The sequence below is a fragment of the Anser cygnoides genome, chromosome 4, assembly GCF_040182565.1.
Source record: "Anser cygnoides isolate HZ-2024a breed goose chromosome 4, Taihu_goose_T2T_genome, whole genome shotgun sequence".
NCBI classification, from domain to species: Eukaryota; Metazoa; Chordata; class Aves; order Anseriformes; family Anatidae; genus Anser; species Anser cygnoides.
In genome coordinates, this window is record NC_089876.1 from 1 (window position 1) to 71,052 (window position 71,052).

At 53.1% G+C, this 71,052-nt stretch overlaps 1 protein-coding gene and 1 long non-coding RNA gene across 7 annotated transcripts in view; both read right to left on the bottom strand.

Moving 5' to 3' along the window:
* Positions 1-178: 178 nt before the first annotated feature.
* On the bottom strand, positions 179-39,818 carry LOC136790842 (uncharacterized). Of its 6 annotated transcripts, XR_010831599.1 has the most exons (25): positions 39,289-39,460; positions 38,962-39,112; positions 34,805-34,885; positions 33,979-34,211; positions 32,165-32,784; positions 30,403-30,485; positions 28,816-30,040; positions 28,033-28,493; positions 27,825-27,926; positions 19,461-20,790; positions 19,272-19,331; positions 16,750-16,799; positions 14,619-14,942; positions 11,414-11,870; positions 7,991-8,604; positions 6,557-7,507; positions 5,370-5,935; positions 5,175-5,229; positions 3,209-4,823; positions 3,079-3,126; positions 2,701-2,974; positions 2,446-2,567; positions 2,235-2,327; positions 2,022-2,075; positions 179-1,921 (listed from the first exon to the last, which is right to left on the bottom strand). It is a non-coding gene; the product is annotated as an uncharacterized lncRNA (long non-coding RNA). The 6 variants fall into 6 exon arrangements; XR_010831600.1 differs by lacking the exons at positions 179-1,921; positions 2,022-2,075; positions 2,235-2,327; ... (15 more) ...; positions 28,816-30,040; positions 30,403-30,485 and adding an exon at positions 30,778-32,083 and having other exon boundaries at positions 39,289-39,433; XR_010831596.1 differs by lacking the exons at positions 179-1,921; positions 2,022-2,075; positions 2,235-2,327; ... (16 more) ...; positions 30,403-30,485; positions 39,289-39,460 and adding an exon at positions 39,682-39,818 and having other exon boundaries at positions 30,778-32,784.
* Positions 39,819-52,170: 12,352 nt separating this feature from the next.
* Positions 52,171-71,052, bottom strand: part of LOC136790658 (uncharacterized) — a 22,265-nt gene continuing 3,383 nt past the window's right edge. The window contains exons 3-8 of the mRNA XM_066995747.1: positions 60,304-60,448; positions 59,573-59,723; positions 55,986-56,092; positions 55,748-55,892; positions 52,522-52,595; positions 52,171-52,424 (exon numbers count right to left, since the gene is read on the bottom strand). Of these exons, the coding sequence (XP_066851848.1) occupies positions 52,359-52,424; positions 52,522-52,595; positions 55,748-55,892; positions 55,986-56,092; positions 59,573-59,723; positions 60,304-60,448 (688 nt within the window). The 3' untranslated portion in view covers positions 52,171-52,358. The remainder of the gene's footprint in view (positions 52,425-52,521; positions 52,596-55,747; positions 55,893-55,985; positions 56,093-59,572; positions 59,724-60,303; positions 60,449-71,052) is intronic.

A 71,052-nucleotide genomic window follows, 5' to 3' on the forward strand; every position in this document is an offset into this window, starting at 1 on the left:
CCATGACACCTGCAAAGCAAGATGGATACCCTTCGCAGTCACCTTGCGCAACTTGGCCATTCTGCTCCAACCCCACTCACGACCAGCCTGCCCTTCTCGTGCTGCTCTTCAGAGTGCAGCTTGGCCCCTCTGGGTCTGTGCAAGGCACCTGCGAAAGAAAAAAAAGCATAGGCCGCGGCAGCATCCAAAGCCGCAGCACAGCTAGGACAGGTACTCTCACCTGCTCCCTTACTCTGCCCCCTCACCTGCCCTCGAGGCAGATGCTTCCATCTGCTCTCTTAAGCCAGCTACAACACCTCTGGAATATAAACAGGACTTTAACTGTATTTTGTGTAGTTAAGTAACTGCAGTGACAACCGCACCCCTAAAATAACTGCTACATCTGTTCATCGCTCACCTTGCCAAAACCAGCTCTGGTCGTGAAGTCCCAGGTTGTACGCTGTGTTTCAGCTTTAACAAATGAAAACAGTCAGAAGATAATCATTCAGATGCCAGCATTAGCACCCATCCCTCAACAACACAAGGGACCCCATGGCTAATTTTATCATTTCAAAACAGCAGCCCCCTTGCCTCAGCACCTGGAAAGTAGATCAAGCCAGTCACCGGGTTGCCTACCGAGTCCTTGACAGTTCCAAAAGGAGCTCTTTCCTGTGACCTGTTCCTCCTAAGGTTTACCCCTCCTACTGGGGAGGGGAACGAAATACAAACAAAAAATCAAAACCCCACATCTGCGAGCTTTCAAGATTCAATGACAGACCTCTCCTCTAGCACTACTCAAGCACTATGCAAACAGCTGCTCGCAAGCAGCTCAAGTCTCCCCCTCCACATTTGCCAAACACCACGGAGATGACTCTGTGCCAGCTGCCCTTCAGTACGTGCCCAGAGGCAGACCGGATGTCTTTGCCAAAACAGTCCGGACAATGTATTAGTACACCGCCATGTTAGTTACCATCACTAACTGCCAGGCAGGACAGTTCCAGGCCAAAAACATAGGCACGCTACAAACATTACGAACAAAACACAGAACACAAGGCGCAAAAAAAGGACTCCCAGAGGGAAGCCCTACAGCGACAGCTAGTCAGAACAGGTGCCCTGCAGCAGACCCAAGGAGAGACTCAAATGTCACTACATGCGACTGGAAGCAACTGCCAGAACTGGGATGATGGAGGCATAAAAAGCCTGCCTTCAAGACAAGAGACCAGAAGGATGGGGAGTGCAAACCCCAGAAGAAATCTCTTAGGAAATGAATTCCCAAGACAGAGCTCCTGATGCGACCCAGATGACTTCTGCAAGAGTGAGTATGGAAACAGATGCCATCTGAAACCGAATATGATGCACAAGACCTGAAACACATCCGAGCTTTAAGCTGCGACTGCAATACAAGAAGTGCTCGGATCAGACCCATGATGACAAAACAAGCTTTTAGGACCTTTGGTACGGCTAACAAGTTGCCTTTCTAGTCTGTCCAGTGCAAAAAGCAATGAGGATATCAAGACCTGAGGAGCACGTAACATGATGATCGCATCAAGAAACATTTGATACAAAGACCCGAGGAGTGCATGACACAGAACACACCCTGCAGAAGCAGCACTACAAGACAAATAAACAGATGGGAACTGTCCTGCCTGGCACATACACTCACACTACAAAATAACCCCTGCTCCTTCTATTAGCCTGGTGACCCAGCCTCAAGCAGCCTGAAGGTGACGCAGCCTCAACCACCCTCACAGTGGCACCAAGTATATTCAGCCGGCTGGCTCCATGCTGCTCCGGCTCCCAGCTCCCATCAGCCACACCACATATGCAAATACCAGGTGCCCCTCAACTTAGCTCTCAGATTGCTGGATGGTAAATTCCCTCCACCTCAAGAAATGCACAGACACTGAGAGACATCTTAGTCCATGGCCAGGCTCATCATCATCTGCAAAAACAGCGTACCAGCATTCACTAGCACACCGGCCCTGATGCCCACCTCCTCCACAATACTGACTACCGCTGAAGCAACATACGGTTGTGCTCACCCGTTCCTCTCTGAGTCCAAGCTCCAACAGTACAGCCAGTATCACCCACACCACCTGGGAAAACAAAGGGATAAAATGATCGTTGTGTTCTCAAGTAATCACCCACCACACTGCTCCTCTATCCCACCCAGCCTCACCTCAGACCCTCAGCAGATTCTGAGGAAGGCCTGCTGCAGCACCTGCTAAACCAGGGGAAACACTTCAAGGACTTGCCTTAGGGGGACCTTGCTTAGGGACACTGACTGGGCTGACGACCCTCTCGCCTTTCCTCAGCACTCCACAATGTGGGGATTCACCTCTCCAAGGCTGCAGGAAGCACCCACAAAAGAAAAAAAAGAAAAGGCAGATCCTCAGGCACCTCACAGGCACAGCCCACCTGCTGCAATACCTCTCTTTCTCTAGCTCTTTTTCTTCAGCTGCTCACATGCTCCAACTCGGCCGGGCCGGCACCACGGACTGGTGGTGCTTTCCACACTGCTGGAAAGCAGGCTTTATCCTCAAGGCACGTGCAGGCTAGATGAGATGGGGCTCCAGGCACCTCTTCACCTGTGGAAACACACTGCCATCAGACACCGCCATGCCAGACAAACTTTTCCTGTTAAAACACCCTTCTCAGATGCCCTGCGGCATTCCAGTGACCTGCTTTGCTCCGATTCTAAAGACTGATGTCACAGCCCACCTTGCCTGTGGCACCTGATCAACAGAAGAGAAAGCAACCGCAGCGCTTGGAAACCATCCCTGCACGTACTGCTCCTTGTCACTCTCCGGCCTCATCTCAAATCCTCAGCCACTTCTGTGGAGAGCCTGCCATGGCACCTGCAAAGCAAGACAGAGACCTTTCATAGTCACCTCGTGCTACTTGGCCATTCCGCTCCAACCCAGCTCATGACCAGCCCCCCTACTTAAGCAGCTCTTCAGAATGCAGTTTGCTCCTTTGAGCCTGTGCGAGACACCTGTGAAAGAGGAAGAAAAGCATAGGCTAAGGCAGCATCCAAAGCCGCAGCACAGCTAGGACAGTTACTCTCATCTGCTGCCTTACCTCTACCCGCTTACCTACCCCAAGGCAGATGCTTCCATCTACCCTCTTAAGCCAGCTACAACACCTCTAAAACAGAAAAGAGGGGTCACTTAGAGTGACAGTGACAACCACAACCCAACTATAACTGCTCCGTCTGTTCATCGCTCACCTTGCCAGAGGCAGCTCTGGGTGTGACGTCCCAGGTTGTACGCTGTGTTTCAGCTTTAACAAATGAAAACATAGAAGGTAATCATTCAGCTGCCAGCATTAGCACCCATCCCTCAACAACACAAGGGACCCCATGGCTAATTTTATCATTTCAAAACAGCAGCCCCCTTGCCTCAGCACCTGGAAAGTAGATCAAGCCAGTCACCGGGTTGCCTACCGAGTCCTTGACAGTTCCAAAAGGAGCTCTTTCCTGTGACCTGTTCCTCCTAAGGTTTACCCCTCCTACTGGGGAGGGGAACGAAATACAAACAAAAAATCAAAACCCCACATCTGCGAGCTTTCAAGATTCAATGACAGACCTCTCCTCTAGCACTACTCAAGCACTATGCAAACAGCTGCTCGCAAGCAGCTCAGGTCTCCCCCTCCACATTTGCCAAACACCACGGAGATGACTCTGTGCCAGCTGCCCTTCAGTACGTGCCCAGAGGCAGACCGGATGTCTTTGCCAAAACAGTCCGGACAATGTATTAGTACACCGCCACGTTAGCTACCATCACTAACTGCCAGGCAGGACAGTTCCAGGCCAAAAACATAGGCACGCTACAAACATTACGAACAAAACACAGAACACAAGGCGCAAAAAAAGGACTCCCAGAGGGAAGCCCTACAGCGACAGCAAGTCAGAACAGGTGCCCTGCAGCAGACCCAAGGAGAGACTCAAATGTCACGACATGCGACTGGAAGCAACTGCCAGAACTGGGATGATGGAGGCATAAAAAGCCTGCCTTCAAGGCAAGAGACCAGAAGGATGGGGAGTGCAAACCCCAGAAGAAAAATGCTTCGGAAATGAACTCCCAAGACAGAGCTCCTGATGAAGCCCACATGACTTCCGCAACAGCGAGGATGGAAACAGATGCCATCTGAAATCGAATATGATGCACAAGACCTGAAACACATCTGCGCTTCAGGCTGCGACTGCAAGACAAGACGTGCTCAGATCAGCCCTACGATGATGAAACAAGCATTTAGGACCTTTGGTGTGGCTAACAAGTTGCCCATCTAATCTGTCCAGTGGAAAAAGGCAATGAGGATATCAAGACCTGAGGAGCGCGTAACATATGATGATCGCATCAAGAAACATTTGATACAAAAAAATTACACGCACAGAAGAAATGATCTCTTTAAGCTCCCACTGCAAGACAAGAAATGCTCAGCTTCCGATTGAGCATCAGCATTATTCCAGTGAGGTCAAGTGTTCAACACCCTCAGGACGGCTGCCCCAGGGCCTGCCAAGCACCAGGAGCAACAGCACAGCACAGACAACACAGAACACAGACACCAAGCTGGAACTGCCCTGCCTGGCACGTGCTCAAGCCCTACCTGACAGAATCCCACGCCCCCACACACTGTCTGACCGTGATCAATCCTAAAAGGCCCCATCCACAGCAATGACTTAAAAGCACAGACCCTCGCCCTATGTGTGCATTCAAAACCCGAAAGCAAACATAGCACTTGCACCCCAACTTAGCTTGGAATGACAGGAGGCAGGTTCCATCCTCATCAAGGAACACGAAGGCTAGCCAGGACATTGCTTCCGGCACGAGGCTCCTCTTCACCTGCAGAAATAAAGTGCCATCGGGCACTGGCACACCAGCCAAACTTCTTCCAGTGAAACACCCACCTCAAAAACAAAACAGTAGTCCACTGACCTGCTCTGCTACTGAAGTCAGATAGACCAACTCCAGACAACTGCCCGCCTTCCCCTGCCAACCACCCCCAAACACACAGTATTTGCCCCTGGACTTAATTCTCAGGGGTCACAATCCATCCTCAAGGTGGACCACAGAGGCCAACTAGGATGTTCCCACTATCTTCTTCGTCCCCGGAAAAGAGGAGTCACCCAGAGGTGGGACCAATAGACTACCAAACCAAAACCAATGCCCTTTTTCCAACTTTTCTCCACTCACCTTCCCGATCCAGGCTTAGCGCTTCCATTTACTGTGCTGAGCCAAGGTCACGTAGCTTAGACCAAGGAGAAAAAACAAACAAAAATGACAATCCACAAAACAGTCTATACCCACTCCTCTTCTTTCCTCCCCTACCCCAACAGCCAAGAAGCCCCAGACCCATGTTCCCCAACCCAGTACCACCGCTTTGCTCACCTAACATCCCAAGGAGATGCATCACGCTCCCAGCTCCTCTTGTGCTCCGAGCATCTCCAGCATTTCAGGAACTGGAACCGCTGACACCTGGCGCGCCTCAGGAACGTGGCAGGAGATGTACTCTGCTCTTTCAAGGTGCTTCCAAAGCCTGCATAACAGGCAAAGCAGACTAACACAATCCACTGACCAACTCAGGGCCCACACTGCCGTCCACTCACCCTCGTGCCTCATTCAAGTGTCCGGGCCCATGCCCTGGGATACAAGAAACAAAAAGAGAAGGTCATATCCGTGATGGACACACAAACAGTACAGCTCCTTGCAGAGGACTCAAACACAGAGACGAGAGCCAGAAAAAAAAAAACACACCCTCAGGTCCACAAATGCCAAAAGGCCATGAATGCACAGCAGCCCCAACAGGGGTAATCACAGACTTATCCTTTACAGATGAGAACGGTGACCCTGCTCAGTCTCTCCGTAATACTGCACTTATGCGGTCAAGCCCCTTCGGATGCGTACTGAAGCTCCTTGTGAAGCCTCTGGACAGTTATGCAAATGACTTGATATACCTAGAGATTAAAAGATAACTCAAAAAAAAAGGAACCGTACCCCACCATTTCCCAAAAACAAGTTAGCCAGCAACACCTCCTAAGCACACCTCTATTACGTGAATTCCAAGCACTTAAAAACTAGAAGGCTGCAACATCTAAAGACTCTACAGCCACACAAACCACAGGCAAAAGCTCCAAAAATATAACAAACTGTCCCTAACCCTGAAAAAGACTACCCCTTACACGCCTACTGCTACTCTTTTCAGATGCATGCTTACACAGGGAGCTTCGATGATACTTATCTCCTAAACCCTGCTCCACCACTTTGCCACCAAGGTTATAACTTTGATAATATTTGCCTTAATTCAGCAAAAATCATAAGGGACCCAGAACCAAAAGCAAACACACAAAGTAGCACTGCCATCCTATCCGTAAATATGCTATAACAATTACTCACCTGAAGAAGAGCTGCATGCAATACAGGCACCTATTACTAGATTGGTTTACTCTAACAGATCCTACCAGTTGTTACCTCACAAAGATGGGCGTACCGGTCTCTACTTGGAAACGCATCAGTCCATAGACTCTTAACCACCTAAAGAAACCTGCAACTCACTGAAGGAAAAACAAAGCACTTACCCCAAAGTGCAGCCCAGGCATAATGAGCTCTCTGAAGGGATGCCTGTGACTCAATGACCACTAGGCCCTCCCTGGAACCCAAAGCCAATCACCTGGGAAAGGGGAGGGGCAAAGCACAAGTAGAAAGAGAAGCAGCAGCTGTGGTTTATTTATTTTTGCTTCAGCTTTGAATATTGAAAGCTTTTCTCCTCTACAACTCCTGTCTCAAGAACCAAACAGAATTAAAGTCACCTGCTTTGCTCCTATTCCAAAGACTATCACAACCCGCCTTGCCTGTGGCACCTGATAAGCACAAGAGAAAGCAACCACAGCAATAAAAGACACTGCACCCTCAGGACAGTTACTCTCATCCCCTCCTTTACCTCAGCCGCTTACCTACCCCACATGGCAGATGCTTCCACCCGTTCTCTGAAGCCACCTAGAGCACCTCTAAAAGAGAAACTGGAATTTTACTCTATTTGATATAGTTAAAAAAACTGCAGTGACAACCGCAACCCAAAAATAACAGCTACCTCTGTTCGTCACGCACCAGAGTCACTCCAGAGGTAGCTCGGGTCGTGACGTCCTGTACTGCACACTGCGTTTCAGCCTGAACAAAGGAAAACACAGTCAGACGATAAACATTCAGCTGACAGCATTAGCACCCATCCCTCAACAACAGAAGTCACCCCATATTTAATGTTTTCGTTTCAAATAGCAGTCCACTTGCCTCTGTACCTGCAAGTTAGATCCAAGCTCAAAAGGAACGGCCACCATCACCCATGCCACCTGGGAACACAGAAGGACAAAATGACCACTGTGCTTGCAAGCGACCACCTGCCACACTGCTCCTCTGTCCCAGCCAGCCTCACCTCAGACCCTCAGAGGGAAACACCTGAACGTCTTCCCCTGTGGTGGTTTTACAGGGGTAGGCGACCGAGCTCCACCAAAACCGCTCTCTCACTCTCCCTCCTCAGAGAAGGACAGGGAGAAAATACAAGGAAAAAGGGCTCAAGGGTTGAGATAAGGACAAGGAGATTACACAGTAAATATCGTGATAGGCAAAACACACTCAGCATAGAAAGGTAGAAAGATTTATTGCTTATTACTACACAATGTAGAGAAACGAGAAACAAACGAAAGCAACCAAAAGCACCTTCCCCCCCAACCACCCTCTTCCACCTTCTCCCCCCCCAGCGGTACAGGTGATCGGTGTTTATGGTCAGTCTATAGCGCTTCTTTGCCGCCACTCCTTCTCGGACGCCCTCATCCCCTGTGCTGTGGGGTTCCTCCCACAGGATGCAGTCCTTGGTCAACTGATCTGGCATGGCCTTCCCACAGGCAGCAGCTCTTCCAGAACTGTTCCAGATGTAGGTCCATACCACGGGGTCCATCCCTCAGGAGCAAACTGCTCCAACCTGGGTCCCCCACGGGCAGCAGCTCCTGCCAGCTCACCTGCTCCTGCGTGGTCCCCTCTCCACGGTCTACAGGTCCGGCCCGGAATCTGCTCCGGCAAGGGTCTTCCACAGGCGGCAGCCTCCATCAGTGCAGGTCCACCTGCTCCACCGTGGCCTCCTCCACCAGCTGCAGCATGGAACCCTGCTCCACCGTGGTACTCCGTGGGCTGCAGGGGGACAGCCTGCTTCACCATGGTCCTCGCCACAGGCCGCAGGGGACTTCTGCTCCGGCACCTGGAGTACCTCTCCCCCTCCTTCTTCACTGACCTTGGCGCCTGCAAGGCTGTTCCTCACTCCTCTTGCTCTCCCAGCTGCTGCATGGACCAGCGTGGTTTTTTTTTTTTTTTCCCTGTCTTAAATATGCTCTCACAGACGCGCAAACAACATCACTTATTGGCTCCGCTCAGCAGCGGGGCCCTTACCTAACATGGGGCAGCTTCTAGATTCTTCGCACAGAAGCCACCCCTAGAGCTCCCTGCTACCAAAACCTTGCCACATAAACCCCCCACGTCCCTTCACTTCGGTTAAGGGACGACCAGGCTGACAACACGCTCGCCTTCCCTCACTGCTCCGTGACACGGGGATTTCCCTGTCCAAGACTGCACCAAGCACCTGCAGGGACGAGAGAAAAGCACACCCTGAGGCACCTCACAGCCACAGCGTACCTGCTGCAATACCTCTCTTCCTAGTTGCTTTACTTCACCTGCTCGTTAGCTCGATCTAAGATAAATGTGCCCGGGCGGCGCCGCGCCAAAATGTGCCCGGGCGGCGCCGCGCCAAAATGTGCCCGGGCGGCGCCGCGCCAAAATGTGCCCGGGCGGCGCCGCGCCAAAATGTGCCCGGGCGGCGCCGCGCCAAAATGTGCCCGGGCGGCGCCGCGCCAAAATGTGCCCGGGCGGCGCCGCGCCAAAATGTGCCCGGGCGGCGCCGCGCCAAAATGTGCCCGGGCGGCGCCGCGCCAAAATGTGCCCGGGCGGCGCCGCGCCAAAATGTGCCCGGGCGGCGCCGCGCCAAAATGTGCCCGGGCGGCGCCGCGCCAAAATGTGCCCGGGCGGCGCCGCGCCAAAATGTGCCCGGGCGGCGCCGCGCCAAAATGTGCCCGGGCGGCGCCGCGCCAAAATGTGCCCGGGCGGCGCCGCGCCAAAATGTGCCCGGGCGGCGCCGCGCCAAAATGTGCCCGGGCGGCGCCGCGCCAAAATGTGCCCGGGCGGCGCCGCGCCAAAATGTGCCCGGGCGGCGCCGCGCCAAAATGTGCCCGGGCGGCGCCGCGCCAAAATGTGCCCGGGCGGCGCCGCGCCAAAATGTGCCCGGGCGGCGCCGCGCCAAAATGTGCCCGGGCGGCGCCGCGCCAAAATGTGCCCGGGCGGCGCCGCGCCAAAATGTGCCCGGGCGGCGCCGCGCCAAAATGTGCCCGGGCGGCGCCGCGCCAAAATGTGCCCGGGCGGCGCCGCGCCAAAATGTGCCCGGGCGGCGCCGCGCCAAAATGTGCCCGGGCGGCGCCGCGCCAAAATGTGCCCGGGCGGCGCCGCGCCAAAATGTGCCCGGGCGGCGCCGCGCCAAAATGTGCCCGGGCGGCGCCGCGCCAAAATGTGCCCGGGCGGCGCCGCGCCAAAATGTGCCCGGGCGGCGCCGCGCCAAAATGTGCCCGGGCGGCGCCGCGCCAAAATGTGCCCGGGCGGCGCCGCGCCAAAATGTGCCCGGGCGGCGCCGCGCCAAAATGTGCCCGGGCGGCGCCGCGCCAAAATGTGCCCGGGCGGCGCCGCGCCAAAATGTGCCCGGGCGGCGCCGCGCCAAAATGTGCCCGGGCGGCGCCGCGCCAAAATGTGCCCGGGCGGCGCCGCGCCAAAATGTGCCCGGGCGGCGCCGCGCCAAAATGTGCCCGGGCGGCGCCGCGCCAAAATGTGCCCGGGCGGCGCCGCGCCAAAATGTGCCCGGGCGGCGCCGCGCCAAAATGTGCCCGGGCGGCGCCGCGCCAAAATGTGCCCGGGCGGCGCCGCGCCAAAATGTGCCCGGGCGGCGCCGCGCCAAAATGTGCCCGGGCGGCGCCGATCACAGACCTACCCTTTACAGATGAAAAAGGTAACTTTGATACAACCCTGCTCAGTCTCTTGGTAATACTGCGCCTACGTGGTCAAGCCTCTTGTAGTGTGTAATCAAGCTCTTTTTAGTCCTCTGGAGAGTTACACAAGTGCCTTCATACGTCTAGAGATTCAAATATAACCCAAAAACACAAGTGGATCCCACCATCCCAAAAACAAGTGAGCCAGCAACCTCTGCTAAATATCCCTCTAGTAAGTGATTTCCAAGCACTTAAAATCTAAAAATCCATAGACTCCAACCTGCCCAAAGAACCCTGCAACTGACTGAAGGAAAAACAAAGCACTTACCCCAAAGAGCAGCCCAGGCACAATGAACTCTCTAATGGCATACCTGGGGCTCATATACCATTTGGCCCCGCCCAGCACCCAAACCCAATCACCTGGGAAAGGGGAGGTGGTAAAGCACAAGAAAGTAAAAAGAGCACAAGCAGCACAGCAGCTGTGGGGTTTTTTTTGGTGTTTTTTTTAGTTTTGTATTTTGTTTGTTTGTTTTTTGTTTTTCTTTTTTTTTTCTTTTAATCTGGTTTAGCTCAATAGCATGCAGACTGCAGACAAGAGAACTGGGGTTATTCTAGAGGCAACAATACCCATGCTTTTGCTGCAGCTTTGAATATTGAAAGGACAATATGACCAAGCAAGTAACTGAAATTTTTTCACCTAGAATTAGCTCAAACCTTTATTTATATAGAAAGAAAAATCTGGGAGCATAACAGATTACATGCCAAAAAAAAATCAATTCCATGTAATAACATCACTCGCAGGAAAAATCACGTACTTGAGTAGGCTATCTGAAAACCAAAAGGCTATGCTGATGGGTCAAAACACACTACAGGACAATGGAGCCTGGCCCTCTGCTGCACCAACTTAAAACTCATCCCTACACTCACCAAGGTGCAACCCCAGCCCAAACACAGACACACCATTTCAGCCTCAACACAGTTTTGGAAACTGCTGGAAAGCAGGCTTCAACCTCAGCGAGGCGTGCTCAGGCTACACGGGATGGGGCTTCAGGCACCGCTTCACCTACTGAAGAAGACCACCATCGGGAGCTGCCACGCCAGACGACCTTTTTCCTCTGAAACACCTTTCTCAGGAACCAAACAGCATTCCAGTGACCTGCTTCGCTCCTATTCTAAAGACTATCACAGCCCACCTTGCCTGTGGCACCTGATAAGCACAAGAGAAAGCAACCACAGCAATAAAAGACACTGCACCCTCAGGACAGTTACTCTCATCCCCTCCTTTACTCTATTTGATGTAGTAAAATAAGTGCAGCGACAACCGCACCCGAAAAATAACACCTACCTCTGTTCATCACTCACCAGAGTCACTCCAGAGGTAGCTCGGGTCGTGACGTCCTGTACTGCACACTGCGTTTCAGCCTGTACAAAGGAAAACACAGTCAGAAGATAAACATTCAGCTGACAGCATTAGCACCCATCCCTCAACAACAGAAGTCACCCCATATTTAATGTTTTCGTTTCAAATAGCAGTCCACTTGCCTCTGTACCTGCAAGTTAGATCCAAGCTCGAAAGGAACAGCCACCATCACCCATGCCACCTGGGACCACAGAAGGACAAAATGACCGCTGTGCTTGCAAGCGACCACCTGCCACTCTGCTCCTCTGTCCCAGCCAGCCTCACCTCAGACCCTCAGAGGGAAACACCTGAATGTCTTCCCTTCGCTTCAGATCAGGGATCACCAGGCTGATAAAACTCTCACCTTCCCTCATTGTTCTGTGACACGGGCATTTCCCTGTCCAAGACTGCACGAAGCCCCTACAGAGACGAGAGAAAAGCACACCCTGAGGCACCTCACAGCCACAGCGTACCTGCTGCAATACCTCTCTCTTCCCAGCTCCTTTACTTCAGCTGCTCACCAGCTCGAACTGAGATTCTTCGCTCACAGCGCCACGGCAAACTCTGCCCGGGCCACACAACACACACGGCACAAGCTACATTGTTTAATGTTATAAGCGAGACCACGCAATTTTCTGGTCTATCGAAGATAATTTATTTATTAAGTAAGCAGGTACAAGCAAAACAGCGCTGGGCGGCTGGGGAGTCTCCGCTCCATCACAGCACGCAACTTTCCCTTTTCAGTGTCGCCGTTTTATAGCATCCAAGTTCGGCTTGTCAGGACTTGTTGAATCTTCTGAAGCTGTGGAGTTCGTTCTGTTTCTTTCAATGATCATGCGTTGTGCTCGTGTTCAAGGGTAGTAAAGCAGCAAACAGTATTTCACAGAGTCTTTGTTTTACCAAGGACGTTTATCCAACACCCCCTCCCCACTATCTACTTGCTTAGTCTTCCCCCTCAACAAGGTCGTAAATTGCAAAACCTTGTCTTCTCAGCAGATTCTCTGAATTCTTTTTAAAGACAATGAACAAACACCTGCTAATTTATCACAATCCCTCCTTTTTCTTTTTCTAACATATTTTGTTCATTGATGAATTTTTGAAGCACTTGTTTGCTCAATATTAAAGTTGCTGCGTCATCCTCCTCCTGTTCAAGAGATTCATATTTCGCACACACAAGCATAAGTTGAGCTGCCTCTAATCGGTTTTTTACAATTGTGATTATTTGATTGAATATACGTGGTCCAAAAGTTAGTGTAAATATGAGCAGCAACAAAGGTCCTGCTATAGCTGATAGCAGTGTAGTGAGCCAAGGTGAGTAATTAAACCAGGATTCGTACCAGTTTCGGTGGGCTTCATTCTCCCTTTTTCGTTTTTCTAGCCCTTCTCTCAATTTAGTCATTGTATCCCTCACCACTCCAGTATGATCAGCATATACACAACACTCCTCTCGTAGGGCTGCACACAATGCTCCTTATTGTAGAAAAATCAGATCTAATCCCCTACGATTTTGTAGTACTACTTCAGATAAGGATCGCACAGATTTCTCTAAAGCTTATATAGATTGCTCGATACGGGCCAAATCCTCATCTACAGCAATGCGTAACGAGGTAAATTCTTGGCTTTGTTTTACCAGAGATGTAATTCCAGTTCCGGCTCCTGCAGCCCCCAGAATCATCAGAGTGGCTAAAGTAAGAGCCGTAATAGGCTCTCTCTTCCTTAAGTGGTTTTTTGCCATAGCATGTTGGATGTACATATACTCCTCAGAATGGTAAAGAATCCTTGGGATAATTACTACCTGTACACAGAAATCATGAGACAAGTTGAACAATTTCAAAGATAACATGGAGTCACCCCCAGAGACGAACATACCCATCTGGTGTTATCTGCTGGTATTAACCATTTTTCTTTGTCTAATTGTGTAACATTTTCTGTAATATTGCATAGATGGAACTTCTCACCAGGGACCGTGCCTACGCATCTGCCATTCCCAGTTACTTCCGTTAACGTTATTGCTACATCCCTTCCCCAATTGCATTGAGGGGGATCGGTTTCGTTTGAACGGGTGGTCTCTCCCAGATCCCCAATGGCGTCGTAATATGGGGGCCTTATATCAAGACATAACCAGCAAGGTCTAGGCACGTCTGGATTTGTTTGATTCAACAACTGATAACTAGCATTCACGATTCTCCATATGTTATTCCTGGTCACCCCTTCATTTCTAATCCCGTACTCCGGGTTTACTGATTTATTAGCAACCTCCAGTGGTTTAGGGCTATTAGGAGTGTCCTGGTTCCAGTTAGGACAGAGTTAATTTTTCCTCATAGTAGCTGGTAGGGTGCTATGTTTTGGATTAGGATGAGAAGAGCGCTGATAACATGCTGATGTTTTAATTGTTGCAGAGCAGTGTTTACACCAGGCCAAGGACTTTTCGGCTTCTCGCTCTGTCCTGCCAGCGAGCAGGCTAGGGGTGCAGCAGGAGCTGGGAGGGGACAGACCCAGGACAGCTGACCCAAACGGGCCAAAGGGGTATTCCATACCATCTGACGTCATGCTAAACAATATATAGGGGTGGCTGGCCGGGGTGGGGGGCCGGCTGCTCGGGGATAGGCTGGGCATCGGTCAGCGGGTGGTGAGCAATTGCATTGTGCATCACTTGTTTCTTACACATTATTATTATTAATACTATTATCATTATCACTATTATTATTATTGTTATTATTATATTCCTGTCTTAATAAACTGTCTTTATCTCAACTCACCGGCTTCACTTTCCCGTTTCTCTCCCCCATCCCAGAGAGGGAGGGGGGAGGGTGAGCGAACGGCTGTGTGGTGTTTAGCTGCCAGCCGGGTTAAACCACAACAAGGAGTTAGCATTCTAAAAGCTTGTGTAGGCTGAATCCTCAAAACACTCCCCGACAGTTTCTGATTTCGTCCCACCCGTTGGGGACTCTTCGTCTCTTCCTTCTTTATATAGATGATGCCTCCCCTATCAGTCCCCCAGCAGTAGTTATCTGCTGAACAACATGGTGATCTTCCCATCTAATCAGGCTCCATTTAAAAGGTTTGTGAGGGTGCGCAGACCCAGGAACAGTGTAAACAATCGTACCCATTACTATGTATCGCAAAAAAAAAAAAAATGGCTAGGGCCCATTTTCCAGAGTTCTTTACCTGGCCACGTAATTCCCCACCGTTTCACTCTCTGCCTCGCTTGTCGGTTCGGTTGCAGCGAACTACAAGGTGCAGGTTCTTCTCGGCAGCAGCAGTGTTCTTCAGGGGAGTTTCTCAGGTAACCGCGACCTTTTTCTGATCAAACAGGGTCCCCTCTCCTCCTTTTTACGATACATAGACAGTTAGACCATACTTATCGAGTTCGTTTCAACGTGAGCTTTAAGTCATCAGGGCCTGCGACCGCTTCCCATTCGCTTTTCTGGATCGGTCCTTTCACGCCACTGGCATGCGTTCACCCCTTCTCAGCCGTCCGGATAGCCGTCTCTGTGATAAGTAAAACAACATAGGAGCCTCCCCACCGTGGTGTTAAAGACATTTCTTTCCATGTCTTAATTAGAACCCTATCTCCAGGTGGTATCCTATGGATTGCTATATCTAGCCACCAAGCCTTTCGCTTGCAACTCCCTCCGTCGGTTCATAAGCTGTATTAAATAAGGTTTTAATTGGATATCCTGTACCTGGGGATCAGATGGCATCTCTAAATCATAAGGCATACCATACAGCCTTTCAAAAGGTGAGATTCCGACATTGGCTCGGGGCTATGTCCGGATATTCAATAGTGCAAGCGGTAAACATTTCACCCAGGAGGTCTTAGTCTCTATCATAAGCTTTGTTAGTTGCTTTTTAATTTCACCATTCATTCGTTCTACCTTTCCCGAACTCTGAGGATGCCAGGGAGTGTGATATTCCCATTTAATTCCCAGAGCCTTCATCGTGTCTCGGGATACCTTTGACACAAAGTGTGGGCCTCGATCAGAGTCAATTGCTTCTATTACCCCGTATCTGGGTATGATGCTTTCTAATAATATCTTTACCATGGTTTGAGCTGTGGCCCTTGCCGTAGGGAATGCTTCAACAAAGTTTGTGAGGTGGCCTACAATAACTAATAAGTATCTATAATCGCCCCGTTTTCGGAAGTTCAGTAAAATCTAATTGAATCTTTGCAAAAGGTCGATGTGCCAATTCTCGTCCTCCTCCCGGGACCCTTTTTCTCATGTGTTGAGCATTTACCCTCCGACAAGTTACGCAATCATTTACGATCCTCTTTGCTATATTATAAATCCCTATACACATATAATATGTGGCAAATTGATCCACCAACGCCTGAGTACCCCAGTGCGTCTGTTCATGAAATCTCCGTAGCACCCTCATAGCTACTGATTTTGGTAACACTTCCCGTCCATCAGGCAGTACCCATTTCCCTTTATCGTTTGTTTTTTTTTTTTTTGGAACCCCCATTTGTGTCATCTTGTCTTCTTCTGTAATAGTGAAACAGAGTAAGGGGAGGGGAATGGGTCCATTCGACCACAGGGAGTTAGTCGGCCTGCACTTGTAGCAGTTTTTATAAGGCGGGCTTTCTTCCTCAGAACAATTGCATTCAATCCCATCAACTCCCCATTCACTCCAGCAATCATAACATGGAAATTCCTTTAAGTCTTTCCCACAGTATTAAGTATTATATTAAGCATTTATATATTATGTTATTAATTATTATATATTAACTATTAAGTATAAGTATTATTTCCCACAGTCTGGGCAATCTTCCTTCATTCTTATAATTCTTCTACTCATTAATGCTGCCCTTTTTGCCTCCTGATCTGCTAGATTATTACCCCTAACCTGAGGGGTGAGGCCTTTTTGATGCCCTTTTATATGTACTACGGCAATTTCTTTGGGCTCTCTGATAGCTTGTAAAACCTGGGTAATCAATTCCTGATGTATTAAACCCTTTCCTTGTGAATTGATGAGCCCCCTTTCTTCCCATATTTTACCAAATGTATGTACTACCCCATAAGCATATTTTGAATCTGTATATATTGTACCGCTTTTATTTTTCAGCAATTTTAGGGCCCGCAATATGGCATATAGCTCGCAAGTTTGGGTGTACCAGCTAGGACTCAAAGGTCCAGATTCCACTATCTCAAAAGTTTTCCCATTTACTAACGGGAAGGTTTACTACCTTCCCTGGGGCACCTGATAAGCAGAAGAGAAAGCAACCACAGCAATAAAAGCCACAGCACCCTCAGGACAGTTACTCTCATCCCCTCCTTTACCTCAGCCGCTTACCTACCCCACACGGCAGATGCTTCCACCCGTTCTCTGAAGCTACCTAGAGCACCTCTAAAAGAGAAAACTGGAATTTACTCTATTTGATGTAGTAAAGTAAGTGCAGCGACAACCACACCGCAAAAATAACACCTACCTCTGTTCATCACTCACCAGCGTCACTCCAGAGGTAGCTCGGGTCGTGACGTCCTGTACTGCACACTGCGTTTCAGCCTGAACAAAGGAAAACACAGTCAGAAGACAAACAGTCAGCTGACAGCATTAGCACCCATCCCTCAACAACAGAAGTCACCCCATATTTAATGTTTTCGTTTCAAAACAACAGTCCACTTGCCTCTGTACCTGCAAGTTAGATCCAAGCTCGAAAGGAACGGCCACCATCACCCATGCCACCTGGGAACACAGAAGGACAAAATGACCACTGTGCTTGCAAGCCTCCACCTGCCACATTGCTCCTCTGTCCCAAACAGCCTCACCTCAGACCCTCAGAGGGAAACACCTGAATGTCTTCCCTTTGCTTCAGATCAGGGATCACCAGGCTGATGGAACTCTCACCTTCCCTCACTGCTCCGTGACACGGGGATTTCCCTATCCAAGACTGCACGAAGCCCCTGCAGAGACAAGAGAAAAGCACACCCTGAGGCACCTCACAGCCACAGCGTACCTGCTGCAATACCTCTCTCTTCCCAGCTCCTTTACTTCAGCTGCTCACCAGCTCGAACTGAGATTCTTCGCTCACAGCGCCGCAGCAAACTCTGCCCGGGCCACACAACACACACTGCACAAGCTACGTTGTTTAAGACACACGAGCTGGAACATTCCTGCCCAACAACCAGTGGCATCGCACAGGAAGGATGCCGCACGCTCCTAGAAACCAAACCTACCAGTCCTGAACAGCTCCCCTGCCAGACAATTCCCCACCTCCTCCTGCCAACCACGCTCAGCACACACACTATTTGGCCTTAAAAAAAAAGTAATAACATACACACACAAAAAAAACTACTGAGCTCCACAAATGCCAAAAAGCCATGCACACACAGCAGCCCCAGCAGGGGTATTCACAGACTTACCCTTTACAGATGAAAAAGGTAACTCTGATACGACCCTGCTCAGTCTCTTGGTAATACTGCGCCTACGTGGTCAAGCCTCTTGCAGTGTGTAATCAAGCTCTTTTTAGTCCTCTGGAGACTTACACAAGTGGCTTCATACGTCTAGAGATTCAAATATAACCCAAAAACACAAGTGGATCCCACCATCCCAAAAACAAGTGAGCCAGCAACCTCTGCTAAATATCCCTCTAGTAAGTGATTTCCAAGCACTTAAAATCTAAAAATCCATAGACTCCAACCTGCCCAAAGAACCCTGCAACTGACTGAAGGAAAAACAAAGCACTTACCCCAAAGAGCAGCCCAGGCACAATGAACTCTCTAATGGCATACCTGGGGCTCATATACCATTTGGCCCCGCCCAGCACCCAAACCCAATCACCTGGGAAAGGGGAGGTGGTAAAGCACAAGAAAGTAAAAAGAGCACAAGCAGCACAGCAGCTGTGGGGTTTTTTTTGGTGTTTTTTTTAGTTTTGTATTTTGTTTGTTTGTTTTTTGTTTTTCTTTTTTTTTTTCTTTAATCTGGTTTAGCTCAATAGCATGCAGACTGCAGACAAGAGAACTGGGGTGATTCTAGAAGCAACAATACCCATGCTTTTGCTGCAGCTTTGAATATTGAAAGGACAATATGACCAAGCAAGTAACTGAAATTTTTTCTGCTGGAATTAGTTCAAACCTTTATTTATATAGAAAGAAAAATCTGGGAGCATAACAGATTACATGCCAAAAAAAAAAAAATCAATTCCATGTAATAACATCACTCGCAGGAAAAATCACGTACTTGAGTAGGCTATCTGAAAACCAAAAGGCTATGCTGATGGGTCAAAACACACTACAGGACAATGGAGCCTGGCCCTCTGCTGCACCAGCTTAAAACTCATCCCTACACTCACCAAGGTGCAACCCCAGCCCAAACACAGACACACCATTTCAGCCTCAACACAGTTTTGGGAACTGCTGGAAAGCAGGCTTCATCCTCAGCGAGGCGTGCTCAGGCTCCACGGCATGGGGCTTCAGGCACCGCTTCACCTACTGAAGAAGACCACCATCAGGAGCTGCCACGCCAGACCACCTTTTTCCTCTGAAACACCTTTCTCAGGAACCAAACAGCATTCCAGTGACCTGCTTTGCTCCTATTCCAAAGACTACCGCAGCCCACCTTGCCTGTAGCACCTGATAAGCAGAAGAGAAAGCAACCACAGCAGCAAAAACCACTGCACCCTCAGGACAGTTACTCTCATCCCCTCCTTTACCTCAGCCGCTTACCTACCCCACATGGCAGATGCTTCCACCCGTTCTCTGAAGCCACCTAGAGCACCTCTAAAAGAGAAACTGGAATTTTACTCTATTTGATGTAGTTAAAAAAACTGCAGCGACAGCCGCACCCCAAAAATAACAGCTACCTCTGTTCATCACTCACCAGAGTCACTCCAGAGGTAGCTCGGGTCGTGACGTCCTGTACTGCACACTGCGTTTCAGCCTGAACAAAGGAAAACACAGTCAGAAGATAAACATTCAGCTGACAGCATTAGCACCCATCCCTCAACAACAGAAGTCACCCCATATTTAATGTTTTCGTTTCAAAACAACAGTCCACTTGCCTCTGTACCTGCAAGTTAGATCCAAGCTCGAAAGGAACGGCCACCATCACCCATGCCACCTGGGAACACAGAAGGACAAAATGACCACTGTGCTTGCAAGCGACCACCTGCCACACTGCTCCTCTGTCCCAGCCAGCCTCACCTCAGACCCTCAGAGGGAAACACCTGAACGTCTTCCCCTGTGGTGGTTTTACAGGGGTAGGCGACCGAGCTCCACCAAAACCGCTCTCTCACTCTCCCTCCTCAGAGAAGGACAGGGAGAAAATACAAGGAAAAAGGGCTCAAGGGTTGAGATAAGGACAAGGAGATTACACAGTAAATATCGTGATAGGCAAAACACACTCAGCATAGAAAGATAGAAAGATTTATTGCTTATTACTACACAATGTAGAGAAACGAGAAACAAACGAAAGCAACCAAAAGCACCTTCCCCCCCAACCACCCTCTTCCACCTTCTCCCCCCCAGCGGTACAGGTGATCGGTGTTTATGGTCAGTCTATAGCGCTTCTTTGCCGCCACTCCTTCTCGGACGCCCTCATCCCCTGTGCTGTGGGGTTCCTCCCACAGGATGCAGTCCTTGGTCAACTGATCTGGCATGGCCTTCCCACAGGCAGCAGCTCTTCCAGAACTGTTCCAGATGTAGGTCCATACCACGGGGTCCATCCCTCAGGAGCAAACTGCTCCAACCTGGGTCCCCCACGGGCAGCAGCTCCTGCCAGCTCACCTGCTCCTGTGTGGTCCCCTCTCCACGGTCTACAGGTCCGGCCCGGAATCTGCTCCGGCAAGGGTCTTCCACAGGCCGCAGCCTCCATCAGTGCAGGTCCACCTGCTCCACCGTGGCCTCCTCCACCAGCTGCAGCATGGAACCCTGCTCCACCGTGGTACTCCGTGGGCTGCAGGGGGACAGCCTGCTTCACCATGGTCCTCGCCACAGGCCGCAGGGGACTTCTGCTCCGGCACCTGGAGTACCTCTCCCCCTCCTTCTTCACTGACCTTGGCGCCTGCAAGGCTGTTCCTCACTCCTCTTGCTCTCCCAGCTGCTGCATGGACCAGCGTGGTTTTTTTTTTTTTTTCCCTGTCTTAAATATGCTCTCACAGACGCGCAAACAACATCACTTATTGGCTCCGCTCAGCAGCGGGGCCCTTACCTAACATGGGGCAGCTTCTAGATTCTTCGCACAGAAGCCACCCCTAGAGCTCCCTGCTACCAAAACCTTGCCACATAAACCCCCCACGTCCCTTCACTTCGGTTAAGGGACGACCAGGCTGACAACACGCTCGCCTTCCCTCACTGCTCCGTGACACGGGGATTTCCCTGTCCAAGACTGCACCAAGCACCTGCAGGGACGAGAGAAAAGCACACCCTGAGGCACCTCACAGCCACAGCGTACCTGCTGCAATACCTCTCTCTTCCTAGTTGCTTTACTTCAGCTGCTCGTTAGCTCGATCTAAGATAAATGTGCCCGGGCGGCGCCGCGCCAAAATGTGCCCGGGCGGCGCCGCGCCAAAATGTGCCCGGGCGGCGCCGCGCCAAAATGTGCCCGGGCGGCGCCGCGCCAAAATGTGCCCGGGCGGCGCCGCGCCAAAATGTGCCCGGGCGGCGCCGCGCCAAAATGTGCCCGGGCGGCGCCGCGCCAAAATGTGCCCGGGCGGCGCCGCGCCAAAATGTGCCCGGGCGGCGCCGCGCCAAAATGTGCCCGGGCGGCGCCGCGCCAAAATGTGCCCGGGCGGCGCCGCGCCAAAATGTGCCCGGGCGGCGCCGCGCCAAAATGTGCCCGGGCGGCGCCGCGCCAAAATGTGCCCGGGCGGCGCCGCGCCAAAATGTGCCCGGGCGGCGCCGCGCCAAAATGTGCCCGGGCGGCGCCGCGCCAAAATGTGCCCGGGCGGCGCCGCGCCAAAATGTGCCCGGGCGGCGCCGCGCCAAAATGTGCCCGGGCGGCGCCGCGCCAAAATGTGCCCGGGCGGCGCCGCGCCAAAATGTGCCCGGGCGGCGCCGCGCCAAAATGTGCCCGGGCGGCGCCGCGCCAAAATGTGCCCGGGCGGCGCCGCGCCAAAATGTGCCCGGGCGGCGCCGCGCCAAAATGTGCCCGGGCGGCGCCGCGCCAAAATGTGCCCGGGCGGCGCCGCGCCAAAATGTGCCCGGGCGGCGCCGCGCCAAAATGTGCCCGGGCGGCGCCGCGCCAAAATGTGCCCGGGCGGCGCCGCGCCAAAATGTGCCCGGGCGGCGCCGCGCCAAAATGTGCCCGGGCGGCGCCGCGCCAAAATGTGCCCGGGCGGCGCCGCGCCAAAATGTGCCCGGGCGGCGCCGCGCCAAAATGTGCCCGGGCGGCGCCGCGCCAAAATGTGCCCGGGCGGCGCCGCGCCAAAATGTGCCCGGGCGGCGCCGCGCCAAAATGTGCCCGGGCGGCGCCGCGCCAAAATGTGCCCGGGCGGCGCCGCGCCAAAATGTGCCCGGGCGGCGCCGCGCCAAAATGTGCCCGGGCGGCGCCGCGCCAAAATGTGCCCGGGCGGCGCCGCGCCAAAATGTGCCCGGGCGGCGCCGCGCCAAAATGTGCCCGGGCGGCGCCGCGCCAAAATGTGCCCGGGCGGCGCCGCGCCAAAATGTGCCCGGGCGGCGCCGCGCCAAAATGTGCCCGGGCGGCGCCGCGCCAAAATGTGCCCGGGCGGCGCCGCGCCAAAATGTGCCCGGGCGGCGCCGCGCCAAAATGTGCCCGGGCGGCGCCGCGCCAAAATGTGCCCGGGCGGCGCCGCGCCAAAATGTGCCCGGGCGGCGCCGCGCCAAAATGTGCCCGGGCGGCGCCGCGCCAAAATGTGCCCGGGCGGCGCCGCGCCAAAATGTGCCCGGGCGGCGCCGATCACAGACCTACCCTTTACAGATGAAAAAGGTAACTTTGATACAACCCTGCTCAGTCTCTTGGTAATACTGCGCCTACGTGGTCAAGCCTCTTGTAGTGTGTAATCAAGCTCTTTTCAGTCCTCTGGAGAGTTACACAAGTGCCTTCATACGTCTAGAGATTCAAATATAACCCAAAAACACAAGTGGATCCCACCACCCCAAAAACAAGTGAGCCAGCAACCTCTGCTAAATATCCCTCTAGTAAGTGATTTCCAAGCACTTAAAATCTAGAAATCCATAGACTCCAACCTGCCCAAAGAACCCTGCAACTGACTGAAGGAAAAACAAAGCACTTACCCCAAAGAGCAGCCCAGGCACAATGAACTCTCTAATGGCATACCTGGGGCTCATATACCATTTGGCCCAGCCCAGCACCCAAACCCAATCACCTGGGAAAGGGGAGGGGCAAAGCACAAGAAAGTACAAAGAGCACAAGCAGCAGCAGCTGTGGGTTTTTTTGTGTTTTTTTTTGTTGTTGTTGTTGTTTGTTTGTTTTAAATCTGGTTTAGCTCAACAGCATGCAGACTGCAGACAAGAGAACTGGGGTGTTTCTAGAAGCAACAATACCCATGCTTTTGCTGCAGCTTCGAATATTGAAAGGACAATACGACCAAGCAACTGATTTTTTTTCAGCTGGAATTAGCTCAAACCTTTCTTTACATAGAAAGAAGAATCTAGGAGCATAACAGATCACTCATCAAAAAAAAAAAATCACCAATTCCATGTAATAACATCACTCGCAGAAAAATTCACGTACTTGAGTAGGCTATCTGAAAACCAAAAGACTATGCTGATGGGTCAAAACACACTACAGGACAATGGAGCCTGGCCCTCTGCTGCACCAGCTTAAATCCTATCCCTACACTCACCAAGGTGCAACCCCAACCCAAACACAGACACACCATTTCAGCCTCAACACAGTTTTGGAAACTGCTGGAAAGCAGGCTTCATCCTCAGCGAGGCGTGCTCAGGCTCCACGGCATGGGGCTTCAGGCACCGCTTCACCTACTGAAGCAGACCACCATCAGGAGCTGCCACGCCAGACCACCTTTTTCCTCTGCAACACCTTTCTCAGGAACCAAACAGCATTCCAGTGACCTGCTTTGCTCCTTTTCCAAAGACTACTACAGTCCGCCTTGCCTCTGGCACCTGATAAGCAGAAGAGAAAGCAACCACAGCAGCACAAGCCACAGCACCCTCAGGACAGTTACTCTCATCCCCTCCTTTACCTCAGCTGCTTACCTACCCCACATGGCAGATGCTTCCACCCATTCTCTGAAGCCACCTAGAGCACCTCCAAAAGAGAAACTGGAATTTTACTCTAATTGATGTAGTACACTAACTGCAGTGATGGGCACGAAAATGTGCCCAGATGGCAGCAATCACAGACTTACCCTTTACAGATGAAAAAGGGGACCCTGCTCAGTCTCTTGGTAATACTACCGTGCTTATGCGGTCGAGGAACCGTACCCCACCATTTCTTAAAAACGAGTAAGCCGGCAACACCTCCTAAGCACGCCTCTATTACCTGAATTCCAAGCACTGAAAATCTAGAAGGCTGCAACGTCTAAAGACTCTACAGCCACACAAACCACAGGCAAAAGCTCCAAAACTGTAACAAACTGTCCCTAACCCTGAAAAAGACTACCCCTTACACGCCTACTGCTGCTCTTTTCAGACACATGCTTACACAGGGAGCTTCGATGATACTTATCTCCTAAACCCTGCTCCATCACTTTGCCACCAAGGTTGTAACTTTGATAATATTTGACGTATAATATTTGACATACAGGCAAAGACTCACAAGTAAGCCCCGCAATTCGGCAAAAATCATAAGGGACCCAGAACCACAAAGTAAACACACAAAGTAACACTGCCATCCTATCCGTAAACATGCTATAACAATTACTCACCTGAAGAAGAGCTGCATGCAATACAGGCACCTATTACTAGATTGGTTTACTCTAACAGATCCTACCAGTTGTTACCTCACAAAGATGGGCGTACCGGTCTCTACTTGGAAACGCATCAGTCCATAGACTCTGACCCACCTAAAGAAACCTCCAACTCACTGAAGGAAAAACAAAGCATCTACTCTAAAGTGCAGCCCAAGCAGAATGAGCTCTCTGATGGGATGCCTGTGACTCAATGACCACTAGGCCCTCCCTGGAACCCAAAGCCAATCACCTGGGAAAGGGGAGGGGCAAAACACAAGAAAGGAGAAAGAGGAGAAGCAGCAGCTGTGGTTTATTTTTTTTTTGCTTCAGCTTTGATTATTGAAAGCTTTTCTCCTCTACAACTCCTGTCTCAGGAACCAAACAGCATTCCAGTGACCTGCTTTGCTCCTATTCCAAAGACTATCACAGCCCACCTTGCCTGTGGCACCTGATAAGCAGAAGAGAAAGCAACCACAGCAGCAAAAACCACTGCACCCTCAGGACAGTTACTCTCATCCCCTCCTTTACCTCAGCTGCTTACCTACCCCACATGGCAGATGCTTCCACCCGTTCTCTGAAGCTACCTACAGCACCTCTAAAAGAGAAACTTGAATTTTACTCTATTTGATATAGTTAAAAAAACTGCAGTGACAACCACAACCCAAAAATAACAGCTACCTCTGTTCATCACTCACCAGAGTCACTCCAGAGGTAGCTCGGGTCGTGACGTCCTGTACTGCACACTGCGTTTCAGCCTGAACAAAGGAAAACACAGTCAGACCATGAACATTCAGCTGACAGCATTAGCACCCATCCCTCAACAACAGAAGTCACCCCATATTTAATGTTTTCGTTTCAAATAGCAGTCCACTTGCCTCTGTACCTGCAAGTTAGATCCAAGCTCGAAAGGAACGGCCACCATCACCCATGCCACCTGGGAACACAGAAGGACAAAATGACCGCTGTGCTTGCAAGCGACCACCTGCCACACTGCTCCTCTGTCCCAGCCAGCCTCACCTCAGACCCTCAGAGGGAAACACCTGAATGTCTTCCCTTCGCTTCAGATCAGGGATCACCAGGCTGATAGAACTCTCACCTTCCCTCATTGTTCTGTGACACGGGCATTTTCCCGTCCAAGACTTCATGAAGCCCCTGCAGAGACAAGAGAAAAGCACACCCTGAGGCACCTCACAGCCACAGCGTACCTGCTGCAATACCTCTCTCTTCCCAGCTCCTTTACTTCAGCTGCTCACCAGCTCGAACTGAGATTCTTCGCTCACAGCGCCACGGCAAACTCTGCCCGGGCCACACAACACACACTGCACAAGCTACATTGTTTAAGACACACGAGCTGGAACATTCCTGCCCAACAATCAGCGGCATCGCACAGGAAGGATGCCGCACGCTCCTAGAAACCAAACCTACCAGTCCTGAACAGCTCCCCTGCCAGACAATTCCCCACCTCCTCCTGCCAACCACGCTCAGCACACACACTATTTGGCTCTCAAAAGAAAAAAAAAAAAGAACATACACAAAAAAAACAACTGAGCTCCACAAATGCCAAAAAGCCATGCACACACAGCAGCCCCAGCAGGGGTATTCACAGACTTACCCTTTACAGATGAAAAAGGTAACTCTGATACGACCCTGCTCAGTCTCTTGGTAATACTGCGCCTACGTGGTCAAGCCTCTTGTAGTGTGTAATCAAGCTCTTTTTAGTCCTCTGGAGAGTTACGCAAGTGCCTTCATACGTCTAGAGATTCAAATATAACCCAAAAACACAAGTGGATCCCACCATCCCAAAAACAAGTGAGCCAGCAACCTCTGCTAAATATCCCTCTAGTAAGTGATTTCCAAGCACTTAAAATCTAGACATCCATGGACTCCAACCTGCCCAAAGAACCCTGCAACTGACTGAAGGAAAAACAAAGCACTTACCCCAAAGAGCAGCCCAGGCACAATGAACTCCCTAATGGCATACCTGGGGCTCATATACCATTTGGCCCCGCCCAGCACCCAAACCCAATCACCTGGGAAAGGGGAGGGGCAAAGCACAAGAAAGTAAAAAGAGCACAAGCAGCAGCAGCTATGTTTTTGTTTGTTTGTTTGTTTTTTCTGGCCTAGCTCAATAGCATGCAGACTGCAGACAAGAGAACTGGGGTGTTTCTAGAAGCAACAATCCCCATGCTTTTGCTGCAGCTTTGAATATTGAAAGGACAATATGACCAAGCAAGTAACTGAAGTTTTTTTCAACTGCAAGCAGCTCAAACCGTTGTTTTTATACAGGAAGAAAAATCTAGGAGCATAACAGATTACACACCAGAAAAAAAGATCAATTCCATGTAATAACATCACTCGCAGCATAAATCACGTACTTGAGTAGGCTATCTGAAAACCAAAAGGCTATGCTGATAGGTCAAAACACACTACAGGACAATGGAGCCTGGCCCTCTGCTGCACCAGCTTAAATCCTATCCCTACACTCACCAAGGTGCAACCCCAACCCAAACACAGACACACCATTTCAGGCTACACGGGATGGGGCTTCAGGCACCGCTTCACCTACTGAAGAAGACCACCATCGGGATCTGCCACGCCAGACCACCTTTTTCCTCTGCAACACCTTTCTCAGGAACCAAACAGCATTCCAGTGACCTGCTTTGCTCCTATTCTAAAGACTATCACAGCCCACCTTGCCTGTGGCACCTGATAAGCAGAAGAGAAAGCAACCACAGCAGCAAAAGCCACAGCACCCCTAGGACAGTTACTCTCAACCGCTCTTTTACTTCACCCACTCACCTAACCCCCGAGGCAGATGTTTCCATCTGCTCTCAAGCCACCTAGAGCACCTCTAAAAGGCAAAATGGATTTTTATTCTACTTTTTGTAATAACTTAACTGCAGTGACAACCGCACCCCAAAAATAACTGCTACCTCTGTTCATTGCTCACCTTGCCTGAGGTAGCTCAGGTCGCAACGTCCTGTATTGCGCACTGCATTTCAGCTTGAACAAAGGAAAACACGGTCAAAAGATAAACATTCAGCTGCCAGCATTACCACCCACCCTTCAACACCACAGGTGACCCTATATTTAATTTTATCATTTCAAAAGAGCAGTCCACTTGCCTCTGTACCTGGAAAGTAGATCCAAGCTCAAACGTGGCCACCTGCAAGGCCGGGGGGGGGGGCATTTGGCAGCCACCTGCAAGATGGGGGGGCACCTGGCAGCTTTGCTCTAACAGACCCTACTAGTTACCTCAAAAAGATGGGCTTACCGGTCTCAATTTGAAATGCATCAGTCCATAGGCTCTGACCCACCTAAAGAACCCTGCAACTGACTGAAGGAAAAACAAAGCCCCTACCGCCAAAGAGCAGCCCAGGCAGAATGCCTGCCCTAATCATGTGGAAAATGGGAGGGGCCGTGCATGAGAAGAGATAAAGAGAGCAGGAGGAACAGCAGCCCTGTTTTTGGTCTGGCTTAGGTCAACAGGGTGCAGAGTGCAGCACAGGCAATCAGCCTGTTTCTCCTGAAAGACTTACCTTAGCTTTGGTGAAGGAAACTGACCGGGCTGACAACCCTCTCACCTTTTTGCACCACTCCACAACATGGGGAATTCACCTCTCCACGGCTGCACGAGGGAACTGCAGAAACAAGACAAAGCACACCCTGAGGCACCTCATAACCACAGCCTACCTACCTACTGCAATACCTCTGCAATACTTATACCTCTCTTCCCAGCTGCTTTACCTCTGCTGCTCTCCATCTCCAAATCACATTCTTTTAACTGTCACGCAGAGCGGTGGTCCTCCAGGTGCCATAGAGCAGCGCCATTATTTTTTTTCTTTTTTAATTTCAGAACAGCTTCCCTTCAAAACAGCTTTCCGCTTCCCTCTGGAAATGGACAGTAGGTCAAGCCAGTCACCGAGTTGCCAACGCAGAGCTTCACAGTTCCAGAAGGTGCTCTTTCATTCGACCGATTCCTCAGAAGTGTTACCTACCACTAGCAAAAGCAATAAACAGACTGCAAACAGGCACTGCCACATTTGACAAACTTCATGTTTTTAATTTTATCATTTCAAAACAGCAGTCCGCTTGCCTTTACATCTGAAAAGGCAGATCAAACCAATCACCAAGTTGCCGAACAAGAACTTGACAGTTCCAGAAAGTGCTGTTTCCTTTGACCGGCTCCTCCTAAGGTTTACCTACTGCTGGAAAAAAAGAAAAAAAGACTGTGCCAGCTGCCCTTAAGTACTCACCCAGAGCTTGAGTATTCGCCCAGAGACAGACCAGATGTCTTTCCCAAAAGAGTCAGGACAATGTATTATTGCACTGTTGGACCACCATGTTAGCTACCATCACTAATTGCCAGGCAGGACAGCTCCAGGCCAAACACACACGTAAAAAGGCACACTACAAACATCATGAACAAAACATGGGAAAAGAATTACTTTTCATGAATTACTTTTTCAAGAATTACTTTTACATGTCGTCTCAGGGAGGAAGTAACTACCCTGAGCAACGTGCCCTTACCCACTAGGAAGCTGAGCGGCAATGTGAAAAACTACATTTCCCGGCATGCCACGGAAACCAACATGGCCGGCAGGAAGCTCAAAACCCAAAGACCACAACTCCCGGCATGCTGCGGGGCACAAAGCCTGGCAGTTGCTACAGCGCATGCGCATCTCCTCCGTCTGCAGTACCTCCCTTTCGCCAGCAGGTGGGAGCAGAGAGCGACGCGTCACCGCAGCGCCTCTTCGCCTACAGCACCGCCCGCTGTTCGGCCACCAGGTGACACCAGGCGCCGCCGCGCCACCCTGCTCCATGCATGGGCGGAAACAGAACGGCAGGCACGGCTTCCCAGGCCGTCTGCTCGTTCAGGGAAGCGGCGGGAGCCGCGTGGAACACCACACAAGAACGGCAAGAAAAAGCACCCCGCTCCACTGGCACGGAGGAAGCAACTGCCCATCCTAAATGGCCCCGTGCTGAGCGGCAACGTGAAACTACAGTTCGCAGCATGCTCTGGAAACCAATGTGGCCGATCAAAAGCCCGGAGCCCAAAGACCACAACTCCCGGCATGCTGTGGGGCAAGACGCTCCCAGCCACCTGACCCAGCTGACGCCCCGCCCCAGAGTCAAACCCGTGCTTTCTGATCCGCCGCCTACTACCCCAGCCACGGGTCCCGCAGGACCCAGCCGCCCCAACACCCTTCCCTCCCCTCTGCCACGGACGCCCAGGCCCTCCCTCACCTGCTGCTCCACAGCAGCCACAGCCTAGGTCACGCTCGCCAATCACTCCCTCTGCGCAGACCAGTCCCAGCACACCTGGCCCAGGGAGCAAACACAGCACAGGCCTACCCCCACCATTGCTGCCCTTGCCCCCCCCCCCCCGCCTGCAGCCTCCCCAGCAGGGTGGCCCCCACACCCAGGTCGCTTGTCTGTGTCCATTGGCTCCCCCATGGACAATAAACACGGGGCCAACACCCCAGCCCCTGCCCCCTCCACACCCAGGAACCTGCACCTAGCAGCACGGCCACAGCCACTTACAGTGTCCACAAACACAGAGGGCAGCACAAGCCAGAAAGCAAACTTTATTAAACTCTTACGCAGGACTCCTGGGAGGGAGACTGCGGCAGAACTCCCTGCCCAGACATTCTCCCCTTCCCCTGGGGGGCTGCGGGGCTCAGGCATCCAGCAGGTCCATCCGTCCGTCTCAGCATCCATGCCCTGGGGAACAGCTGCCTCCTGCAGAAATGGGCTGTGAGGCACAGAAGGAGGAAGAAAAAGGAAAAGGGCACAAGTGGGATACAAGCAGCAAGAGAGGAACTGGGTGGACAGACAGACAGCAGGGCAGAGGGACAGAAGAACCACCGGGGGGGCAGGGAGCGGGACAGGGGTGATCAACGGGGTTGGACAGAGAGTCCAACAGAGGCACAATTGCGACAGCCAGGATGACCGAGAGTAATAGCAGTTTTACTGACATCAGACAGCATTAGTTTGGGATGAAATCAGAGTTTTGGTTTTTGGATCAGAGATGACTCTGTTGAACAGTCTCTGCCTTTCCAGTATTTGAAAGGAAAAGGCATGAGGATAAGCACACAAGTATGAAGCTATTATTACCAACAGAGATGCTGGAAGTAGGCTTCTCCATATCGCTTTTGGTACTTGTGGAGTAATTGCCTTAAGTAACTAGGCAAATTAAACTAATATTCACATTTTAAAGAAAATGTGCAGCATTGAAAAAGCTTTCAGGGTGGAGGGTAGCTGCGCTACCTAAGTGTTCCCTAGGCCTCCAACTTTACATGCTATTGCACTAGGGGAACTTGGTGTGCTGACTCTAAGGAACAGTACAGAGCGTAGAGCAGAGTGGAGACACCACGGATAGGCTCTGTGATGAGACGGTGACCCGATGCTCTTATGCGCACCAAGACTGATAAGCTGCATGTTTACCATCCTTGTGAGAAAAATCTCAAATAATTTTCTTCAGACAGGATCTTCTGTGAAGCTATTTTATTCGTGATTGCAATGGCGGGCATCCTGTCAATCAGGAACGCATTTTAGTAAACAAATCATAACCTTTTATTCCCTATTACCCGACGCCTGATCACCTCCCCTGTTTCCTCATTGGCTAAGTACTACAGGTTCACAAGCTACTCGACGCTCCTCTATACCACGTATGTACAATTTTTGTGTTTTTTCAACCCTTTAATTTCTCCTTTCTTATGTTTTGAGAACTTTGTGATCTTTGTTTTACTGTTCTCACACTGCTCATCTTGTTTTTCTCAAGCTTCTACCTTATTTTGGAACAGTGAGGCCTTCTACTGTCCACTTATCTACAGGTGACCCATTCGGTGATAAACTGGAGCTGATTGATACAGCGGTGCACTAAGGGTTAAGAAGAAGGTTACTCACAGGCATAGAGTGGTAACCAGGCTAGAATAAGAGAAAGTGGGAACCAGTAAGAAGTTGCTAGGCTCGGACGGGCCTATAGAGGGCTATGCATGATCAAAAGGAATGCACTAATCAGAAGTCTGTAACTACGCACACTAGCTGCGTGCAGTGCATGTAGCTGGTTCAGAAAGCTATATAATATCTGGCATTGGAACAATAAAGGGTCTCCATTTCTCGACTATTTTGGAGTCTGTGTCCTCATTCCCTTCACTTATCTACTTAGCATTTCTCCTTATTATGACTACACGATTACCTTGGAATACAGAAAAGTAATTCTCTACTGCAAAAACACAACTTTGTTTCTCACACCCTGAGCCAACCACCTGTCATGGTTTTGACAGAACGTTGTACTCTAGTGAACTTTTGCTCATTATATCATCACTATAATACCAAAACACACCTCCATCCCAAAAGCTCCATGCCTCCAAGCTGCGACCGCCCCTCACTGAGCACACGCTCTGAATTTCTCAGACCCCTATAGCTTTAAACGAAAGCAAGAAAACTTTACAAATCATAACCAAGATATGCCTGACTAGAGTCACTCAAGCTCCACCTAAAAGGGACAGAAAATCACAGAGTCATAGAATATCCCGAATTGGAAGGGATCCACAAGGATCATCGAGCCCAACTCCCGGCATCACACAGGTCAACCCAAAAATTCAGACCATATGACTAAGTGCACAGTCCAAATGCTTCTTAAACTCCGGCAGACTTGGTGAAGCGACTACCGCCCTGGGGAGACTGTTCCAGTGCTCAACAACCCTCTCAGTGAAGAACCTCTTCCTGATGTCTAGCCTGAACCTCTCCTGCTGCAGGTTGACACCATTCCCACGGGTCCTATCACTGGTCTCTAAAGAGAACAGATTGGTGGATAATGTAAATTGGCTTAAGTGAAAGGGGATGTTAGGGAAGATACCATCACGAAGGATACCTTTCTGACTTCCGGGATCAGTCGACGGGCTGAGCCTCTCTTCCCCCCGCACTGGGATGTCGTGGGGTAAGATCTGAATGCTTGGTTGTACCAGGCGTCTCCGTAGAAACTCAGAAATCTCTAGAGCCTTTGTGCCTTTTAATGCGTTAATAGCCAGGACGAGTACCCGTGTATTTCATGCGTGCTCACTTGCTTTTGCGGACAGTGAATTTATCGCCGGCAATTCCAAAGAACCTGTGTCCCTGTTGCTGTAATAAACTGCCCTTCGTTGCATTGTTCCTAGCTGTGACAGTTCTCATTGAACACAACTAGAGCGAGGGTGTCCTACGTTATTGGTGAATCCGTGACCCTGGTAGTTCAGTACCCCGAATCCGACCAGACCCGTAACAGTTAGTCAGCTACGCCCCTTAACACGATAGTATTTCATAGAGAAAAACATTAAGCCTAAGATTTCTCATCCCTAAGGCCTTAGGGGGGCAGGCCGAGAAGGAACCAGAGATGCTTAGTATGTCTCCTGAGAATCGCAGCTTACAGTTACTACACGTCTTCTGGTCTCATGGGATGAGGCAGAGGTATAATTAATTCCTTCTCCATCTCTCTCTAAAGAGTTTTCCTCCTATCTGTGACAAAGGAGAAAAATGTTATGGTCGTGGAAGTCGTTATACAAAGCCACACTCAGTGAATTCACTATTACAGTTAAGATCGTTTTTAATCGAAAACACCTCAGCAGCAGTGTTACCACTGCAAACATAGCGCTGCACAAAAATTCAACTCAAGATAAAGGAAAGGGCGAGCTAAAAGGACAATTGACGTGACCGAAGGCATCTTCAACAACCATCTGGTAGATGGTTGTCCACAGCCCTTGGATTCCATGGTTGTCTTCCCTGCCAAGTGAATCCTGGAAGAACAAGAAAAGATACACAACATGTCCACAAAAACTTTTGGGGAGGCTACTGAAAAGAAAAACAAAAAAATAGAAACAGCATGCAGCTAGTACGTCAGTTTTGTTAACAGAGTAACATTAACATACTAGAAATTTCCACATTCTATGTAGCCCCAAGGTGGTGCTGGGTACATCCACTGATATTAATGGGGTGGCACGATGTAAGAGATAGTTAATAGACAAGGTACACCTGAGGTGCACAGATTGCATATTCCATGCGACAAAAAAGGCACAGCTTGGCACCCAGTTTGGATCAGCTTGTGTATGAGTCTGCTGATACGTGAGTATATACAGCAAGCAGACAAGTCTTTTACTCCACAGACTCAGTTTCATTTATGTATATACATACATATACATATGTGTATGTATCTCTCTCTACATATATATATATATAAACAAACAAACGTTGGGAACTTCATAACCACTTGAATAACAATCATTAGCTATGCCTACGCTGAAAGCCAGGACTATGCCTAAGTGATTAAGTAAACACAGAGTCTTATCTGTGAAATGCTGAAAATGCCCCATAACCACTGGGGGGCTTATGCACGGTGTACATAATTTTTACGCAAACATGCATCTTAATACACAAAGAGGAGGGGCGAGGCGGACAAAGGTTTTAGGGACGCGTCAAGACCAGAACAGCCACTGGGCAATCGCTCAGATGTGCAAAGCTCAGCTAAAACCTGCACAAATCCACCAAAAGAAGGAGGCTACCTACTTGTCTGCTTAAAATAACCTCTACAAAGAACGTATTACAAAATCAAAAACGAAACTATCATCCAGCAAAGCAAACGTCTGGAATACAATGGGCTAAAACTGACAGCTGAGGTTTGATTCTTTAGCAATTTCAAAGGTCTTCAGATCCTACCTGACTTCTCGTGCATGGTGGCGTTGCAGCACAGAAATGAGGGGAGCGGGAAGATCGCAACAGGCCAAACGCGGTGCTGAGCTCCTACAGGAGCTGGTGGGATAGCACTGACAAGAGTGAGACAGGCTGTCAGCCTTCTGCACGAGCTGAAGAAGAGGAGCGCCAGTGTCCGAAGAAGCTGTTTCTTCTCATACTTCATTTAATACACACCGTCTTTAAATCCAGGACGTCTTCTTAGGGAAGAGATAAAGAAGTAGAGTTAGCGGCTCCAAGGACACTTCAGGATCTTAGTTCTTTCTATAGTTAGCTGCTATCCACAAAACCAAACTAGTTAAAATAGAGAGTTACATTAAAAATTCTTGATAATAACAAAAGTATGGGATTTAAAAAAAAAGACATGCACGGAAAAGAGGTTAAATTATCTCATTCGTTTCTCAATTCCGCCACAAACTCCACGCTCAGCTCCTCTTAACTCACTCACCCCACTTACCCATCCAAACACAGGGCGGACGCAGCAGTTCTCATCATTCTTGGTAAAAAGACAACATTTTCATGTTTGCTGTCAAATATCATCTCTTTCCAGCACAATTTCCTGCAAGCTATGCTAACTCCTCCAGGCTTTTTAATATATGCTAGAAACTTCACTGTTTTATCTTAATGACCATCTCGGTGGAAGTCGCCGAGCTGCTATCTTTGATTCTGCTGTCTTCACAAATACAAATAAAACAGTACTTCAGCAACAATCTATGACAAACTAGGCAATACATGCATCTACCTCTTACATAAGAAAGGAAAGAATTTGTAGACAACATCCAGAAAGTATTACCTTGTTAGATATCAGAGTGGTGGGGCAGAATGACAATGCTACACAAGACTGTACTTACACTCCTGGGATTGCACAGGTTTGCTGGAATACAAAAACAATAAAGTAAGGTCACTATGCGGAACAAGTTCACTCACTCCATTATTACTGTGAATGACAAGAATATTTCAGTAAGCGTTCTTTTAAACCCATGGAAATTTTCAGATTTATGTCAATTTGGCTTCATGAAAACTGAAACTTGCAGTGCAAAGATCATTTATAAAAGCTGTAGCAGGTGAGCTTTTTAGGCACGGATTTTGTCACCTTTTTGGGTAATGTTCGTCTCTCTCCCTCATTACCCCCCTTCCCTCCCCTCCCCCCCCCCCAAAAAAAAACAAGAAAAAAGATTAAAGACCACAAACTGGGACTTCTCAGAGGTATGACTCCATTTTTCACCTTATACACACAGTTTCTTCGCTATGCTAAACTTTCACAATGACTGTATAATAGAGTCTTACTAATATTGTTTCTGTCTGTGAGTTTGATACTACTTCCCCAGGTTGGATGAAACAAGCATTTTTCATTGTGACGGACATCAAAATAAATAATGTCTCTCGTCAGCTATGGAGTCCTGCTGGCAGTATTACCAGCTCACACAGAATCCCATCTAGTTTTTGGGGTCCACCCCATCTATCCTCAGCAGTGGGAAGTTCTTCCAGAAGCAGACAGACTGTTATTCGTTCCTCAATGGAGCTGAGGCTCTGTAAGGCTTTGCTTTTTTCTTCCCTCACTCCCTCTTTTATTTCCAAGCTTTAACTTAAAAGCTAAGCTTGTGGGGCTGGGGGGAATCCCCAAATCAAATCCCAGCCCCAACATCCCATAGTCCCCTACTCTCAGGCCCAGCAATCTACAAATGCACACAATGCTACAGACTGTGGTGGGCAGGTCCTCCTGGGCAGGGATGTCGTCATCTTTTCAGGTGACGTTCAGCTCCCTGAAAGGGCTGAAATACCACATCCATACTCACTTCCCCTACTTGATTCGCACAGGTGTAGTCAGAGGAACAGGGCCACACCAGCACTCCCTGCTCACAAAGCTCACTGCCTACCTCCAGGTTTGCATCGTTTCCTTGTATTACTGTTAATTCTGACACATTTCTGCTATAAAAGCATATCTCAGTGGCATTAAACAACCAAATGCGTGGACTGTGCTGTCTGCAGTATTTTATCCCACACACTCCAATTACTTAATCAGCTGTTGAGCCCGTGCCTCGAGCAAGCATTTTGCTGGGTAACCATCTCCTAGTCTTGAGGGGACACGTGAGAATAATTTTTTCTTGGATAGTATTTACTTCAAATACTCCTGCCAGGCCAGTTTAAGGAATCCACAAATTCCACGGGAGAGAGGCTTGCCTAAATTGATTCTGTCTTTCTGATAATTTGCTCAATGGAGCATTTCTCCCTTCGGTATTTCTGGGGTAATGACAACGACTTGGATTTCAGAGAAGCAAGGTTTGAAAGGATAGGTAGTATCTTGAAATAGATCAGATTTCAGGAGTACAATCTCAATACATTCCAAAACCTAAATTCCACAATGCTGCTTCTGCAATCTGAGGGACAAACTCTTCTGCCACAGATGGGCAGGGATATCAGACCAGCGCATAGGAACACTTCAGGAGTCAGCAGAAGTGGTAACGAGAGCTGCATCACTCTGTGATAGATACCTGTGCCCGAACAAGCTTTCCTTCCGCTCACAGAGGAAAAGAGCTGGCGTCCTACAAAACGTCTCGCGTCTACCACTTTGGAGTGTTCTCAGTCAGCTTGTCTGTACTTCAACTTCCCTTTGAAGGAAGTAGCAAAGTACATAAAAACCTCCTTCCGGTAGCTCGGCACTGACCTGCAAGCCAGCACGAGGAGAAGGGCTGTGTCACACTTCAGCCCGGAGAAGAGAAGGCTCTGGGGAGACCTCATTACTACCTTTAAACACGTATAGTGGACTTACAAAAGAGACAGGCAAGGACTTGTTACCAGGGCCTGTAGCGACAAGGCAAGACAAGTTTTAAACTGAAGGAAGATAGATTTAGATTGAACAAAAGGAAGAAGTTCTTCTCAATGAGGGTAGTAAGACACTGAAACAGGCTGCCCAGAGAAGTTGTAGAGGCCTCATTACTGGAGGTACTCAAAGCTGGGCTGGATGGGGCTTTGAGCAACCTGACCTAGTGCAAGACGCCACTGATCGAGGCAGGGGGGATGGACTAGATTATCTTTAAGCGTCCCTTCCAACCCAAACCACTCTACGATTACGTGAAAGGAATTGCCTCCCAAGTCATTCTTGACTGACTACAATTAGCATTCTGGAAAGCCCTGCAAGCACTTGTTCATTATTTCTAGGGTAATTCTTAAAGCTGAAGCAGACCAAAGTTTTGTCAACAAAAGCCTTTCGGGAGACTACTGAAAGGAAAACCAAGCCAAACCAAAAAAACAGAAACAGCAAGTGGCTATTACATCAGTTTTGTTAACAAAGTAACATTAACGTACTAGGAATTTCCACGTTCTTTACCCTCCACCTTTAAAAAGTCACCCAATTCTGTCAGTGTTCACCATTAGCATTCTTTAAAACTTTCACATGGACATCTGATAAAAACATTTCAAGTCCCTGTCATCGAGGGAGAAGAGGAAAAAAAATAGGGATGAGGGGGGAAGAAGCACAGCCATTCCTTTCCTCGGTAAGGTGAGCAAAAAGCTCAGGCGCTCAGCAAGAACATTCTTTGAAAGATAAAACAGAAGAAACTGCAGGTTATTTAACCTCAGCTTGTCCTGGTTTCAGCTAATATAGAGTTAATTTTCCTCCTAGTAGCTGGTAGGGTGCTATGTTTTGGATTAGGCTGAGAAAAGTGTTGATAACATGCTGATGTTTTAATTGTTGCAGAGCAGTGTTTACACCAGGCCAAGGACTTTCCAGCTTCTCTTTCTGTCCTGCCAGTGGGCAGGCTGGGGATGCAGCAGGAGCTGGGAGGGGATAGACCCAGGGCAGCTGACCCAAACTGGCCAAAGGGGTATTCCATACCATCTGGCGTCATGCTAAACAATATATAGGGGTGGCTAGCAGGACTGGGGGGACCAGCTGCTTGCGGATAGGCTGGGCATCGGTCAGCAGGTGGTGAGCAATTGCATTGCGCATCACTTGTTTGTGCACATTATTATTAGTAGTACTATTATCATTATTATTATTATTTTCCTGTTTTTATAAGCTGCCTTTATCTCAACCCACAGGCTTCACTTTCCCATTTCTCTCCCCCATCCCAGAGAGGGAGAGGGGAGGACAAGCCAACGGCTATGTGGTGCTTAGCTGCCAGCTACGTTAAACCACAACATGGCTATAGAGTCACATGTATTTGTGCCTGCTCATTTATTCATCTGCCAGTTTATTTTGCTACAGACCGTAGAAACTGCAAGGTTACCACCTTTTGTAACCGATGGGATCTTCGGTAGGAATAGCTGTCTAAAAGAGCCAACAAAATCCCCTTCATCGACAGCCATTTGAACTTTCGTCGTCTAAAAATAGTCCTACAAACATTCCCCGGGATGCTCAACTTCAGCATCTTTCCATTCAACTTGAGGCAGAACAAGCCCTTACCCTGAACATCTTCATCTGGCTCTCCTCTGCTAGCAGAGTAGTACTCTGATACTGACCAGTACGCGCTGCAGCCTACTCGCTTATGTGTATTTACTGCAATCTGGTTCGATATGCTCACAGAGAAACTAATGAAAAATCCGCCCTTTCTTTCAGAAAAAAAATAATAAAATAACTACGACACGGTAAGGAAAAAAAGCTGAACATGCGGTCCTTTACCAACGGGCAGATCCAACATCAGCACAAGGAGTTTTTGGTCATGTGAGCAATCACCTACACCAGCCATCAGGACAAGCCAAACGCACGCACATGAGACTCCATTTAAAAAACATGTAAAGTTCCTTTATAGCTTATGGAAGTAACAACCTACATCTTAGATGCAGTTAGACTGCATCGGTTTAGGGACTGCCTCCTTCCAAAAAAAAAAAAAATCCTCCAATCTGTTCATCCGTTCACAGTTATGCAAATTCAATCAGGCCTTTGAGCCTGAGGTGCAGGAAAATTACTAAAGCACACCTGGATTTCACCCGGAGGTCGCTGCGACTTACCCGGACAGCTGGGACAGACGGGCTGCTCTTTCTCCTGGGAAACCTGCGACTGCAGCACGCCAGCTGCAGCTTTCCTCCCTTCAGCTGCCGCGCCACCTTCGCTCGGCGACAAACCCCGCGGGGGTCCCAGCGGCGGGGAGCTGCTTCTGCCCTGGTGAGCCGCAGGGAAAGGAGAGAGCCGGCCGTCAGCACGCGGGGGGAGGAAAACCTCCGAGGCGCAGCCCGACGATCGAGCGCAGCGAGGACCCGCGCCCGGCCGCCGCAGCCCCCACCCCTCCCGGCCCGACGCTCCGGGGAAGCGCCCCCGAAGGCTCTCGCTCGCCTCACCGCCGGCAGCCGCGCTCGCAGCCAGCGGCAACCTGCGCCTCCCGGCGCGCACGGCCCGGCCCCGGCCCCGGCCCCGGCTCGGGGAAAGACCGGCCGCGCGCCACAGAACTACAGCTCCCAGCATGCCGCGGGACGGAGCAGTCCATCCGCCCCAGAGGGGAGTCGGCCAAGCGCACGCAACCGCCCCCCCCCCGCCGCTTCGCCCCCTTCCCCCCCAGCCCTCCGAAGCCCCGCGCAGTGCAGACGCCGCCGCACGCCCGGTCCGCTCCGCTCCGGCGCGGCGCCGCCCCCGCCCCGCACAAGGGCCGTTTCCGCAGAAGCTGCCGACCGCGTGGCGCCCCAACCGCCCGCCGCCTCGTCCCCTCCCGGCCCGGCCCGGCACCGACCACCAACCTCGTTGCGGCACCGCGCCGCGGCGGCCCGGCCCGAGCTGAGCCCAGCGCGGCCCGGCCCGACAGCTTCTGCCCATAGTGCCGGCAAGCCCTGCACGGCACCTCCGCCCTGCGTTCCTCCGAGCCAATCACGGAGCGTTTCCGCCCTGAGTTAAGGCTAGCCGTGACGCCACTTCCGCCCTCACGGTCCAGCCAATCACGGCGCCGCTTCCCTGTGGGAAGGCGACCCTCAGGCTGCCCCTGTGATGCCTTTTTTTATTTATTTTTTTATTTATTTTAAAGAAGGCGCGGGTGTTCTTGGTCCTCCCTCGTCAAGTATATCTGCGAGAAACGTCTCAAATAATTTTCTTGACACACGATCTTCTCTGAGGCTATTTTATTCGCGGTTGCAGTGGCGGGCGTCCTGCCGATCAGGAGCGCATTGCAGTAAGCACAGCATCAACTTTTATTCCCTATTCCCCGACGCCTGATCCCCTCCCCTGTGTCCTCATTGGCCGAGTACTGCAGGTTCACAAGCTGCTCGACGCTCCTCTATACCATGTATGTACAATTTTACTTCTTTTTCAACCCTTTAATTGCTCCCTTCTTATTTCCTTTTTTTTTTTTTTCCCTTTCTTCTGTTTCAGGAACCTGTGATCTTTGTTTTACCGTTCCCAGCCTGCTCAACCTGTTTTTCCTCAAGCTTCTGCCTTATTTCGGAACAGTGAGGCCGCCTACTGTCCGCTTACCCACGTAGCGTTTCTCCTTATTATGACTGCACAGCTACCTCGGAATACAGAAAATTAGTTCTCTACTGCAAAAACACAACTTAATTTCTCACAGTTCCCTCCTCTCCTTTCCTTACTCCTACTGTTGTTTTTGCACCTCTTCACGTACCGCGCTCTTGAGTTTCTCCAACGTTAAGGCGCAATAGTCTTCTTCGGATGTCACGGGGGATGGTAGGCGTACAAAGCCATTATTTTTACAATACCAACAAATAGTGGTTTGAGCCAATTCTGTTCAGGTAACCACGAAGTTAGTTTCTCCCAAATGTTTCTAAATGCCCAGGAACTGTCATCTTGAGCTACTCTATGTAGGATCTTTCCTCCCCACGCCCCCCCAGTATACTTTTTTCCCCCCAAATATCAGTCAAATCCGTCCCATTTGATCTACATCTATACAGCAACTAGCATTAATTACAGTGCACGCTCCTCCTTATGAGGTTATTAATGAATCGAATACTATTCGATTCTACAGTCCTATTTTTGCAAACTTATCAAACTTATTTTCTAGTTCTTCAGTTATAGCGGAGATATTTACAATAGCTTTTTCTAATTCACCCACCCCTAACCAAGGTAAAAACCACCTTGCAAAGCTGTGAAATACTAGAGAATTTTACTAGAGAATTGTCTGGAGTCCGCTTAATCCTGCGTGTGGTCTCAAGGGGCCTTTGGCTTTGTGGGTCTTCAATAATAGTTACGTTTGGAATTATTGCCTCCAGGGTGCAAGCTCCCTTCCATCCCAGGGGCAACACCTTCCTGGCTTTATTGCCACGTAGCCAGTACCACCTTTCGCCATTTGCGACAGGCCATCCAGTTGCAGGATTCTCACGTTGCATCTGGCGTGCGCTATGTATATTGGCGTTCCTGTGGCTACCATATTTGGTGCAGTGTGGATTATTCCCTGCGTGGATAGTTCCACACCCAGGGTCAGTACTATCGCCCCCTGAGTTTCTATCAATGTTGTTTAAAAGGCACCTTCGATAACGCGGTATATTGTAGCCAGGATTACGCGCAGGGAGTGTGAGAAACACTCCGTAGCCAGTAGCTTAGGCTCAGGCGAGGGTCTCAGTGAAGCAGTAATTTATTCGCGATCGCAATGGCACGCGTCCCACAAGCAGGAGCGCGCCTACTAGTCACACAGTACGGTTTATGTACTTTCTTTCTCGACAACCGGGACCCTCCCCTGTTTCCCCATTGACTGGGTATTCCGGGTTCACAACCTATCCGACGCTTCACAGACACTACGTGGCCTTCAGTTGCCGGCCTGTTCAATTTCAAATCTCTTTTGACTTTTTTACTGTTTGAAGTGGTAATGTTTCTTCACTGATCTGACTTGACACCATGATTTTCATCTAGCTGCTCTGAGGAGTCCGGTTGTCTGCATTTTACAAGGTTGTCCATTAAGCTTTCTTATCGCTGCGAGCCTAACTCAACACCGCATTCCTTCCCTCTAAACAACGTAACTCTGCAAAAACAACATTTTTATTCCCACAATTCCCCCCTTTTCTTCTTTATAAATTGTTGATTTTTGCAAAACTTTTCTCTGCGGTGTAATTTGGTAGATCTCTTCCTCTTCTTCACCTTCTTTGCTTTCCATCCCCTCTAATATCATCACCTTACGTGAGTAAGGTGGTGGCTCCACGGTCATTTGTTTCAATAGCGCAGTTTCAGTGAACCGCTGTACTAGTCCTTTTACACAGGGGATAATGCAACAACCAAGGGTCGTCAAAACTCCTGCTGCTACGATCAAGGATGGAGATACGCACCCCAGGATCCTTTTCCATTTACCAGACCAAAATTCTGAACATCCCGCGAAGCAACAGCCGGTTCCTAATTACTCCGCCAATTCACTGGCAGAGGCGGGAAGCCCCTGCAACGCTCCACTTACAGCCCCACCCTCCAAACCACTAGTGCTGGGCATGTAAAGTGCAGCAAACCACCGCATATCCTCACACACACACACCCCCTCCCGCGCCCACCACCGCTACCTCACGGCCGCTGCTCCACCGCTCGTCCCCGCCCTCCCGGGGCTCAACCCGCCGCCCTCGCCCACTCTCGGGCGCTCCGGTCGCAGCCGTGATCCCCGAGCGCCCCGCCGCCGCGTCGCCGGGGCCTCCCAGCGGCCCCTTCGGGCCCCCGCGCGCCCGATTCGCTCGGCCCCGCGCGAAATTTGCATGCCCCGCCCCCGGCACCGCCTCTCCCTCCCCGCGGCTCACCGCCCGCGTGCCCCGCCCACCGAGCCCCTGCGCCCGACCTCCGCTCCGCGCTGATTGGCGCAGCTCGGCCTCCTCTGAGCGGTCGCCCCGCCCCTTCGCCCGCCCTCCCTCCCCTCCCCTCCGGCGTGATTTGCATGCCCCGCCCATCTCCCCGGAGCCGCGCCGCCGCCCGCCGCCTCATTGGCCGGGGCCCCGAGCCGCCCGCCCCGGCGGCACCGAGCAGCGCCGCGGGACCTGCGCGCGGCCGGCCGGGCCGGGCCAGGCCAGGCCGGGGGGCTCTCGCCGGCAAGGAAGGCCCGGCAGAAGGCTGCCGCCGGCGGGGGTCCTCCGACCCTCCGTTCAGCGCCTGCGGACGCCTCCGGAGCGAGGCACGGGGCTGCGGGGCTCGGCCCGGCGCGGCGACCGGGGGAGCGGAGCCGCCGCACGAGGAGGGGCTGCGAGCCCTGAGCGCGCTCGAGCCGGAGGGGAGACGCTTTGTCTGCTCCGGGAGCCGGGAGGAGGCGCGACCGGGACGGCGACCCGAGCTGGCCGCGAAGGGGTGTCCGGAACCGGGAAGGACGGCCGGGGGGCGGCTGCTGCTCAGGAACCGGCCGGGCAACCGGACACGCGTGCGGTGAGCAATTGCAGCGTGCGGCGGTAGCTTTGCGTGTGCGTACACGTTAGTGTCGTTACTTTCTCTTAATTTGCTGTCCTATTAAACTGTCTTTATCTCAACCCGCACGCTTTACCCACCCCACCCCCGCTTCTCTCGCCTTTCCCGGAGGGGGGGGACTGAGGCAGCGAGGAAACGGCTGCGCGGCGCTGAGCTGTGCGGCAGGTTGAAGCTCGGCAGCCGGAGAGGCTCCCGCTGCCCCGGCATCGCGGCCAGACCCCGTCGCCTTCCCCTCCCCCGACAGCCGAAGGGCCGCCCCGCTACATAACCTGCTCCCGTAAAGCTGGCAAGCGCCGTGTGCTCGGGGTGCTGGAAGCAGCCACCGCAGGGCCGGAAACATAGCTTTCCACCCGGAACACCATCCTGGGCTTTGAAAAGCAAGTCTTGCGAGAAAAACCTCAGTAACTTGCTCAGACAGGGTCTTCTGTGAAGCTGTTTTATTCACGATTGCTGCGGCGGGGGTCCTGCGAGCGGGAGCAACCAGCAAAAGTCTATCGTAACCTTATATTCCCTCTTACCCAACGCTTGATTCCTCCCGTTTCCTCACTGGTTGAGTACTACAGGTTCACAAGCTACTCAACACTTGTTGCTATACCATGTATATCCAATTTTACTTGACCAACTGTTAATTTCTACCCCCCATCTTGTCTTGTGACCACAGGGCCCACGATCTCTTGCTTTTACTGATTTTGCACTGCTCGTCCTGTTTTTCTTACCTATCCTCCTTATCTGGGGACAGTGGGACCTTCCCCTTATCTGTTTAACGTCCTCTCCACTGCTGTGCTGCTGTCATGCCTGCACAATCACTTTTGGATGTGCAAGGTTAGTGGAATTTTCCACCGCAAAAACGCATTCTACTGCAAAAATGCAACTTTTTCTCACGGTCTCATGGCAACACGGCACGCCAGAAATAATTGAATCAGACAGTGGCACTCGTTTCCACAATGACCTCGTAAACATCTGGGCCAAACAGCATGGCATTGAATGGGTATACCACGTCCCTTCTCCCGCACCAGCATCCAGGAAAACAAACAAAGAAACAAAAAAACGCAATACAGCAGACTGATAAAGAATATGCTGAAAGCAATGGGTGCTGAGACATTCAAACATTGGGATGCTGTACTGGGTCTGGCTGGGATGGAGTTAACTTTCCCTGGGGCAGCCCACACAGTGCCGTGCTCTGCACGTGTAGCTAGAACAGCACCGGTGTCACAGCGGTGTCGTGTCTACTGCTGAGCAATGCTGGCACAGCATCAGGACTCCCTCAAGCCCCCCCGAGCCAGCACCAGCAGGCTGGGGGTGGGCAAGAGGGGAGGAAGGAACATCAGCAGGGCAGCTGACGTAAAGCAGCCGAAGGGATGTTCCGTACCATATGATGCCACACTCAGCAATAGAAGGTGGAAAAAGGAAGAAGAGGGGAGGGGTGGGCTCTCACTGTGAAAACATCTGTCCTCCCGAACAATGGGTACATGCGTTGAGGCCCTGCTTCAAGGCCGTGGTCAAGCATCGCCCATTGGTGGGAAGTGGAGAGTGATTTCTTTCCTCTGCACTTCCACACAGCCTTTGTGTGTTTTTTTTTTCCCCCCTTTCCCTTTAGTTAAATTATTTAATAACAATTTTCCCTTAATAATTATTTTTCCTTTTAATTAAATTATCCTTATCTCAACCCATGAGTTGTTTCTTTCCGTTTCTTCTTCCCCTCCTCTTCTGAGGAGGGGGAGTGAAAGAGCAATTGTGGTGGAGTTCAGCTGCCTAGCAAGGTAAAACCACCACAGATGCACATGCAGCAACAGCCACCTGGTTAGTCTGCCAATCGAGCTAGCCCTGCCCAATCAAAACTCCTACACACATAGAAAGGGATAAAGTCCTTGCAGCGCATTTAAAAAAAGCAACCAAACAAACAAACAAAAAACAAAACATACTGGGGAAGACAGTCTGACTTATTCCTGCCTCAGGCAAAGGCAAAGCCATCCGTGGGATTGCTTTTGCTCAAGGACCTGGGTGCACTTGGCGGGTGATGCAGAAGTATGGGGCAGTCTGAAAACCCTCAAGGGTGTCTGGGGTGAGCATAGGCAGTCCTTTGAGTTGTACAATGTTAGTTGCCATGTAACACTGTATGTCATCTGCAGTCGCTATATGTCAACGGCATTACAGTACGAGTCGCTCAGATTAACGAAGAATGACAGCACGTGCACAGACACGCGGGGCTTTCCTTGCATACAGGGATCACCGTGCCTGCACGTGCGCGCACACACCCACCCCAACTTTCGGCGAGTCCTCCCGCTCCCAGCCTCAGCACACAGGCAGCCCTGCTGCCCAGGACTTCCACGATCCTGGGGACTCCTGCTTGCACTCACCTTCTTCCTTGCCGTAGCCCCAGCAACGCTCAGTAACCTCACCACGCTCTAAGGTTTCTCTAAGACCCTTCTGGACCCAGCTTGGCTGCCCCCAGGCAGCAAAGGGGCCGCAAGGCAGACAAACTGCAACTGCAGCCTCCTCATCGTCTTCCTCCTCCACCAGCCCTGCAGTTGCCATCCGCACCCAGGTGCAGCCCTTTTATGAGGAGGGGCTGCTGGGCTCACCACCCTCATTAGCCACACCTGGGGCTCCAGTGATTGGGGGTCCAGTGACAGGTTTTTAGTTTTTAGGGTTTATTTTTATTTTTATTTTTTTACTGGGGCCTTGTGACAGGTTTTTACTATCTTTTCCTAATCTTCTTCCCAAATGTCCCGGTTCTCTGGGATTAAACTCTCCTTTCCACATACAAACTTTACTATTTCAGATTATTAAAGCGCCCCGTTCCAATCGTAAATCCACAGGACTTCGGGAAAACACCTGAAGCACTCGGCCCTCCGTCTTCTAGACAAACAATACCACCGTTTCCACAAAGTTTACATTTCAACAGGACCAAATTTCAAGCTGAATGCCAATTTTTCTCATGCACTTTGTTAGTAAGCCCACGCAAAACAAGGAATCGCTCCTACGTATCCATCAGTATGGGGGTTTAAAAAGGTACTGAGGCCTAAATAAATTCGCTCTCCCCCTTCTTACCAAATTCCCAGGGCTCAAGCCCGAACCGCCAAAGAAGTGACTCTCCGTTCTACCGCTTTGATAATCAGTCAGCCCCGCTCCCCCCCCAGTACTTGGGAAACCGACCAAACACCACAGCGAACATACCCAAACTTCTCAACTGTTCCTTAGATAATGCTCCCGCCTTTCTCCTTGTCACACTCGAAACATTTAAGAGGATTACAAGCTACACCAGCGGGCCCGTACATTGGGCACCACCAGTCAACGCTGGGATAAAGCAGCGCTTCCTTTCGGTCTGTCGTGCGCTTCGTTCGTCTCCGGCCGTTCCCCTCGCGGAGAATACGGAACCGCGGATCGGAACTCCGCGCTCGCCTCGCGGCGATGCTGCGTCTCACTCACGAGGCGCAATCACGCAAAGAGGCCCCCCCGCACTTCTCGTTCATCCCACAGGAATATATCACTTAAAACAACAACCAGACTTGTTTGTAGCTCGCTTCACGACAATACTTTGTCTCAAACGCATACGCTTACACAAATGCTTTCAACACGACACACCCAGACACCTACAAATAAGACATACAATTGTTGCCGCTCCAATTAATATCCCTCCAGCAGCTGCAAATGTTACCCAGGTAACCTTGTCACAATTTTGAGAGGCCCGCTTACCCTTCTCCTGCTTCTTATACAGTCATTAGCGGGTCTGTCCCGGCTCCCAAAACTGGGATGCAGCGGTAACCTCGGATTTGCTCGATCTACTCCCAAGATCGCCAGCGGCCGCTCGGTCGGTCAGCCTGTAGGGTACCCTCCTCCCATACGGGGACTATGCTGCACGCCAGACGTCTCTGCGCGATTTACCGGCCGCCCCGGCCACACGTACGACTTACAGGCCCTTCCCGTACTGTAAAACGCACCGTTTGTCTGCGGCGTCAGGAGGTCTTGGCCTGCTCCCGCGGTGAGCGGCTGAGAGCGGAGGATCCTCCGAGGAAAATACTCGGGGTGCACCTAGGGGCATCCGCTCCGCAGTCGATCCCGCAGCCGAGCAGAGCGTCTCCTGGCTGGCTCGCCAAACTGACTTGTGGCAAACGGAGTCCACAATCAATAAGATCGTAAAGTAGGTATGTTTATTCAGCACTGGGCAGCACGGGGGGTAGTCCCACCAAAGTCGTGCGCACCCGACGCAGCAATTTGCCGTGGTTGTATGCAGCACAGGGTTACGTACGCATAAAGTTTCACGGTACGCCTATACCTATTCATAACCTGTCCCCGCTTCGCGTTAAAATCGGTTCCAAGGAGTTATTTCCATCAACTCCTCCCATCTTTGCTTGCACAGTGTCTCGTGGTGGGGTTCCTCGGGGGGATGAAGGTTGATGACTCTTCCTCGTCACCGCTAGTTGACCTCTTGTCTTTGCGCGGACTCAGTCGCTCCTCGGCTCTTGTCCATCCGCAGGACCGGTTTCTGCCAGTCTCTTAAGACAGGCTCACACTCTTATCGAGAGACTAACCTTGGAAAGGGGCCCAAAGCTTCTTGCTTTGATTGATTTGCACAATGCGCAAGAGTTAGCAAAGACGCTAAGCAGCATCCACTAGTTTAATGCTGTCGGCGCTCTCTCTCTACTCCGTAAGATTCTCCTAACTCCCCCTCTCAAAAGCAGCCCTTCAGAAACGTGCTGCCCCCCCCCCCCCGCAGTGCGTGACCTGCTGCCCCGGACGCCGGAGACGGCCGCTTACCCAGCGCAAAGGGACGGCATGCGCTGCCAGGAGCGCAAGCGAGCAGAGAGCCGTTCCGCCCCGCGGAAGGGGCAGCGAGGGGGGAACCGAGCGCACGCGCTGGGCCGCGACCTGCCCTCCGCGGAGCCAGGAACCCTGCGGCGCTCCCTCACCCCCTGCGGCGGCCGGGCGGCAGCTGCCGGGGCGCTGCCCCGCCCCGCGCCCCGCCGCGGAAGGGAGGCGTTCCCCCGCCGAACACCGGCCAGCTCTGTCTTCGGACACCCACAGCACCCTCCCGGGGAACGGCGCACCGCCCCCGGAACCGGGCTCCACACCCAACTCCCAAGCCCAAAACGCCGCTCAAAACAAACTCCTCTCGACGCCGACACACAGCAAACTCAAAGCACCGCACACTACACTTCAACTGAGTCAAAAGGCCCAGCCGCGGCGGCCGCTCCCTCCCCCCACGACACCCGATCCCGCGCCCACCACCCCTACCTCACGGCCGCTGCTCCACCGCTCGTCCCCGCCCTCCCGGGGCTCAACCCGCCGCCCTCGCCCACTCTCGGGCGCTCCGGTCGCAGCCGCGACCCCCGAGCGCCCCGCCGCCGCGTCGCCGGGGCCTCCCAGCGGCCCCTTCGGGCCCCCGCGCGCCCGATTCGCTCGGCCCCGCGCGAAATTTGCATGCCCCGCCCCCGGCACCGCCTCTCCCTCCCCGCGGCTCACCGCCCGCGTGCCCCGCCCACCGAGCCCCTGCGCCCGACCTCCGCTCCGCGCTGATTGGCGCAGCTCGGCCTCCTCCGAGCGTTCGCCCCGCCCCTTCGCCCGCCCTCCCTCCCCTCCCCTCCGGCGTGATTTGCATGCCCCGCCCATCTCCCCGGAGCCGCGCCGCCGCCTGCCGCCTCATTGGCCGGGGCCCCGGGCCGCCCGCCCCGGCGGCACCGAGCAGCGCCGCGGGACCTGCGCGCGGCCGGCCGGGGGGCTCTCGCCGGCAAGGAAGGCCCGGCAGAAGGCTGCCGCCGGCGGGGGTCCTCCGACCCTCCGTTCAGCGCCTGCGGACGCCTCCGGAGCGAGGCACGGGGCCGCGGGGCTCGGCCCGGCGCGGCGACCGGGGGAGCGGAGCCGCCGCACGAGGAGGGGCTGCGAGCCCTGAGCGCGCTCGAGCCGGAGGGGAGACGCTTTGTCTGCTCCGGGAGCCGGGAGGAGGCGCGACCGGGACGGCGACCCGAGCTGGCCGCGAAGGGGTGTCCGGAACCGGGAAGGACGGCCGGGGGGCGGCTGCTGCTCAGGAACCGGCCGGGCAACCGGACACGCGTGCGGCGAGCAATTGCGGCGTGCGGCGGTAGCTTTGCGTATGCGTACACGTTGTTGTCGTTACTTTCTCTTAATTTGCTGTCCTATTAAACTGTCTTTATCTCAACCCGCACGCTTTACCCACCCCACCCCACCCCCTATTCTCTCGCCTTTCCCGGAGGGGGGGGACTGAGGCAGCGAGGAAACGGCTGCGCGGCGCTGAGCTGTGCGGCAGGTTGAAGCTCGGCAGCCGGAGAGGCTCCCGCTGCCCCGGCATCGCGGCCAGACCCCGTCGCCTTCCCCTCCCCCGACAGCTGAAGCTGTTATGTGTTATGTAGCCCCGCTACATAACCTGCTCCCGTAAAGCTGGCACGCGCCCTTGTGCTCGGGGTGCACGCTACTCCGTGCCCGGGGCGGCACCGACCACCAACTTTGTTGCGGCAGCGCGCCTCGGCGCCCCGACCGGGCCGCTGCCGCCCACAGTGCCGGCAAGCCCTGCACGGCACCTCCGCCCTGGGTTCCTCGGAGCCAATCACGGAGCGTTTCCGCCCTGAGGGAAGGCTAGCCGTGACGCCACTTCGGTCCTGGGTTCCCAGCCAATCATGGAATGCTCCTGCCCTCAATGACGGCTCGCTCGGACACCACATCCGCCCTCACGGTCCAGCCAATCACGGAGCCGTTTTGGCCCTCGGTGAGGGCACGCCCTGACGTCACTTCCGCCCCCGGTTCCCTCCCACGTAACGGGTCTCAAGGCAGTTTGTTCCCTTAAAGCGCGGCTGTGCTTCAGAACGATGGCATTTCTTGAAATCTATAGGAAGCAGTCCGTGAAATATGATCTCGGAACCTCGCCTTTTAAGCATCAGAGGCAAACGTGCTATTTGTATATGCTCCTTAGAAGCTAAACTGTCAGTCTGCAATTGTTTTACCTTTACTGCGACTCAGGACTGCACTCGGAGCACTGACTCAATGCCGTGTGTGCTGTCTCCAGCTAGCTGTCAGGCACACACTGCTCCACGGAGAAGTCAAATTTCCTCTGAAATTGCTTACCCAAACCAGTATGAGACGCAATAGGAAACTAGGGAGGAAGCAACCTCTCCTCTGCACTCAGAGTCCGTCCTGCCGTCAGCTACAGCATGGGACAGAAACCGTATTATTCAGATGCGGAGGTATCAAAGATGATCCTCTGAAGTCGCATCGGAGAACTTGAGGCTGGGGGCTGGCAGGAAGAAAAGTAACTAACAAGACAAGCCATCCTAAGTCTGTAAAAAAAAAAAAACAGAAAAAAAGGAAAAAATAGAAAAAGGTCGGGGGGTGGGGGTGGGAAGCCAGTAAGAATCAGCCTGATAAAAGGTTTACAAATGAGATGAAGAAGAGGAGAAGGGGAGAGATTGTCTATGCAAGGCAAGAGACCCAGGAGGCAAAGGCTGAAGTCTAGGAAGGCAGACTAGAATGTGACGAGGAAACATACTGGCTTTCTATGAAGAACAGAGCTAGCAGCAAGGAAGTAATAATGGCAGACGAGGGAGACTAGTGCCTTTTCCTTTCACGTGAACATACTCCCTTCACTAGAGCATACTCCCCTTCAGTATGAAACGAGGACCAACGCTCACAAAATTCAGTTATAAAATAGGAAGCTGCCCTTTGGCAGCCTCTTTCTAAGTGCCCATACCCATCACTTGCTCCTCAAACACTTGCTCATATGTTAGAGAAATGCTCAATCCGTCTTGCTAAAAATACTAGCAGTGAGAGCCTAGACTCATCGCTCCACAAGTGAGTAAAAGCAATCATTCTGCCTCAGTGCAAACATGCAGTATCAGTATGGGACAGACCACTCACAGCCTAGAGCTTCTACTTTCTGTGCTTATTTTTTTTAGCATATATTCTTAACAGTTGCGATTTGTTATTAACAATCTATATTAAACATTTGATGTTTAATGGTAGCCTGCAACTCAGCTGCGTTCGGCATGGACAGGAAAGTGCTCATTGGTAGGAACCTCATAAATTGCAAGTTAAGCAGGGAACCTACGTTATAAGACACGTGCAGAAACCGCAGCACCTGAATGTAAGCTAACTCCTTCTCTACGCTGGGTATCAAAAACCAACCCTGCATAACTCTCGACATTGCAGAAGCAAGTCCCAAGAATGTGCCCGTAGAAAAAAAAAATTGGGATGGCAACAGAATTCATTTCAGAAGAGTCTTTTGAGGCAAGACTTCTTGCAGCCTTCCAGTAACTCACCAACAGAAATACGCTTTTGTTATCAAAGATCTCTCTGCATTACAGTTTGTGACGTGCCAGTTTCACACATTTTCTAACCCAAGACCAGCTTCTCAATGCACCACTCGAACACAAAAGAACGGATTTAGTCTATGCTGCCTGAACTGTACTTTCCTCGGTCAGAAGGTAATATGGTTCGTTCTGGAAAGCATCATTTTTAAGTAACAACCTTCCCCACAGGGGCCAAACATTACGTTAACCAGCCCAGGAGATACTCATGCTATTTCATACATGACGATAACAGGGCAGATACTTTCTATATTCAATTTCTAAAGCGAGCCTCCTTTGGCAAAAGAAAACGCTATTTATTTATTTATTTAGATTTTTATTTTTTTTTAAACAATGCCGTGGGTTGCTGTTTTCAAAGGCCTCTCTGTCTTCTCTGATGAAGACATCTCTCATGTAATTATGGAAGCTGCAGCTGTTTCCACTGACAAGCTCTCAAAGTCCTGGGCTCACTAACCTGTGACAGCCATAATATCCAATTGCAGGTGACAGAATATTCTAGTTCTGCTCATTTCCTTTGAGGCCCAGAAAAGCTCATGACAACAGGAGTACCATGAAAGGACCCATAATATTACCTTTATTTTCAGCTTCTTCTAAGTCCTTCTCGTTTGCCAAGAGAATTTCTTCTCTGTGATCAGGTAATAAGTCAGCAAGACGATAAATAATCTCCGCTCTCCGAAAGAGAAAAGCTTCTGAACTGCATCCTTATATGAAGTCCATGGTGTTTGACATCTGGCTCACTTCAGCTCATTTCTGCTGACACATCTTCTCACTGTCTTGACTCCCTGAATGCTTGGAGCCAGCTGATTTTTTCCAGGACCCATTTGTGTTATAAACCTGTATTTTAAGACTTGCCACGTGTTCCCAACCTTATAGAGTGAGCACATACTGTTCTCTCACCTGCTCAGGCTGCAGAGCTGCCAGGGTCCTGCCACCAGCTCGAGACCTTTCACCCTGCTGCTCTGCTGGAGGGCCTGCCAAAACAAACAAACAAACAAAACACAACCACAAGACATGCAGACAAAGGTTACAGCCCATGTGGGAGGAAAGGAACGCTAACCTTTCATCTTCCAACTCCTTACTCAAAGCAGGAAAACAGGTACGGTCCTAATAGACATATCAAAGAAATTCACTGTATGCCAGAACAGGAAAATCTGTATCAGATACCAAAATGCTGCCACGGTCCCCGAGCACAGCCCTTTTCAAGGCATCACGGAGATTCAGCAAGATCATCCAGGTCATAGGGGACAAACAAGCTTGTATCAAAGCTGAGCAAAAGAATAGAAGGACGGCTAAATCTCAGGGCGTAGGAGAAAACTGAAAACAGGGAGGCATCCTTTGAAAAAGTTTAGTTAGACAACTAACGAAAAGAGAAAAGATTGCAAAACAACACGGGAATGTACAAACAGCACTGGAAGCCAAAAGCGGCATGCGTAACAGCTTGCAGAATAGCTGCTCTCTCCACGCCTCTCCCTGTGCACACTGAAGGGTTCTTACAGAAGAAAGGTTTTCTTCGTGGCATGGATATCAAAGAACCTGTCTCAAACTGAAACGATACAGAACAAGTTTTGAAACAGAAGCAGAAGTAACAAGTCAAAAGGCTCACGCAGCATTTCACTAAGGAGTTCTCAAGTAGCTCACAGATAAGCTACATTTTCATTTTTAACTCTCTTGAAATTGTCTGTAGGACAGATGACTTGAAATGTGACTAATAGGCCCGGACTTCTATTTCAGAAGCGTCCTACAGAAATTGCCAGAGCAGGAATTCCCACGTTAAGGAAAATAACAGGAGTTAAGAAAAGAACTAGTGGACACTTGATTAAGAAGACTTAATTAAGGAGTGTTAAAACAGCTTTTTAAAGCGAGGTCATACTTTATAAAGTAGAGCGTATTTTCGTGTTCTTTGAAAAAGAGTGACACACGCGAGGAGATAAGAGTTCATTTTAAAAAGTTACCTGAGTATTTAAAGTGTGTTTTGGAAGACAGAAGACAAAAGAAAGAATGGGAGTAACCACGTTCCATGGTAGAGGAAGGGTCGCAGTAAGATTTCACCTTTACTTTTGCTGTTCACCATATTTGTAATTGTCTGAGACGTGGGGTTACAAGATGAAAAGCTTTATAGCTGATACAAATTTATTGCAGTAGGACAAAGTGAAAAGCGCTGATATCGCACTTTTTCCCAGAAAGGAACTTCTCGGAAAAGGAGCTAAGTTTCCTGGTGGACACCAACTTGAACACGAAACAGCAATGTGCCTTTGCTGCAAAAGCAGCTGAGGGTATCCTGGGTGGCATTAGGCAAAGTATTGCCAGCAGGTCAAGAAAGGCGATCCTCCCCCTCTGCTCAGGAACGGTGAGGCCGCACCTGGAGTGCTGGGCCTGGGCCTCCCAGTACAAGAGAGACCTGGACACACTGCAAAGAGTCCAACGGAGGGCCACGAGGATGGTAAGGGACTGAAGCACCTTTCCTATGAGGACAGGCTGGGAGAGCTGGGACCGTTCGGCCTGGAGAAGAGGAGGCTTGGAGGGGATCTCATCGATGTCTGTAAATACACGAAGGGAGGGTGGAAGGAAGACAAAGCCAGACTTTTCTAACTGGTACCCAAGGAACAAAAAAGGAGGCAACAGACACAGGCCGAAACATAGGATGTTCCCCTCCTGTGGTTTCCTGAACATCAGTAAATACTTTTTCGCTGTGAGGGTGACTGAGCACTAGCGTAGGCTGCCCAGGGAGGTCGTGGAGTCACAGTCTTTGTGAGGTTTCAAAACCTGTTTGGACGTGGTCCTGGAAAACCAGATCTGGGTGGCTCTGCTTGAGCAGGGGTGTTGGACTAGGTGACCTCTGGAGGTCCTTCCGACCTCAACCAGCCTGTGATTCCTTTGCAGCCACTATGCAACCAAATAGCAAGTACAATTCAAAGCAGATAAACGTGAAGAAATGCAGAGGCAAAAGGGGAAATCAGGCCTTGGTACTGCACATAATCCTATGAAAACATCACCTCAATGCTCATCAGCATCGAAGAGCAACTTACACGTTTAAGCTTTTGGAAAAGGCCTAGGAAAGGCAACAAGAAACATCACCAGTCTAATCAAAACTCAAAGTTAGCCTTGCTATCTCATAAACTGAGGGTTCATTTGCATCTTGGATGCTACACAGAATTTTATTTTTGCCTATCTTAAAAAGGTCACAGTAGAATAAAAACAGTTTCAGCCAAGAGAAACAGGGATCACCAAACTTTTGGAACAGTTTCTGTAGAAAAGGACTAAGAAAAAACCTTTTTCATGTGACAAAGAGACGATGAGGGAAAAGACGATGTCTCATATCATAGAAGTTGAACAGAGATCGATCACCCATGTTCTCTTTCCATACAGAAGGCGGGGGCATCAAAAGCTAGCAGGAAGCAAACTTCAACGCTCCTCCTGCCCACAAACACACACAAAATAAAGGAAGCAGTTCTCCACATAGTGCTAGCTCCAGAGTTTACGCACAATACCTAGTTAAGGCTCGTGACTGCTGTGACCCACGGGTGCTAAGTGTTTACATGGGTTCAAAGGATATGGCCGATTTTTACAAGAAACACATTAAGCGTTTTTATACTCAAAGGCATTGGCTTGTCTTAAAGTGCAAGTCACAAGTATCGCTCTATACTCGTTCCATTCTGCTAAGATCACTGATCTTTGGTCTGACTTTCTGCGGCCCTTGTTACATTGTCACAGCAACACAGAGGCAGGAAAACATTCCTACATACGGTAACAAAAGACCGAGTCATTAAAAGAACTTACGACAAAAACCCAAACTACACACTATCTTAGTTCAGCCGTACATTCTATATGCACGCTTTCACCCTGAAATCTTCAATAATAGATGATAACCTCTAAGACTAAAAGCAATACAAATTCTACCTAGTTCTTTGAATGCAAGTCTGATGCAGCAAGTCATCAGCTGGAAGGAACCCGAGCAGAGGATTCAAGATGTTCTATTCCAACATTAAAAATTACCTTTCAAAAGCCGTTTGTCAAGCAGAGCGTAGTTTCCCATTTGTTGAACAGGCAGGCCTAGCCAAATTTCGACCCTAAACTTCCAGGAAATCTCTACAGCTCCCAATGTACATGTTACTTCCGTACTCACCTGCAGGTTTTACCTCTGAAAAAAAAGTTCCAACTTTCTTCCCTTCCACAACATCTGTGATGACATGACCCGAGATCTTTGGGTGGGTTCCACTTGCAATCACTGCAGAGGTGCCTCCTTGGAGGGCCCGCAGAGCTGCTTTCACCTGCGATGAAGGATACAGCCAGTTCCCGAAAATGCACTTGTTATTTGAATCCCCATGCTCAACACGAATTCTTGCTCCACTTTGATCGCTTACGTTTCCCACCTGGGATTTGGTTCCAAATGTCACAGATTGTTGGTCTCCTGGGTAGGATATGTCAGTGAGCTTTGCATCATCGGATCCTGGAGGGCTGTCAAAGAGTCCTGAAATGAATACTAAAAAACTGTTAATGTTACATATCTTCTGTTCCAAAGCTCACCAGGGAAAAAGAACTAAAGCCTTTGAGGCTAAAAACCTGTATTCCACTCTACAGGATTCAAAACTTCCACTGAACCCTCCTTTTGTGGAACTGAAAGGATGAAACACTAACATGCAGGCTCAAGATGTGTAACTTCACCGGAATTGTAGCTAGTGTGAGGAAACAGAATATCCACATGCTGAATAGTATCACGTACGCTGGGAAGTACCCACACTTCAGTGAGGTTAGAGAGAAAACCGGAAAGAAGTTTCCAGCTTTTATACGGTTCAGAATCAGGGCTGACACACAAGAGTGCACAACTGAACAAAGGACAGTCCTCTTCACCTAAAATCTCAGATGATATTCCCGAATGCTGTGTTGTACACTGATAAACCGGGCAACTTAGAAATATGTATAAAGGCTAACTATTGAGTTCTGCAAAGAAAGGACACAAGACTATAGACACACTTATTCATTTTAAATAAATATTGTACTTTTATTTAACTATGTTCTGAGTTGAGCGATACTTCTGTTTACCTAACATGTAAACCCTAAACTCTACCGCCAAACTTCCCAGAAGTTCTATGCGAACAAACACGTCACAGATTAAAGCGCACAAGTGAAGAGTACCTGAACTCTTCCTTTACAGCTTGGGAAGGAAAGGACACTTCTTTCCATAAAGAAGATACCACAGCAAATGAATAAGCTGTGAGGAAATGGGAGCGGTGTTTTCGTTTGTTTTTTATTTTTATTTTTTTTTTTAAGTTGTTTGGACTATCATTTTTGTTATTTTTTTTTCCTGAGGCAGTCATTTCAACTAGAATCAACCATGAAATCCATCTGAAACAGCTGGAAGAAACTGTGGTTATGAAAAGCCAACCTCCTTCCTTCTCGGGGCCTACAATATGGACCAAAGTCCAGAAGCCACCGAAGGAAACACGTCTGGAGATGATAAAAAGAGTACGTGATTTTGTTGATGTCCTGGTGTGAAACTGTACCTACCACCTTCCTCTTTCTAGAAAAGTACCTTCAGCATCAACAGGTGACAGACTTCACGGCAGTACAGCTCACAAGACTAGACCGCTACCAGCCACACGTCTGGGAGACAGAAAAGCTAGCAAGCTCCAGGTATCTGGAAAGCAATATCCAGGACATGTAAAGTACCCATAAATCACTGAAAGACAGAATCCACTGCCGGAAGAAGCAAACGATTGTAGAATAGCGTTCGGCTTATATGCAGGGAAAGACTATGTATTTAGAATCAGGAGTGTTACTCGTGACTATATACAATTCCGAGGAGCTAGCAGAAGTACCGTAGCATCCACACAGGGTGTGCCTTCCAATCCTTTTACCGGCTTTGTTGCCCTCCTCTGTACGCTTTCAGGGATCTTAACGTTCTTTTTATATTGTAGAGCCCAGAATCGCACACAATATTGAAGGAGAGGCTTCGCCAACAGATTCACAGATTCACAGATTTTTCTAGGTTGGAAGAGACCTCAAGATCATCGAGTCCAACCTCCGACCTAACACTAAGTACTCCACTAAACCATATCCCCAAGCTCTACATCTAAACGTCTTTTAAAGACCTCCAGGGATGGTGACTCCACCACCTCCCTGGGCAGCCCGTTCCAATGCTTAATAACCCTTTCGGTAAAGAAGTACTTCCTAACATCCAACCTAAAACTCCCCTGTCGCAACTTTAGCCCATTCCCCCTCGTCCTGTCACCAGGCACGTGGGAGAATAGACCAACCCCCACCTCTCTACAGCCTCCTTTCAGGTAACTGTAGAGAGCGATGAGGTCGCCCCTGAGCCTCCTCTTCTCCAGGCTGAACAAGCCCAGCTCCCTCAGCCGCTCCTCGTAAGACTTGTTCTCCAGACCCCTCACCAGCTTGGTCGCCCTTCTCTGGACTCGCTCGAGCACGTCCATGTCCTTCCTGTAGCGAGGGGCCCAAAACTGAACACAGTACTCGAGGTGCGGCCTCACCAGAGCCGAGTACAGGGGCACAATCACTTCCCTCGACCTGCTGGCCACACTGCTTCTTATACAGGCCAGGATGCCGTTGGCCTTCTTGGCCACCTGGGCACACTGCTGGCTCATATTCAGCCGACTATCCACCAATACTCCCAGGTCCTTCTCGGCCAGGCAGCTTTCCAGCCACTCATCTCCCAGCCTGTAGCTCTGCTTGGGGTTGTTGCAGCCCAGGTGCAGGACCCGGCACTTGGCCTTGTTGAACTTCAACGCTAAATACAGTGGGAGAATCACCTCTTTTGACCAGCTGGCTACGCTGTGTTTAATATATCCCAAAATGCTAGACGATAACCTGTGCTTCTGAATCCTTTAGCTATCTTCCCAGGGCCCTGAAATTTATTTTGATTGAACACAGACTTCTTGCTGCAACTTTGTTGGTACCCACGTGAAAGAGCAGGAGTAGGGAATAATCTGAAGTTTGAACTAAGCTCATAAGCTCGCTAGCAATGTCCCTGATCCAAGCCGCAGGCTGGTAGAAAAGCTCTCGGTAAAGATGGTCTGGTCTGCAGATGGGAGCCTCTGTTCCCTTCAGAAGGCAGTCACCTGTGACTATAACCTGGCACTATTTCTTCACAACGCTGGCCTTGATCTCTCGATCACTCTGCAATTCCACGAAAGGAATTGCCTCCCAAGTCGTTCTTGACTGACCACAACTAGCGTTCCGGAAAGCCCTGCAAGCACTTGTTCATTATTTCTAGGATAATTCTTAAAGCTGAAGCGGGACAAAGTTTTGTCCACAAAGGCCTTCGGGGAGACTTCTGAAAGGAAAACCAGGCCAAACCAAAAAACTGGGAACAGCAAGCGGCGTGTACGTCAGTTTTGCTAACAGAGTAACACTAACGTACTAGAAATTTCCACGTTCTTTGCCCTCTACCTTGAAAGTGTCACCCAATTCTGTCAGTGTTCACCATCAGCTTCTTTTTTTTTTTTTTTTTTAAATTTTCGCATGGACATCTGAGAAAAACATTTCGAGTCCCCGTCATCGAGGGAGAAGAGGAGAGGAAAAAAAAGGAAAAAGAGAGGGGGGTGGGGAAGAAGCACAGCCATTCCTTTCCTCAGTAATGTGAGCAAAAAGCTCAGGCGCTCGGCAACAACAGAATCGTAGAATATCCTGAGTTGGAAGGGACCACCGAGGATCATCGTTAAGGATCACCGAGTCAAACAACGCGCTTTGAAAGACAAAACGCAGAACAACCTGCACGTTATTTAATCTCAGCGATGGAGTCACGTGTATTTGTACCCGCTCATTTCTTCACCTGCCAGTTTATTGTGCTACAGATGTTACAGAACACGCAAACTACAAGGTTACTACTACTTTTCGTAACCGATGCGATCTTTGGTAGGACTAGCTGTGTAAGAGAGCCACCAAAATCCCCTTCACGCCTGGATTTCACCCGGAGGTCGCTGCGACTTACCCGGACAGCTGGGACAGACGGGCTGCTCTTTCTCCTGGGAAACCTGCGACTGCAGCACGCCAGCTGCAGCTTTCCTCCCTTCAGCTGCCGCGCCACCTTCGCTCGGCGACAAACCCCGCGGGGGTCCCAGCGGCGGGGAGCTGCTTCTGCCCTGGTGAGCCGCAGGGAAAGGAGAGAGCCGGCCGTCAGCACGCGGGGGGAGGAAAACCTCCGAGGCGCAGCCCGACGATCGAGCGCAGCGAGGACCCGCGCCCGGCCGCCGCAGCCCCCACCCCTCCCGGCCCGACGCTCCGGGGAAGCGCCCCCGAAGGCTCTCGCTCGCCTCACCGCCGGCAGCCGCGCTCGCAGCCAGCGGCAACCTGCGCCTCCCGGCGCGCACGGCCCGGCCCCGGCCCCGGCCCCGGCCCCGGCTCGGGGAAAGACCGGCCGCGCACCACAGAACTACAGCTCCCAGCATGCCGCGGGACGGAGCAGTCCATCCGACACAGAGGGGAGTCGGCCAAGCGCACGCAACCGCCCCCCCCGCGCCGCTTCGCCCCCCTCCCCCCCAGCCCTCCGAAGCCCCGCGCAGTGCAGATCCCTCCGCACGCCCGGTCCGCTCCGCTCCGGCGCGGCGCCGCCCCCGCCCCGCACAAGGGCCGTTTCCGCAGAAGCCGCCGACCGCGTGGCGCCCCAACCGCCCGCCGCCTCGTCCCCTCCCGGCCCGGCCCGGGGCGGCACCGACCACCAACCTCGTTGCGGCACCGCGCCTCGGCGGCCCGGCCCGAGCTGAGCCCAGCGCGGCCCGGCCCGACAGCTTCCGCCCATAGTGCCGGCAAACCCTGCACGGCACCTCCGCCCTGGGTTCCTCCGAGCCAATCACGGAGCGCTTCCGCCCTGAGTTAAGGCTAGCCGTGACGCCACTTCCGCCCTCACGGTCCAGCCAATCACGGCGCCGCTTCCCTGTGGGAAGGCGACCCTGAGGCTGCCCCTGTGATGCCTTTTTTTATTTTTTTATTTTATTTTTTTTTTTAAAGAAGGGCGGGGTGTTCTTGGTCCTCCCTCGTCAAGTATATCTGCGAGAAACGTCTCAAATAATTTTCTTGACACACGATCTTCTCTGAGGCTATTTTATTCGCGGTTGCAGTGGCGGGCGTCCTGCCGATCAGGAGCGCATTGCAGTAAGCACAGCATCAACTTTTATTCCCTATTCCCCGACGCCTGATCCCCTCCCCTGTGTCCTCATTGGCCGAGTACTGCAGGTTCACAAGCTGCTCGACGCTCCTCTATACCATGTATGTACAATTTTACTTCTTTTTCAACCCTTTAATTGCTCCCTTCTTATTTCCTTTTTTTTTTTTTTCCCTTTCTTCTGTTTCAGGAACCTGTGATCTTTGTTTTACCGTTCCCAGCCTGCTCAACCTGTTTTTCCTCAAGCTTCTGCCTTATTTCGGAACAGTGAGGCCACCTACTGTCCGCTTACCCACGTAGCGTTTCTCCTCATTATGACTGCACAACTACCTCGGAACACAGAAAATTAGTTCTCTACTGCAAAAACACAACTTAGTTTCTCACAGTTCCCTCCTCTCCTTTCCTTACTCCTACTGTTGTTTTTGCACCTCTTCACGTACCGCGCTCTTGAGTTTCTCCAACGTTAAGGCGCAATAGTCTTCTTCGGATGTCACGGGGGATGGTAGGCGTACAAAGCCATTATTTTTACAATACCAACAAATAGTTGTTTGAGCCAATTCTGTTCAGGTAACCACGAAGTTAGTTTCTCCCAAATGTTTCTAAATGCCCAGGAACTGTCATCTTGAGCTACTCTATGTAGGATCTTTCCCCCCCACACCCCCCCAGTATACTTTTTTTTCCCCCCAAATATCAGTCAAATTCGTCCCATTTGATCTACGTATATACAGCAACTAGCATTAATTACAGTGCACGCTCCTCCTTATGAGGTTATTAATGAATCTAATACTATTTGATTCTACAGTCCTATTTTTGCAAACTTATCAAACTTATTTTCTAGTTCTTCAGTTATAGCGGAGATATTTACAATAGCTTTTTCTAATTCACCCACCCCTAACCAAGGTAAAAACCACCTTGCAAAGCTGTGAAATACTAGAGAATTTTACTAGAGAATTGTCTGGAGTCCGCTTAATCCTGCGTGTGGTCTCAAGGGGCCTTTGGCTTTGTGGGTCTTCAATAATAGTTACGTTTGGAATTATTGCCTCCAGGGCAAGCTCCCTTCCATCCCAGGGGCAACACCTTCCTGGCTTTATTGCCACGTAGCCAGTACCACCTTTCGCCATTTGCGACAGGCCATCCAGTTGCAGGATTCTCACGTTGCATCTGGCGTGCGCTATGTATATTGGCGTTCCTGTGGCTACCATATTTGGTGCAGTGTGGATTATTCCCTGCGTGGATAGTTCCACACCCAGGGTCAGTACTATCGCCCCCTGAGTTTCTATCAATGTTGTTTAAAAGGCACCTTCGATAACGCGGTATATTGTAGCCAGGATTACGCGCAGGGAGTGTGAGAAGCACTCCGTAGCCAGTAGCTTAGGCTCAGGCGGGGATCTCAGTGAAGTAGTAATTTATTTGCGATCGCAATGGCACGCGTCCCACAAGCAGGAGCACGCCTACTAGTCACACAGTACGGTTTATGTACTTTCTTTCTCGACGACCGGGACCCTCCCCTGTTTCCCCATTGACTGGGTATTCCGGGTTCACAACCTATCCGACGCTTCACAGACACTACGTGGCCTTCAGTTGCCGGCCTGTTCAATTTCAAATTTCTTTTGACTTTTTTACTGTTTGAAGTGGTAATGTTTCTTCACTGATCTGACTTGACACCGTGATTTTCACCTAGCTGCTCTGAGGAGTCCGGTTGTCTGCATTTTACAAGGTTGTCCATTAAGCTTTCTTATCGCTGCGAGCCTAACTCAACACCGCATTCCTTCCCTCTAAACAACGTAACTCTGCAAAAACAACATTTTTATTCCCACAATTCCCCCCTTTTCTTCTTTATAAATTGTTGATTTTTGCAAAACTTTTCTCTGCGGTGTAATTTGGTAGATCTCTTCCTCTTCTTCACCTTCTTTGCTTTCCATCCCCTCTAATATCATCACCTTACGTGAGTAAGGTGGTGGCTCCACGGTCATTTCTTTCGATAGTGCAGTTTCAGTGAACCGCTGTACTAGTCCTTTTACACAGGGGATAATGCAAAAACCAAGGGTTGTCAAAACTCCTGCTACTACGATCAAGGATGCAGATACGGACGCTAGGACCCCTTTCCATTTACCAAACCAAGATTCCGAACATCCTGTGATGGAAGTGCCTGTTCCTAATCATTCTGCCAATTCACTGGCAAGGGTGGTAAGCCCTTGCAACGCTCTAGTTACTGTGCCATCTGGGGCAGTATTATTGGGTATAAAAGTGCAACAATGGTTGCTCAGTATCACACACACACACACACACACACACCTCCTTTCTCCGCGATCAACATATCTAATCTATTTTGTTTTCCCAAGCCATTTTGCTGGTGGCATCTAGTTGTTCAGCGATTTCTCTTATCGCATCCCTTGTATGATTTATGAATATCTGCTGACTATAATAAATACTCTTATTGATTGTTACCCACCAGAACAGCGACTCAAACCCTGCAGCAATTTGATTCCTGGCTTTCTGTTCATCGGGAACTCCTCTAGGCACCCCAAGAGAATCTATGTACCCTCTATCATCAAATGATATTCCTAAGCCTCTTTTACTTCTTCTGGGTATTTGTGATGTTTCTCTTTCAAATGCCAGGGTGAAGGGTATAGCTAATTGAACAAGTGCAAAAATGCCTCCCGAATTAGATGGTAGGGTGGACCGTAAGATCTTCCCTCCGCAGTACCACCACAGATCTGCCCTGGGGATCTCAAGTCTTGAGCAGTTTCCCATCAGGTCCTTGGTAGCATTCAAGGTCCTCGTGCACAAGGCAAATTCTCCCAGATGCCGGGTAGCGCTCACACCCTGCCCTGAGAGGCAAGCTGCATGGTCACCTTTAGCTGTAGAGAATGCAGGGGGAACCCTGATATTGCTATCACGCAAGGAAGGGAACAGCAAAGAGAGAGACTTACAGGCCTCATTTCCCCAGGCAGTCTTTTCTTGATACAATGCAATCATACATCGCATCCCCTGGGAATCCCTGGTCCACCCCAATGGGAAGGGCACTATCCGGGCAGTCGGTCGTCCCGAGGCACAAGCATAGCAAGTGCTACGGTTGAGACTCTGGACAGCATATTTGACCCATTCTATCCAGGCATTCACATCCCCATACCCTGTTTCAATCTCAAATGTTTGAACTGCCACATTTCAAAGAGAGCCTCCTGTTTTCTCTCCTGTTTTCTCCTTGAGTTTCTCCCTTTCTCTGATGGCAATAGAGGATCGTTTCCATACAGCTGTTCTCAATCTGGCTGTTGGGTCTCTCCCAGTTACTTGTTCTCTCTGCTCAGTTGTCATTGGGCATTTAAATCTCCACAAGCTAACACCTCACAAGCATCAAACATGACAGATTGTGGTACATAACCCTCTGTCACATTCACCCCTATTTTGACGGGGTATCCCATCTTACTATTATCTGGTCATGCCTTTTCCAAGTTGCCAATTGACCAAGCCCTTCTCTGAGGCCTACAGTCACTAGAAACAAAATTAATAGTTGATTTTTCCCGGTCATTATTTTTAACCCTTAGGTTTCCAAATAATTACCAATACAAAGAGTAAGATATATGTACCCTACTACTAGAACAAAAACCCCTTGGGAGCACTTTGATTTGCTATAGGCCAGTCCTTTCTCATATAATTTCTGTGTTGTGCATTATTATTATTCCAGCCAGGATCAGCAAGGATCCTACTAGTTGTTACCTCACAAAGAAGGATGTACCTATCTCTACTTGGAAACGCATCAGTCCGTAGACTCTGACCCACCTAAAGACCCCTGCAACTGACTGAAGCAAAAACAAAGCACTTACCCCAAACTGCAGCCCAGGCAGAATGAGCTCTCTGATGGGATGCCTGTGACTCAGTTACCATTAGGCCCTGCCTGGAACCCAAAGCCAATCACCTGGGAAAGGGGAGGGGCAAAGCACAAGAAAGTAGAAAGCAGAAAGAGAGCAGGAGAAGCAGCAGCTGTTTTTCTTTTACTTTATTTTTTTCTAGCTTATCTGAACAGCATGCAGAGTACAGACCGGAGAACTGGCGTCTCTCTAGAAGCAACAATACCAATGCTTTTGCTTCAGCTTTGAATATTGAAATGACAATATGAGAAAGAAAGTTACTGAAGCTAACTGGAATTAGCTCAACTTTTCTTCTGCACAGGAAGAAAAATTTAACAGCATAACATATTACACCCCAAAACCAAAATCAATGTAGTAACATCACTCGCAGGAAAAAATGTAGTAAATGATGTAGTAACATCACTGGCGGCCCCGCGGCGCATGCAGTACCCACTTTTGGCCACCAGGCGGCGGCAGAGGGCGCCGGGGGGCGCCACCGCGCATGCGCGGCCCCCCGGCGCCTGCAGTACCCACTTTTGGCCACCAGGCGGCGGCAGAGGGCGCCGGGGGGCGCCACCGCGCATGCGCGGCCCCCCGGCGCCTGCAGTACCCACGTTTGGCCACCAGGCGGCGGCAGAGGGCGCCGGGGGGCGCCACCGCGCATGCGCAGCCCCAGGGCGCCTGCAGTACCCACGTTTGGCCACCAGGCGGCGGCAGAGGGCGCCGGGGGCGCCACCGCGCATGCGCGCCCCCCGGCGCCTGCAGTACCCACTTTTGGCCACCAGGCGGCGGCAGAGGGCGCCGGGGGCGCCACCGCGCATGCGCGGCCCCGGGGCGCCTGCAGTACCCACCTTTGGCCACCAGGCGGCGGCAGAGGGCGCCGGGGGGCGCCACCGCGCATGCGCGGCCCCGGGGCGCCTGCAGTACCCACCTCTGGCCACCAGGCGGCGGCAGAGGGCGCCGGGGGGCGCCACCGCGCATGCGCGGCCCCGCGGCGCCTGCAGTACCCACGTTTGGCCACCAGGCGGCGGCAGAGGGCGCCGGGGGCGCCACCGCGCATGCGCGCCCCCCGGCGCCTGCAGTACCCACTTTTGGCCACCAGGCGGCGGCAGAGGGCGCCGGGGGGCGCCACCGCGCATGCGCGGCCCCGGGGCTCCTGCAGTACCCACTTTTGGCCACCAGGCGGCGGCAGAGGGCGCCGGGGGGCGCCACCGCGCATGCGCGGACCCCGGCGCCTGCAGTACCCACTTTTGGCCACCAGGCGGCGGCAGAGGGCGCCGGGGGGCGCCACCGCGCATGCGCGGCCCCCCGGCGCCTGCAGTACCCACTTTTGGCCACCAGGCGGCGGCAGAGGGCGCCGGGGGGCGCCACCGCGCATGCGCGGCCCCGGGGCGCCTGCAGTACCCACCTTCGGCCACCAGGCGGCGGCAGAGGGCGCCGGGGGGCGCCACCGCGCATGCGCGGCCCCCCGACGCCTGCAGTACCCACTTTTGGCCACCAGGCGGCGGCAAAGGGCGCCGGGGGGCGCCACCGCGCATGCGCGGCCCCGGGGCTCCTGCAGTACCCACTTTTGGCCACCAGGCGGCGGCAGAGGGCGCCGGGGGGCGCCACCGCGCATGCGCGGCCCCGGGGCCCCTGCAGTACCCACTTTTGGCCACCAGGCGGCGGCAGAGGGCGCCGGGGGGCGCCACCGCGCATGCGCGGCCCCGGGGAGCCTGCAGTACCCACTTTTGGCCACCAGGCGGCGGCAGAGGGCGCCGGGGGGCGCCACCGCGCATGCGCGGCCCCCCGGCGCCTGCAGTACCCACGTTTGGCCACCAGGCGGCGGCAGAGGGCGCCGGGGGGCGCCACCGCGCATGCGCGGCCCCAGGGCGCCTGCAGTACCCACGTTTGGCCACCAGGCGGCGGCAGAGGGCGCCGGGGGGCGCCACCGCGCATGCGCGGCCCCCCGGCGCCTGCAGTACCCACTTTTGGCCACCAGGCGGCGGCAGAGGGCGCCGGGGGGCGCCACCGCGCATGCGCGGCCCCGGGGCGCCTGCAGTACCCACCTTCGGCCACCAGGCGGCGGCAGAGGGCGCCGGGGGGCGCCACCGCGCATGCGCGGCCCCGCGGCGCCTGCAGTACCCACTTTTGGCCACCAGGCGGCGGCAGAGGGCGCCGGGGGGCGCCACCGCGCATGCGCGGCCCCCCGACGCCTGCAGTACCCACTTTTGGCCACCAGGCGGCGGCAAAGGGCGCCGGGGGGCGCCACCGCGCATGCGCGGCCCCGGGGCTCCTGCAGTACCCACTTTTGGCCACCAGGCGGCGGCAGAGGGCGCCGGGGGGCGCCACCGCGCATGCGCGGCCCCGCGGCGCCTGCATAACCCACTTTTGGCCACCAGGCGGCGGCAGAGGGCGCCGGGGGGCGCCACCGCGCATGCGCGGCCCCGGGGCGCCTGCAGTACCCACTTTTGGCCACCAGGCGGCGGCAGAGGGCGCCGGGGGGCGCCACCGCGCATGCGCGGCCCCGGGGCGCCTGCAGTACCCACCTTTGGCCACCAGGCGGCGGCAGAGGGCGCCGGGGGGCGCCACCGCGCATGCGCGCCCCCCGGCGCCTGCAGTACCCACTTTTGGCCACCAGGCGGCGGCAGAGGGCGCCGGGGGGCGCCACCGCGCATGCGCGGCCCCGGGGCGCCTGCAGTACCCACCTTTGGCCACCAGGCGGCGGCAGAGGGCGCCGGGGGGCGCCACCGCGCATGCGCGGACCCCGGCGCCTGCAGTACCCACTTTTGGCCACCAGGCGGCGGCAGAGGGCGCCGGGGGGCGCCACCGCGCATGCGCGGCCCCGGGGCGCCTGCAGTACCCACTTTTGGCCACCAGGCGGCGGCAGAGGGCGCCGGGGGGCGCCACCGCGCATGCGCGGCCCCGGGGCGCCTGCAGTACCCACGTTTGGCCACCAGGCGGCGGCAGAGGGCGCCGGGGGGCGGCACCGCGCATGCGTGGCCCCCGGCGCCTGCAGTACCCACTTTTGGCCACCAGGCGGCGGCAGAGGGCGCCGGGGGCTCCACCGCGCATGCGCGGCCCCCCGGCGCCTGCAGTACCCACGTTTGGCCACCAGGCGGCGGCAGAGGGCGCCGGGGGGCGCCACCGCGCATGCGCGGCCCCGCGGCGCCTGCAGTACCCACGTTTGGCCACCAGGCGGCGGCAGAGGGCGCCGGGGGGCGCCACCGCGCATGCGCGGCCCCCCGGCGCCTGCAGTACCCACTTTTGGCCACCAGGCGGCGGCAGAGGGCGCCGGGGGGCGCCACCGCGCATGCGCGGCCCCGGGGCGCCTGCAGTACCCACTTTTGGCCACCAGGCGGCGGCAGAGGGCGCCGGGGGGCGCCACCGCGCATGCGCGGCCCCGGGGCGCCTGCAGTACCCACGTTTGGCCACCAGGCGGCGGCAGAGGGCGCCGGGGGGCGGCACCGCGCATGCGCGGCCCCCGGCGCCTGCAGTACCCACTTTTGGCCACCAGGCGGCGGCAGAGGGCGCCGGGGGCTCCACCGCGCATGCGCGGCCCCCCGGCGCCTGCAGTACCCACGTTTGGCCACCAGGCGGCGGCAGAGGGCGCCGGGGGGCGCCACCGCGCATGCGCGGCCCCGCGGCGCCTGCAGTACCCACTTTTGGCCACCAGGCGGCGGCAGAGGGCGCCGGGGGCGCCACCGCGCATGCGCGGACCCCGGCGCCTGCAGTACCCACTTTTGGCCACCAGGCGGCGGCAGAGGGCGCCGGGGGGCGCCACCGCGCATGCGCGGCCCCGGGGCCCCTGCAGTACCCACCTTTGGCCACCAGGCGGCGGCAGAGGGCGCCGGGGGCTCCACCGCGCATGCGCGGCCCCGCGGCGCCTGCAGTACCCACCTTTGGCCACCAGGCGGCGGCAGAGGGCGCCGGGGGGCGGCACCGCGCATGCGCGGCCCCCCGGCGCCTGCAGTACCCACTTTTGGCCACCAGGCGGCGGCAGAGGGCGCCGGGGGGCGCCACCGCGCATGCGTGGCCCCGGGGGGCCTGCAGTACCCACGTTTGGCCACCAGGCGGCGGCAGAGGGCGCCGGGGGGCGCCACGGCGCATGCGCGGCCCCGGGGCGCCTGCAGTACCCACCTTCGGCCACCAGGCGGCGGCAGAGGGCGCCGGGGGGCGCCACCGCGCATGCGCGGCCCCGGGGCGCCTGCAGTACCCACCTTTGGCCACCAGGCGGCGGCAGAGGGCGCCGGGGGGCGCCACCGCGCATGCGCGGCCCCGGGGCGCCTGCAGTACCCACCTTTGGCCACCAGGCGGCGGCAGAGGGCGCCGGGGGGCGCCACCGCGCATGCGCGGACCCCGGCGCCTGCAGTACCCACTTTTGGCCACCAGGCGGCGGCAGAGGGCGCCGGGGGCTCCACCGCGCATGCGCGGCCCCCCGGCGCCTGCAGTACCCACGTTTGGCCACCAGGCGGCGGCAGAGGGCGCCGGGGGGCGCCACCGCGCATGCGCGGCCCCGCGGCGCCTGCAGTACCCACTTTTGGCCACCAGGCGGCGGCAGAGGGCGCCGGGGGGCGCCACCGCGCATGCGCGGACCCCGGCGCCTGCAGTACCCACTTTTGGCCACCAGGCGGCGGCAGAGGGCGCCGGGGGGCGCCACCGCGCATGCGCGGCCCCCCGGCGCCTGCAGTACCCACTTTTGGCCACCAGGCGGCGGCAGAGGGCGCCGGGGGGCGCCACCGCGCATGCGCGGCCCCGGGGCGCCTGCAGTACCCACCTTCGGCCACCAGGCGGCGGCAGAGGGCGCCGGGGGGCGCCACCGCGCATGCGCGGCCCCGCGGCGCCTGCAGTACCCACTTTTGGCCACCAGGCGGCGGCAGAGGGCGCCGGGGGGCGCCACCGCGCATGCGCGGCCCCCCGACGCCTGCAGTACCCACTTTTGGCCACCAGGCGGCGGCAAAGGGCGCCGGGGGGCGCCACCGCGCATGCGCGGCCCCGGGGCTCCTGCAGTACCCACTTTTGGCCACCAGGCGGCGGCAGAGGGCGCCGGGGGGCGCCACCGCGCATGCGCGGCCCCGCGGCGCCTGCATAACCCACTTTTGGCCACCAGGCGGCGGCAGAGGGCGCCGGGGGGCGCCACCGCGCATGCGCGGCCCCGGGGCGCCTGCAGTACCCACTTTTGGCCACCAGGCGGCGGCAGAGGGCGCCGGGGGGCGCCACCGCGCATGCGCGGCCCCGGGGCGCCTGCAGTACCCACCTTTGGCCACCAGGCGGCGGCAGAGGGCGCCGGGGGGCGCCACCGCGCATGCGCGCCCCCCGGCGCCTGCAGTACCCACTTTTGGCCACCAGGCGGCGGCAGAGGGCGCCGGGGGGCGCCACCGCGCATGCGCGGCCCCGGGGCGCCTGCAGTACCCACCTTTGGCCACCAGGCGGCGGCAGAGGGCGCCGGGGGGCGCCACCGCGCATGCGCGGACCCCGGCGCCTGCAGTACCCACTTTTGGCCACCAGGCGGCGGCAGAGGGCGCCGGGGGGCGCCACCGCGCATGCGCGGCCCCCCGGCGCCTGCAGTACCCACTTTTGGCCACCAGGCGGCGGCAGAGGGCGCCGGGGGGCGCCACCGCGCATGCGCGGCCCCGGGGCGCCTGCAGTACCCACCTTCGGCCACCAGGCGGCGGCAGAGGGCGCCGGGGGGCGCCACCGCGCATGCGCGGCCCCCCGACGCCTGCAGTACCCACTTTTGGCCACCAGGCGGCGGCAAAGGGCGCCGGGGGGCGCCACCGCGCATGCGCGGCCCCGGGGCTCCTGCAGTACCCACTTTTGGCCACCAGGCGGCGGCAGAGGGCGCCGGGGGGCGCCACCGCGCATGCGCGGACCCCGGCGCCTGCAGTACCCACTTTTGGCCACCAGGCGGCGGCAGAGGGCGCCGGGGGGCGCCACCGCGCATGCGCGGCCGCGGGGCGCCTGCAGTACCCACCTTCGGCCACCAGGCGGCGGCAGAGGGCGCCGGGGGGCGCCACCGCGCATGCGCGGCCCCGGGGCGCCTGCAGTACCCACGTTTGGCCACCAGGCGGCGGAAGAGGGCGCCGGGGGGCGCCACCGCGCATGCGCGGCCCCCCGGCGCCTGCAGTACCCACTTTTGGCCACCAGGCGGCGGCAGAGGGCGCCGGGGGGCGCCACCGCGCATGCGCGGCCCCGGGGCGCCTGCAGTACCCACTTTTGGCCACCAGGCGGCGGCAGAGGGCGCCGGGGGGCGCCACCGCGCATGCGCGGCCCCGGGGCGCCTGCAGTACCCACGTTTGGCCACCAGGCGGCGGCAGAGGGCGCCGGGGGGCGGCACCGCGCATGCGCGGCCCCCGGCGCCTGCAGTACCCACTTTTGGCCACCAGGCGGCGGCAGAGGGCGCCGGGGGCTCCACCGCGCATGCGCGGCCCCCCGGCGCCTGCAGTACCCACGTTTGGCCACCAGGCGGCGGCAGAGGGCGCC